This window comes from Microtus pennsylvanicus, chromosome 3, assembly GCF_037038515.1.
Source record: "Microtus pennsylvanicus isolate mMicPen1 chromosome 3, mMicPen1.hap1, whole genome shotgun sequence".
NCBI lineage: Eukaryota > Metazoa > Chordata > Mammalia > Rodentia > Cricetidae > Microtus > Microtus pennsylvanicus.
In genome coordinates this window covers 89,752,127-89,824,215 of record NC_134581.1, presented here as the reverse complement: position 1 = coordinate 89,824,215, position 72,089 = coordinate 89,752,127, and the positions used below count along the sequence as shown (strand labels likewise).

The window sequence follows — 72,089 nt, the reverse complement described above, 5'->3', positions numbered from 1 at the left end:
AGTCATCCAAGCAGCTTTTAATTTTGAGTGATGCTTAAAAGAGAAGGCTCACCAGCTATCTAGGATGATGCCCAAGCTGCTGAGACACTTGAACCAAACCATCCATTAGCTCTAATGGTTGTTAAAGAGTCAGCCAAACGGAAGTGTTCTCCGGAACTTTCGCATGGCCCTTAAGTGTACATTACAGAGTAGACCTTTGGACTGTAGAGCAAATTGTTAACATCGCAAGCAGACAACTACTTTCCTTCTGAGAAACAGCCTTTGGATTAATAGTGTGACTTAATAAACCTTGTTCTACCTAAAACCTGGGCTGCCCCAGCAGGCTGAACATATACAACATAGGCAACAGCACTTGGTCATCAGATGAACATATATACAGGAATGGGCCCAAATATGTGAAGCAGCTGCCTATATATTTCTAGTCACTTTCCTGTTACACCCCTTCTCAACTTTCCCCAGTCTGCACCTGTGACATCATATGGGATCCCCTACAATTGGATGGTGAATTGGAAGAAGAGACAACCCATGTTTGGTTTACAGATGGTAATGCACAAGCATCATGCAGAAATGAACAAGGGCAGCACTGCAGTTTCTCTACGGGACACTGCAGAAAGACGCAAGGGAAGTGTAGCCTTGAAGCAGTGCACCGATCACTCTCTTCGCTTGGGAAGAGAACAGACGTCTAACTATTTAAGAACCCTCTGGCTCAGGCCAATTGTTTGACTACATATTCAGGGCTTCAAATGAACAAGGTCAGAACAAGGCATCAAAGAGTTCTGAGAAGAAATATTATAAAGTTTTATTATAAAGCGAGCCACACTATTAATATTCTGGTAGAGAATATTAATAAGGCACTTGTATCAGAAATTAAGACTTTAATAATCCAATAATAATAAATCAAATAAACCAATAATAAAATTGGGCAAATATTTTAACACACTTTGTCTACACACACACACACGAGAGAAAGAGAGAGAGAGAGAGAGAGAGAGAGAGAGAGAGAGAGAGAGAGAGAGAGGGAGAGAGAGAGAAACAAGCACATTGAAAGATGTTCACCTGTTATTTTCTTTTTTAATTGTTGCTGCCTTTTAAGTTATGGCTATCCAAGTCAGCAACTGCAACTCCTCCACTACCAGCAGCGGTTAGGCCGCCAGAGCCACAACCTGTGGAAATTCTGCTCCTGCACGCACTGACTCTTCAAAGCTACAACAGGAACTTGTTTAAATCTCTATCCCTCTAAAGAACTCAAGATTCAAAGGTTGAGTACCCTGCTCCCCAAAGAAGCTGAACAGCAGACAGCTCACCTCCTTGCATCTCCCAAGAAGTTCTTCTGCTTCTGTTGGTGTACAAAAGAGTTCCACAATAGCCTGAAATAGAGTATAACAAAGGTTTCTTTTTTCAGGCATAAACTCACAGAAAGAGTAGCAATCCACAGTCCTCTATAAGCGCTGGGAACTAGAATTGAATCCAATAGCCAAGAGGCTTGTGTACACTTTCCATCTGCATTTACAGCACATGAGACCATGTCCAATGTGGGCTGGTATCTTAAAGGCTATTGGTTGAAGGAGTTCCCACAGCACCTCCCCCTTTGTCTAAATAAGAGAGTTCTAAGTTTAATACAAACCTATATACAATAAGGACAAATATCAAGTATTTTCCAGGGAAAAGAAGAGGCAAAACATACATAAAAATTAGAATTACAACCAGCATAAATAACATCAAGCAAGAAACATATGTTAAATGTTTCAATAATTATCTTATCCAAAGAAGTCTAAGTCTCTTATATTAAAAATGACTTGGCTAAGTCATGAAAGGAAAGTAACTATGACTATCTAGTCTTCAACCCCATCAAAGACCTGAGAAGGGAAATAATGTTTCTTGAGTAAACGAAGTGCAATAAAACAACTTACAACAGATACAAGAAATAACAGAGACAACAGGCTGCCCAGGCAATCACCCAAAGTTTCATTTGCAATGTTGGGGCAACCAACTTTGGCTAAGGCCATTTGTCAGTAACTGACATACCATTTTCAGAGGCAGCGAAAATGCCATCTTATCCTGTCTTGGTAAGGGTTGGCCGTCTTTTTGCTTGTACCCCACTTGTCCAGTCTAGACAGCACGCATTTTGTCAATAGTTGAAGCAAGGGAAGTTCTTTGCCCAAAGGCCAGTTTTGCCAAGAAGGAAACAAGCTCCAAGTGGAGAGTCTTCAGTGCTCAATATTCTCTTGGGATAAGATTGGTGCTTCCAGGAGTAATTGTGTCTCATGTCAACAGAATCCTAAATTATTTAAGTGCCATATTCTAAAAGTCTTTGAAGTGATTGAAGATTAACTATCTATATGGAATACAATCTTTATACATCTAAAGAACCTGATTAGTCTAACTATAAGTATGACAAACACGGATGACTATTAACCTGTAATGTAATCCTTAATACTATATAGCTTAAAGACAAAGGCTTCATATTAAAAAATTAAACAATCTTTAAACAAATGTACAGCAAATGAGGACAATGACATCAAAATGTTAATAATATATAAGCATCTTGATCAAAGGTAGAAATGTGTAGTGCAATATGATACATATATCCTAAAATTGCATTAATATACAAAATATCTTAAGCAGAAGTAAAAACATGCATGCATACAATATAACTTTGCATAGGCACACAAATATTATAAACAGAAATAGGAGTATATTCAATATAACAAATATAATTTGAATTTATATCAATATATAAGAATCTATGCCAATAAAAATTATCTATAAATAGACCACAAGTAATAACTGAATCTACCATTATCCCACCCCACCCAATGCCCCCCCCCCCTTTTTTAGCAAAAGAGATCTTAGAGCTTACTTTATTTCCATCCCCAACCCTATACCAGTTATAAGCAACCTTTAATAATGTTCCCAGCCCTGAGGACAAACTTTGTGGGGTTTTTTGTTGTTTTGTTTGTTGTTTTCTAGAATTACTTCCATTTGGGTTTTTCTGAAGTTCCGACTTAGAAGTTCTGGCCAGAACATTGTAAGAAGGTACATTACCTCAGCTAGTAGAGTTGGAATCACCTTGAGCAGTTTGTAACCTATTGTAGGGGGCCACTTGTTTGTTTCCTGGCTACCCAGACTCCCGAAATAACTACACAGAAACTGTATTAATTAAATCACTGCTTGGCCTGTTAGCTCTAGCTTCTTATTGGCTAACTCTTACATATTAATTTAACCCATTTCTATTAATCTATGTATTGCTATGAGGCTGTTGCTTACTGGGTAAAGTTCTGGCATCTGTCTTCATTGGGGCTACATGGCCTTCCGATTCTGACTTCTTTCTCCCAACATTCAGTTTAGTTTTCTCCACCTTCCTCTACTCTGCTGAGCCACTGGCTAAAAAAGATTCTTTATTAACCAATGGTATTCACAGCATACAGAGGAGAATCCCACATCAGTAACCCAAAAAACATCTTAAACTGGTATTGTCAGCATAATGGCATCATATCAACCAGGTGAAATCGTTGTTGTGTATCCCCATCTTTTTCCTGGAACTTCAAAGATTACTGAAGGAAAATTTATTGTTCATTGTGGAAAACTTAAACATTATTCATATAGACATATATTTAGTGAAAAGTACCATAAAGACAAAAATGGGTATGGGGAGAAGTAAAATTATGTGAAAGCAGAGTTTTGATAATAGTAGTCCCTAAATTTTATCTTCCTTCTGTCCCACACTACATGGCTCTTGATATGAGACAGAAGCTTCAAATTTTTTTTTAGCAACATTACTTTGATTTAGAGAAGGATAGACACTGTCCAACTTCAAAGTAAGCTTTGATTTTTAAGTGAGTCGTAACTATCATTATACTGTGAAGTAGAGAGATAGTTATGTTTAGGGAGTGAAATTTTACCCTACAGAGGATTCCAATCCTTTGACTCCACCTTGCTGTTCTAGGTCTTTAGTCTCCTCTCCAATAGCCCTTCCACTGTAACTGTGGCCCATCTTCTAGCACCACTGACACTAAATGAAATCAATCATGTGAAATAACCCTATTACTTGAAGTCCATGTCTTTACCATATCCCTAGCAAATGGTGACTGTATGCCATAAGATACTATTGCTTGCTTAATTTCTTTTAGATCTTTCATACCTATAGGTTTCCATTTATATTCTTTGTATCTATTTGAGTATTGAGCATTTGCTGGATTTTCAGATGTAATAACAGAAGTAATTAAAACTCTGCTAAGTCATCTCTGACGCTGACAGGTACTGGCAATGCTAAATCCTTTGCCGGTACCTTGATTCCCATTGCTCCTCAAAAAAAAAAAAAAAAAAAACCCTTTTCACATGGTTCCTCCCAACAACTTCTGGACAGCTAGCTACTGAGGCAGCCTCCTGACCACAGGTGAATTTTATTTAATCAAACACATCTTTGCATCATTAAACAAATGTTCCAAAGTATAAACAAAAGTAACACACCTTAAAATAATATTCTACAACATTCATCAATATTATTCATTAGAGACTTGCAATTAAAAATAACAACTGGATTAAAGCTATACAATAAATAGGATATTTAAAGTTCAAAAAGTAATAAAGGAGGCCTGGAAATGTTGATCAGAAGTTAGGAGTACTTACTGCTCTTCCAGAAGACCAGAGTTTAGTTCCCAGCACCCACATCAGGCAGCTCACAACTGACTGTAACTTTAGTTTTATGACATCTGAAACCATCTTATAGTATACATGGACACATTACCTGGACATACACACACAAGCATGAACACACATCTTAACAAAAGTAAAAATAAATCATTTTTAAAGGCCATAAGAAAAATAATTTTTTAAAAAGAACTCAGGTGAGAGTGTTGGTGTATGCCTTTAATCTCAGTACTTGAAAGGCAGAGGTAGGCAGAACTCAGTGAGTTTGAGAACAGTCTGGTTTATAAAAGTGAGTCCCAGGACAGCACAGCCAGGGTTGTTACACAGAGAAACCCTGGCGAAAGAAAGAAAGAAAGAAAGAAAGAAAGAAAGAAAGAAAGAAAGAAAGAAAGAAAGAAAGAAAGAAAGAAAGGGAAAAGAAAGGAAAGGGAAAGAAAAAATAAAGAACCCTGAAATCCTCTCAAGCTTCTTGTGGGAATACAAAACTGTAAAACTTGTCTTGAAGACAGTTTATAAACTTTACCGTGCACCTACCATAGCCCAGGCATTATTTTAGTAGCTATTTTTTCAATAGAAATGAAAGGACAGTTTTATTGAAACACTCATACACTTGCAGACACACCAGCTTCATTTGTAACAACCCAAACGAGAAAACAACCATCCACACACAGGTAAGAGAAACACATTATCATGTCTATGCAGTGGAATGCTACCTATCTATCAAAGGCATAAAGTGTTGATCAAACAACATGAGTGACTATCCAGATAATAATTATGCCAAGAAAGAAAAGTCAAGCACAAAGAAAGTGAATCATGTGTGGCTACATTTGTACATATTTCAGGGAAAATGCTGATAAGCAGCAAGATGGCAGATCTGTTGGTTGTCTTTGTAAATTTTGTTTGGAGAGTATCTATGTTTGTTGATCCACCCTAGCCAAAATGTCACCCGAGCCAAAATGTATTAAACTTTGTACTTAACTCATTGAAATCTGCCTGTCAATTGCACCTCAATTGAGCTATCCAAACATAAGAAAACAAGTGAATGGGGAAAGGTGCTTCTAGTATCTTCCATTCAGATAATCACTGGGAGGAATTCCCTAGGCAGGTTCTTTGTGTTTACTTGAAATCATGAACAGATATTGAATATTATTTAAAATGCTTGTATTGAATCTTCTGACATAACATAAAGAACCCCCCCCTTACTGTAGCGACTGATGAGAGTCATCTTTCTATTAAAATATCCTGCAGGATTTCGCTTCATGCCCACAGCTCCAGACCTGGTCAGCTGATAACTGTAGGTGTTTCTCAGCCCAGATCAGTTCAGAAACAATGTGGTGTCTCTAGATTTTCTTCCCTGTCCAGTTTTTATTTCAAGCTTCTAATATGTTCTCAGGCTGTAAAACATGTGCCCTTTATCCTCTGAAAATTCATATTCGATTTCACAAGTTGAAAATGATCCATTCTATTTGAAATTAGTTGGAAAGAGTAAGTAGTAGGATGGCCTACCCAATAACTTTTACAAAGTTATTTAATTTCATAATAAATGGAGATCTATCCAGTCACACCAGTGCTTCTTGGGTTACTTTGAAGTTTTTAATTTTCCAATATTTTTCTACTTTAAAGTTCCTATTGTGAAGTTGAATTATTAAGCTCTTATATGACTGTAATTATATCTTTTCTAGACTTAATGTTGTTTATTATCTTTCTTTTTCAACAAAGATCAATTTCCCTTGAATTTTACAACAATCACCCTTTGGGTTTGTTGATCTCATTTAGATTACTATTGCTTCTTAAAGCTATAGTTCTATACTTTCATCACAACTTTAAAAACTTCTCTGCCCAGTGCTTCTTAAGGGTTTCTTTCTCCTCCATTCTCTCTATTAACAGATGCTAGACTACTGAGTGTATTCAAATTTTTACTTTGTTCTCCATCTTTCTTAGTTTCTTTTTTAATCATCTATCTTCCCACTCTGTGTGCCATAGTCTAAGCAATTTATTTCAACAAATGGTCTAGGTCGATAATTCTATCTGCCATTATATATATAATTAGCTGCTTCTAAACAATTTATTTAACACACTTATTAAGGATCTTATTTTATTGCCATAGTCACACAATGAGGAAAATTCTATTCAGTTGTATTTTGAATCTGTACAACCATCCTGACACTCTATTTTTATTAAGTCCTATTTGTGTGTTCTTTCTTTGAAGTTCTTGCCTAGATCTTACTATCTGATGACTTCTGTAGCTACAGCCTGCATGTCCTGTAAATATGTCCCTCCAATCCTCACTTTCTTTTCCAAAGACTTAATAGTCTCGAACTGAAAGTTCAGATTTAGTCCATCTTAAGGTTATTCTTATCTTATAGTCTCCAAATGAAAATACTTTCTTCCAGAAAAGGTTCATGACTATCACTCATACGGTTCTGCTAAGCTAGAATTTCTTCAAGCATCCCTCAAGGACTATAGCTCAAACTAAAAGTCTGAGACTCAGTTCCACTTTCTCATGGCTACAACAAAGTTGTGAACTGAAATGTAGTCCCACTTAGAACCTCTTTCCCTGTGGCCACCCTTCCCTCCTCATCTGACCACTGTTCACTACTCTCAGTTCTACCCTGATCTCAACATTTGTTTCTTTGCTTTATTTCAAGATTGGATTAGATATTGCAGCTCAGCTTCCTGGCTTACTATACATCTTCTTATTTAGCCATCAATCTGCCACAGTGTTTTTCCTTCAGTGCCTAGCATGTTCTGCAGTGGGAGCACCTACCAGAGCGCCTAGTAGTCTGTGGAGCCAGACACAGAAGTTAATTCCAGAGCTGTATCTTAGGAAATTAAAAGAAATGTTGGAAACTATCAGAGCTATTCGCCTCCACTCAGTATCCTGATAATTGAAACACACACATTCATATAACCTCTAGGTAGAAAGGAAGTGTTAAGGATCAAATTGCATCCTTTCAAAAATCAAATTGTACAGCTACACTGTTTAGTATATTTCAGAGTGAAGCGGTGTTTGGAGACTGGATGTTTAGGTGGTAATTAAAGCTAAACAAGATCATAATAGGAAAACTCAGCATACTCAGGAATGCCCAAGCAGTCTGTGAAGAGACAATAAAACGCTTATTACCTTCAAACCAACAAGAGACCCTCAGAAGAGCCAACCATGTCAGCACCTTGACTTTGCCCTTTCAGTGTCTAGAATTATTAAGAACCAAATTCCAATGTTGAAAAGACTTAGTCTGTTATGTTTTCTTGTGAGTCCTAGCAAACTTACAAAGAATTAGGTGTCCTTCGCGTTCTTCTGATGACTTGTTCCCTCTTGCCTTCCTGGGAAGTTTTATCTGTCTTTCAAGGCCAGCTCTAAAGCCACATCTCCGTAAATCCCCTTAATCCACCTCATTCCCATATTTTGACATATTTCCACTGTAGTAATTTTACACTGTATCAGTGTAAAAAAATTACACATCTTTACATTAGATGTGAATTCCTGAAGAGAAGTTGCCTAAAGTCCATTTTTAAATTCTCAGTTTCTATGCCAGTCCTTGTAGGATGTATGGCTAAGATGCAATTTCCAAGGCAACCGCACTCGTTGCTGCCCTCTGGTGGCCATTTATTCTCCAACACAGCATTCAAGGTAGAACCAGGACAACACCCAGGCTTTCATGGCCTCTTTTAGGCAGTTGACTTTGAAATTTACAAGAAGTTGTTTATGTCTCCACCGGCACTAACATCTCCACTTTCTACAACATCTGCAACATTCTGGTCATGAGTGTTTATTAGTAAATTGTGTAACGACATTCTCAATCCTCTCTATCCTAAAATCGACGACTTCAAGCCTCGCCAGATCACACTGCTTATAAACCCAGACTCACCCAGACACTATGGTACAACCTTTAATCCCTGTATTTGAGAGGTATAGGCACCAACATCACAAGTTTGTGGGCTCTAAAGTGGGTTTGATACCTTATCTTTAAAAAAAGGATTCCAAATTCCTAATAATTTATTCATATTTTACTTAATAAACCCATTATTTGCCTGCATTCAGTCTTACCTATCAAAAGCTTTCATCTATATACACTTTAGCTCTGCCCCAGCCAGTGTCTTCTAGGAGATTCTCCTTGCTGACATATGCATCCTGAGAACATTTTGCTTTACTTGGTCAAAGAGACTTTGTAGGTGTGGTGAAGGGATGGGAAGACCTCGGGATGGGAAGAGAGCTCTGAAATATAAGAGAGGGTCTGATGCAATCACAAAGGTCCTCATGTAAAGGCAGGAGAGGAGGTTCAGAGGTAGGAGAGATATGTGACGGCAGATGCCGAGGAGTGGAGGTAGCAGGAATGTAGGGCCAGGAGCCAGAGAGCACAGGTGTTGCCTAGACACTGGGAAGGACTAGAAAGCACATTCTTGCTTCTGGCCTCCAGGAGGAGCACAGTTCTGCCAACCCATTTGAGGCTGCTCACTTCCCAAAGTGCCTGAGAATAAATTGTGATGCTGCTAGCCACGAGGCTCATGGCAACTTGACAAGTCAGTAATAAGAAACTCCAGTAGACGGATCGCCAGCCTATCGGAGCCTTTTTCTGGTTCACATATACACTTTTCCTACTATATTCAAGCATGTTCTTCCGACCAAATGTCCATCCGATGGCTTTATTTCGTTTCCCATGCACCTGGATAGTATGGTTTTTAATTTTAGCGCTCCACTTCTCAGGGTGTTGAGGTTCTAACCACTTGCCATTTCTCTTTATCTATTCTCAAAATCTCAACATGGTGACATATCCAAATCATACATCCTGTGAGAAAACAACTGAACAATAAATATTAACGAAACTACAGACTCATGCCTGGTGATCTCAGCTAATTCCTCCAACCCTCTATTTCCTTTATGTGAATTTCACCACTTCCTGTTTTCCAGCAATAATTCTATGCCATTATCCCTTCTGAACTCTTCTGTACTATTATCGGAATTATCTCCAGTAAGTTCCCTTATCTTCTTGATTATTGTTCTTGTTTGTGTTTATAGTGCCAGAGATTGAATGCAAGGCCTTCATTCAAGCAAGACGCTTGACAACATTTGCCCACGGAACAGCTCCTAGATTTGCAGCGTTGTTTCTTTATGTTTGAATAGGGTTTAAGTAAGTTGCTCAGGCTGCCCCTGAGCTCACTCTTGTAGCCCAGGTAGACCTTTCCACCCAGCTGCCTCGGGCTCCCAAGTTTCTTTTAATACAAGCCCACAACATCAAACCTATCTTGTCTTCTGTGTTTAAGAGAAATGTGGGGAACGGTATGGACTTGTTTCAACCTGGCCTCTTGCCACAGTGCCTTTTGCTCTCATGGTACTAAAAGACCTCCCCCATATGCCCCCATTCTTTCTGGTCTACATTTCCCTAAAACATGTTGACCTCTTTTCTGTTTGCAAATTTAGGGGTAAACATCTATGAACCACCCTATGTGCCGGGTGGCTACCGACCCTTTGTGTTTGCAGTTTATTGAACTCTCTTCTATGGCAACTGTCATGTCTCGTCACCTTAAGCATGACATCATGTTTGAATGCATTCCTCTTTAATGAACCTCTCCTTTGGTTAGACTGGAGATTCCTTTAGGTGAATGAATGGTATCTGTCTTCTCATTCCTAACACTCTAGCACTGTGTCTGAGAAATAGTAAGTAGAAAGGGAAGAAAAGACGCAGGGGAGATAAGTGGCTAGTCACCCTCCCCTGTCTCGTGCACATACTGTTCTATACTAAGCATGACTCTCACCTCCTCCCAATGATTAATCTGCTTGGAGACTAAGATCTGTCCCAAATCCCCGGGCAGAAGCTCATAGCCATCCAAATGACAAGTGCTTTGGCATGTCCATCAAATCTGCTTCAGAATCAGGAAGACACTCTTGGCTCCCTCAGTACTCCAGACCATCTGGTCAGGTGGCATAACGCCCACTTCCAAGGTCAGTTCCTTACTGCCCTGCACTCCCCATATTGTGATAATAGGAACTCATTCTCCGAGCTTCACAGTGAAGTCTTAAGTGGCATCTTCGGTTCCTCCAGCATTTAACTTTCTGCTGTAATTCTCAGCGAGGCAACAGGGATATTTATTTCTTCAGAACATTACTGTCAAGCAGCTCTTCCCAAGAACAAAAGAATGGGTTGGGAGGGCATAAGGAGTTATATGCCATTCTCATGTCCTCTTCCATTGGGAGGATGGTGGCAGCAAAGTGACATTCACCAGAGAAACAGGGACCAGTGGTTTTTGATTTCACAGATTGCCTCGCCTGTTTAGTGGACAAGTTGGTCCTAAATTATATTGTAGGTCTTAGAAGTGATACACCATCAACTACATCCAATTGCAAATGATGGTTTCTTTTGCATTCAAGTGAAATCATTGCCTCAACACCAGAGGGGAAGATGAAAAAGGCAAAGGTAGCTATAATATGCCTCTAGTAATATAGGGTGTTTTGGTTAGAATTTGCCTGAAGATTCCTTCAAGCTTCTTGGAAGTAAATGGCTCCTGACAGAGGACAAAATGACAAAGGACTGTGCAAATGACATTCATCTGTCCCCAAAAGAAAGGAGAATCATATTGCAGACACGGTTCCTAAGGACCAAGTTGGAGACCTATACAGACTCCATACAAAACAGATATAAACACTTCTACACACGGTCGGTCCCACCGCCTTCAGATACTGACTCTCTTTGTAGGGCACTCTTTTTGAGTAGACAACTGACAGATGAATTCAAAGCTGAACAAAATCATAGGCATATCCCAAACCAAGTGCGTTCGAGGATAACCTAAAAACTACATCTCTAGCTCTGCCTCGCGGAAGGGACAGAAAGAAAATTCTCCTCCTTCAAGATTCAGTACAAAGGCTATTTTCTCCATAGGCTCCCTTTAAGTACTGCGATTCTCTGAAATTGCTCCTGAACACACTCAGGATTTTGCATTTCACTATGTCCCATACAGACTGGCTTTAGTGAAGATCCATTTATGTCAAACAAACTCATTTCCCCCAATTAACTGCAAGGTTTATAAGAACCCATTCTCCAATCCAGTAACTGAACATAGAAAATGCTCACTAGAAACCTACTCCACATCACAAATATGACTTGATATTTACCTTTTACAACTCCGGAGAACAAATGGGGCTCTTAAGGACTTAAGGGCGGTGTGTATAGGAGAGGGCGAAAGTAATGATTTCCGGAGGAAACAGGGAGGTCAAAAATCCATGAAGCTACTAAAAATATGCGTCCCAGGGAATTAAAACAAATTGGATTAGTGAAAGTTTACCTCGGAGGCTAGGGATATTTACACACAACACTTTTCAGAGCCTGGGCGAGTTCTGAAGACTGGGTTTCAGGCCCGCGGACTCCAGTGCGCGCCCGCCGGCACCACGGCTCCTCACCAGCAGGGGGCGCAGGTAGCGCGCATCCACCGTGCCGCTCTCCCAGCGTACCCCGCTCCCGCAGGCCACGACCCGGAAGCTGTCGCCGGCTGGCGGCCGGCTGACGGCTTTGACCGCTTTGGGGCTGCGGAAAGCAGTTGCCCGGGCTGCCGGGGCTGGCTGTGGCTGCTGACCGCGGCAGTCGGAAGGAACCCCCAATGAGTCCGCTCCGGACAGGAGCTCAGTCCAGGCACGCGACCCCCGGCAACATGTGACCCGATCTGCCGGCCGCTTCGGCGTTCGTAAGTGTCCGTGGGCCGCGCGGGGCTGCGAAGAGACTCTCCGCCTGGGCCGTGATGAAGGCGGTCAAGTTCTCCTCACCTCGATGGGAAGAGACTACTCGGTGGGCTCTGGTGACAGAAGCGAGCGGGAGAAGCAGGGCTGTCTCCGTCGCTTTGCAGTGCCTGTAGTGCCCAGGGTGCGGAGTTCACTCAATAGCACCCGGACTTGTTCTTTTTCTGGGACAATTCATGCTCTCACTCCTGTCACCAAAGTGAAATAGGTGGCTGTCATTTGTGGAAACCATCTGTTCTTTGAGCCATGAAGGCAGAAACAGTGTCCCCTACCCAGGAGACTACCCCAGAGTCCAGCTGTGGCTTCGGTAATCTATGGAGTAGTCGGAAGCTGATGGTTGTGGGGGTCTTGCTGGGCTGGCTACTTGTCATCCACCTTCTGGTCAACATGTGGCTTCTGATCCTTCTGTGCGCATCGTTGGTGGTGCTGGGAGGTTGGCTAGGCGCCAGTGCCGTTGCAGGGGCTTCAGGTCAATTGCACCTGGAGCGGTTCATCACGGTCACCGCCTGTCCTCCATGCCCCGAGGCAGAAAGGCAGCTGGAACAGGAGATTAACTGCACCATCCAGATGATAATCCGAGATTTTGTGTTATCCTGGTATCGTTCAGTGAGCCAGGAGCCAGCATTCGAGGCGGAAATGGAGGCAGCCATGAAGGGGTTGGTTCAGGAGCTTCGAAGGCGGATGAGCAGAGCGGACAGACAGGCTCTTACACAGAGGGTTCTCACTCTCTGTGGTTGTCACCTGCAGAGCTATATTCAGGCCAAGGAGGCCGCAGCCAGGGAGCAGAGCTGTTCAGTTCAGCCCTCCCAGCTGTGGGATGCTTACTGCCAGGCCACTCCTCCCCATCCTGCCTTACACAGCCCTACCACTGAGGTCACCTATGCACGTGGCATTGTGAATTTGTTACTTAAAGAGTTAGTGCCCAAGCCCCACCTGGAGACCAGGACTGGACGCCACGTAGTAGTCGAACTCGTCACTTGCAATGTGATCTTACCACTGATCAGTAAGCTATCAGATCCTGACTGGATCCACCTTATACTTGTGAGTATCTTTTCCAAGTATAGACACGATGCAGCCCAAGGAACCAAACCCCTGGGCTCAGGCAGTGTCCTAGAGCAGCCGTCAGTGCCCACCTCTCTGCCACTGGTTGTTGAAGTAGAGAGTCTGCCCACAGGAAAAGCACCTTCTCCAGTACACTTAACCTGCAGCGAGCCAGCCCCCTCCCCAGAGGTCGAAGAAGGTCATGAAGCTGCAGAGGGAGATTTGTCTGGGATGCTTGAAGAAAGAAGAATAGGAAATAACTCATCCCATTTTCTACAGCCAGATATTCGAGGCCCCTTGTTCTTATGCGAAGACTCGGAGCTGGAGTCACCACTGTGTGAACTGGGCAAAGAAACCATCATGCTAATGACCCCAGGCAACTTCCTCTCTGACAGGATTCAGGATGCTCTGTGTGCACTAGAGGATTCCCGGGCCCTGGAGCCTAAGGATGGTGAGGGAACTGAAGGTCTGGAAGGATCCGAAGCTGAGGAAGCTCCAGGAACAGAAACAGACACGGGCCTACTGGTCTCCATGCTGAACTGCCCAGAGATCCAGATTGACACAGCAGACAAGGAGGTAGAGCAAGGAGATGTCACCTCTCTTACGACTTTATTAGAGGAGCCAGAAAAACCCTGCCCCCCAAGACCTTCATGCTTGGAAAAGGATCTCACCAGTGGTGTGAGCTCCCTTGATCCTACCCTGCCACCAGTTCCACTTTCCTCCTCTCCCCCTGGTCCTCTCAGCTCAGCCACCTTCAGTTTTGAGCCCCTGAGCAGTCCCGATGGCCCAGTTGTCATCCAGAACCTTCGAATCACTGGCACCATCACCGCCCGAGAGCACAGTGGTACTGGATTCCACCCATACACGCTGTACACTGTGAAGGTAACACAACTACGGCTGTGGTCATTCACTCTGGGAACGACTGTACAGAGGCGAGTCGGTAAACAGAATGCTGCAAGGGCAGATAAGAGTAGCCTGTGTTTAATTAAACACATGGGTGGCTGGCGCGTGGCTAAGTTGGAAGGCAGAGCAGGCTCTTACTCCATAGCCGTACAAACAATCCTAGAAGCTCAGTGTTAGAGTACTGCAGTTCAGATTTTTTTGTTGGTTCTCCAAGCTGGTTTCACCTCAGAATCACCTGGGCTCCTTTTTAAATAAATTGATTCTGATAGGCAGATAGATTCTGAATGAGAATTTCTAAGAATGAATCCCAAGATTCTACATTTTTTTAAAAAAAGATTTACTTATTTTTATTTCATGTATGTATTTTGCCTGCGTGTATGTAAATGCATTGTGTACCTGATGCCTGTGGAGGTGAGAAGAGGGGTCTAGATCCCCTAAAATTGCAGTTGCAAACAAAATGTAAGTTGCCATGTGAGTGCTGGGAAACAATCCCTGGTTGTCTGCAAGAGCAGCAAGGGTTCTTCTCCATTCCCCCATGTTTGTTTTTTAAATGAAACTTTTCAGTCAACACATTGGTCCACAGCCTGGCTTAAGGGGACATCTGTGACTCTAGTCAACTTTCCTTGTATCTTCTCTGCATAGTTGTTCCCAAGTCTGTGCTTAAATACCTCAGGAATAAGGAACCTGCCACCTTCTGATGTAAATATTTGTTCTACCTTTCTATAATAAAAATGCAAAAGATACTAGTATTTTGTAAAGAAAGAAATTAGGAAGAAGAAGTTTAGAAAGTTTCTTGGTGGGAGGCACTGGTTGACTTTACCTGCCTTCTGGAATTTCTGTGAAGCTCACCAGCCTTGTACTGGTATGTCCAAGCACCACCACCACACAGGGCTAGATACACACTCCTGGGGAAGTCCAAGCCAATGAAGTGGGCAGGGCCTGCTGAATGAGCTGCAGGATGACCTGGCATTTTAAAAGTCACATGACATTTAAAGTTAAGACGGTGACCCTAATTAGATGCACCTTTGCACTCATTGCAGTGACATCAGTCACATGGTCTTTATAGAACAGGTATCATTTGGAAACACAGACATCTGGTCATGAGTAACTGGCGACTGTCAACCAGTTACCTACCGTGTTGTTCCCCTAATTCTAGGTATCACTCTGGCATGCCCCGTGCTCACATAGCAATGCTAGATTCTGGCTATTTCATCTTCTTCTTATGACATATTCATGGACTAATAGCAGAGAACAGTTTTTCCTTATTACCAGAAAATTCAAGTTGTCCCCAAGGGTAGAATATTCCACAGAAAGCATCCTAGCTCCTAGGTGCTCCAAGCTTGGAAGCTCTGTCCTGAATTCTACCCGTTTTTTCTTCTCAGTACTTGACTTCCAAGACTTCCATGCTTACCGCAGCTGTAGTGGATTTCTCGTTCTCTCTAGCTCTCAAATGTTTAAACACCAGCTCAAGAACTTTCAACAAGGAGATCGTTTTTGGTTTTGATATTTTAAATCACTTGCCATCCTATAATATTTCAGTCAGAGAGTAATCAGTTTCTGCTAGGAACAAGCACAGGCTCACAGCAGCTCTGCATCTTAACTCCTTTGTCACAGAATCTTCCCCTGTGTCGTAGCTTCCATGCTACTCAGGTGCTTCCTTTCCTAGGCGTGTGCTGTGTGTGTCGTCTCCCATGTGACGCATGAAGGCAGTAGACTGCCCTCAGAACATTTCCAGTCACTATGGGATGTCTAATGATACAGCTAATATATACCTAAGACAAAGAATTTTAGTTCAACTCCAGGAATAACAATTAGAAAGATTAATCTGCTCAAGGCAACAAAAAAGAAAACATTTCAGGCAAAGACATGTCTTAAGGTTATCTGTTTGGGTTTGCTGATTCTTCCCCCAAACAAGCGTTAGTGACTGGGTGTGATGGCAAAGTGATTTGCTCCTGATGAGGTCACTCCTGTAATTTAGTAGTAGTCCCTTTTGAAGGTATTATGACTTCTGTTTTATAATGTCTTTAGGATTTAAAAACTTTACATAGCTACTTTGGGGGTGAAAAGTTTTGGATAGAAGTAATGGAAAGAACAGTGAAAAGTATTTCTGACCAAACAAGGGGTGCTGGGAAGTACAGCTCATTTGACCACCTTGGAGTTTGGGTCGTTAGTTACAACTGAGGGTGGCGGTCAGATGCAGAAGGCTCAGCAGCATAAAGGAGCAGCCTTCTCCCTTTACTAGTGCTCTACTGTGACCATTGAATAATTTCCCAAGCCCCCTGATTTCATTGATAATTCTGTTCCTTCCACAGTATGAGACAGCCCTTAATGGTGAGAACAGCAGCGGCCTACAGCAGCTGGCCTACCACACCGTGAACCGCCGCTACCGGGAGTTCTTGAATCTACAGACCCGCCTGGAGGAGAAACCAGATCTACGAAAGTTTATCAAAAGTCAGAAGTTCCCTAAGCCCCAAATGCCAACTTGCATATCACATCTGGCCGCTCTGATCTGCATGCTTGGTGGCCTCTGGGTTTGTGGGGAGGAGAAAACAGCGTTGAGAGTGTCTTGCCCCCGAGTTTGCTTGAGAGGCTGTGGGCTTTAGAGCTGAACAGCTGTGATGGCATCCTTACTGAGGTTGTCCTTGGTTACGTGCTTTATTCTACTGTCCCCACGTAGTTTACACATTCCTACCCATGCTCACAGAACCACTTGAGCTTAGTAGCTTTTCCAGGTCTGTGGGTTACCCGTCTTAAATAACCCAGATATCCCTGTCTTTAACAATAAGCCATTTGTGTGCAGTTAGACACATCTAAGGCACAGAGAAGTGTTTAAAATATAATAAAATTTAATTACAAATAAGCTAGGAACTGGCTACTTTGTTTCCGTTGTTATTGTTCTAGATGCTAATGATCACCTAAGTAAATGATAGGTTGAATATAACATAGCTAACACTAGGACAGGTTTTAGAAGTGTGTCAGATTCTCTTCTACATGCTTCACATGTGTTAGCTCATGTCCTCCTGTAACCATGAGGTAGATTCTATCATTCCTTCTTACAGAAAAGCAACAGTTGCAGATCATGTGGCTTGCCTGAGGTCTTTATTATAGCAGGAATTGGAGCCAGAACTTAAACTTGGGCCCTTTGGACCTGCCTTATAACCACTGCATTATGTGCTCTCTTCACACTAATGAGAGTAGACTGTTGCATCACAACCATGGGAACAGTTGGAAGTCCCTAAATTAACAAAAACCTAGAAACAAAGCCTAGTGAAATATATTCAGTGATTCTGTCTGTTTTATATGGAATACCTCTGCATGAATGCTAACTAGATGAATTTGTTGTTTGTTTTGAAGATATTAAGGGTCCAAAAAAGCTCTTTCCAGATCTTCCATTTGGAAACATGGATAGTGACAGAGTAGAGGCCCGGAAGAGCCTCCTGGAGTCCTTCCTGAAGGTCGGCATCTGATCCTCTGGCTTGGCTCACATTCTGACCCTAAAACATCCAACCCAAAGTGGTGAGATCTGGGGCCTAGGGTTTCTTCTGAAATATTTGTCTTTTGCAGCAACTCTGTGCCATTCCTGAGATTGCCAACAGCGAGGAGGTGCAGGAGTTCCTTGCACTGAATACAGATGCTCGGATCGCCTTTGTCAAAAAGCCATTCATGGTCTCTAGAATAGACAAGGTAACAGCCGAGCTACTGTGCTCAGCATTCTTCCTGTCTGCAAGTATGACGTGTTTATTAGACTGGAGACCATGCTGGGAAAATAAGGGCATAGGTAGAGGAAGCATAGAGGGTCAGTAGAACATGGACTAAAATTTTCAAGACCTGTTGCTAAATACGGGCTGGATCATCGACTTGCTGAGTCACGGTGAGCAGTGGTTAGAAGACAGTACCCTCACACTATGTGTATATGTACCAGCAGGAGTTATTGCAGTCTTGTGCTACTAGAAGCATGTGAGGATAGACGTGAACCTCTGACGGTGGCAGGAGGCTCTCTTTGGAGAGATAAGTTATTCACATTATTGGGTACTCAGCAGAGAGCTCTAAGCCAGAACATTAATCTGGGTTGGTGTAGTGATCCTCTGCTGGAGAACAGAATGTACAGAGAACCATACATTCTTCAAGAGGGCGTCTCAGCACCTGTGTAGATGGTAAGGGAAGCATACTTGGGGAATACAGTACACTGGAGCCTCAGTTGATATCATCAGCAATTTTATAAGCGAACTGAATTCTTTGTAGGAGGTATGCCTCCTGATTCTGGCTGGATTTTCATGTGGTAGATATTAGGGAACATTCTTTATTATGATCCCAAATTAGAAGGGATCAAGTAGGTAAAACCCCTGGAGTTCTGAGCAGATGTGTTCATTGGTTCTTTCCTTATTTCCTTATGGGGAAATTGCTTTGTTATTGCCTGTTTCTTTGTTTTGGGCTTGTTGAGACAGGATCTCACTGTACCCTAGTCTGGCCTGGAACTACCAGTATAGTCCAATTGGTCTCCAACTCTTCCTCCTTAGCCTCCCAAATGCTTGGATTACAGACATATGCCATCATGTTCAGCCAGACTGACAATTTTGAGCAAGGCACTGTGCTAATTTCCAATAAGGCCAAAGTGGAGTGCACAGATAAAGGCCCTCCCCTCAATTACAATCCTGAGACAGGAAAGAAAATTAAATAAATAAATAAATTTCATGTATATGCATATGCACACCAGTGTATTCACCCACGCATGTGTGTGGAGGACATGGAATGTCTTCCTGCATCATATATATATTTGAGACAAGGTTTCTCACTGAACCTCAATTTCTCTTCTAGCTAGGCTGGCTAGCAAGCCTGTGTGGTCTGCCTCCAGACCAGCAGCACTGGAGTTACAGATATGCATCATGACACCCAGTTTTTATATAGGTACTTAGGAGTCTGAGCTTGGGTTCTCATGAGTAAGGACTTTGCCCAGTGAACCATCTTCCCAGCCTGCAAGGTGTGTTTTATAAGCAGTATTATTTATGTTCATGCATTCCATCCTCTGTTCCCTTCCTGGTTTGTTTTTCCTGGTGTTTCCTGTGGTCGTGCTGGTTGTCCAGTGTGTCTTGGCTGAACAGGCTGTGCTCCTGTGGGGCATTCATTACCGTTGCTTACTTCCTTTCCCTTGATGGTTCTCCTTTGTACACTTCCTTTAATAGCAAATATATGCATGTCAACTTACTCTGAAAAACTGTAGATGAGTCTTACTTTTCACAGATAGGTTTTTTTCTTTATAGCAATTCCAGATAACTTAACTACCAGCCTGTGTGATTTTTATTCTTTCTGTACCTAAAGAAGAGAATTGTTTGATTTGACTATAAACCCAACTTATTACTCTATGAATCCTTGCAACATGTTTATATTATTTAAGCTGCTACACTGGATTTTCTCCTTTCTTCTTATCATCTTCATTTTTCCCCTTACATGCCTTTGTAATTTCTACTGAGTCACACTTTGGTGATGGTATTGTCAGTTTGGAAGCTAGGAATCACCTTTTAATGTAAAAAAAAAAAAAAAAGAAAGAAAGAAAGAAAGAAAGAAAGAAAGAAAGATATTAACTGAATGTGTTCTCTAGTGTGAAGAACTTGCTTGAGTTTTTATTTCTCCCTGTTTTGCTTTTGGCTTCTTGTCCGTGGTATTGTTTGTCTTACTCTGAAGAAAAGATTGTTCTAGACAGGGAGAAAAAGACTTCTTGTCACTGGCTGTTGTCCAGTTTTCTCAAAGGCTCTGTGGATGTCTGCATCCTTCATCCTTTGGTATAAAGCACAGAGAGATAATGGCTCTGTTCTCCTTCACTGCCCATCAGGAATGTGCATAGTCATACTGACCCTGTACCTCCAACCCTGCAGATGGTGGTGAGTGCGATTGTGGACACCTTGAAGACAGCGTTTCCTCGCTCTGAACCCCAGAGCCCCACAGAGGAGCTGAGTGAAGCCGAGAATGAAAGCAAGCCCCAGACAGAAGGCAAGAAGGCTAGCAAGTGAGAAGCCCTTCAGTGGTCCAGGGCCCCTGTCCTCAAGTGTCAAAGCCCCATTCCATTCTCAAACCTTAGAAGAGAGGAGGTGCATGGTACCCATCAGCTTCTTAGCCAGGCCAGAGGCTGGGTTCCACAGCACTGTACCTAGGGAGTCTGAGTAGGCAGTACTGCTGAGTGTTTGCTCCTACCCAGGGAACCCTGGGCCCACTCACTGGGAGTTGTTGACTAGAAGGGAAAACTAAAGGCTTAATACTCTTCTTTTTCTAGAAATTGAGGTATTTCTTTCCTAGTAAGAATTAAATTAAGACTTACAATTGATTTGTTTGCCATCATTTCCGGAAACTTTGGCTCAGAGACTACTTACTCTAGCAGTAATCAGGAAAGGACTAGAATGGAATCCTGCAGGGTGTACTTTAGTAGCTGGTAGACTGCTGCTGCTCTTGCCACATTGATGTCCCAGCTGGTCCCTGGAAACACTCCACGCCAGCATGTGGAGGGGCAAGAACAACACATGCACCCTAACTCTACTGAAAGCATTGTGTGAATGTAGTTCATGAGAGAGAGAAAGAGAGAGAGAGAGAGAGAGAGAGAGAGAGAGAGAGAGAGAGAGAGAGAGAGAGAATTTAAATGAATATGTACCTGACTGGTTGTCTTCATTTTTATGTTCATATTAAGAGCCAGCAATACTATCCTTATAGCAGGCTTTAAAATAAAAAGATTTATTTATTTTTATGTGTGTGTGTGTGGTGCACGCTGGTACCCACAGAGAACAGAAAAGGATATCAGATCCCCTAGAACTGGAGTTATAGGCATGAGCTACCTGACATGGGTGCTGAAAGAACAGTGGATGCTCTTAATCTCTAGTCATCCCCGTAGTCTCAATACTTAGCCTTCCAGCTACGCTCATATATGAAACAACAACCGCGATGCCTGTTGTGGTTGTCATTTGCAACTGATTGTCCAGTCTTGTTTGGAGTATAAGGGAAACAAGTGATTGTCCCAAAAAGATACCAAAACAGTAACAAAAAACCTTAGTCTATGATATTTGTCTGTTAATCTGTTCAACAGATTTCTTATGCAAACCTGTCATCACGGCTCTGGGAATGTAGCCATGACAGACTAAGCACTATTTTACTTGAAAAAAATCCTTTCATAAATGCACTAGAAATAGCATAAATATGGCACTATTTGAAGAATTACCAGGTATACGTTGTTTGAGGGATTTTGGGGTCCCATCTTCCAGGTAGTTGTGATCACACTAAGTCCCCCTGGAGTAAGAATGGATGCTTCTGCTTTAATGTGTTGTCGATACTTACCAGACTCTTTTATAGGGACTATGATCTTGACTTGCATCTCATTCTACCTTTGTCTCTGTGTCAGGTCCAGACTGAGGTTCTCCTCCAGTAAAATTGCTCCTGCGCTGAGTATAGCCGAGGTGCAGGACAGGGTTCTCTACTGTCTGCAGGAGGGCAATGCGGTAAGAGCAAACCAAGAGAACTGCTAGAATCACAATTGAGGTTTTGATTCTGCAGATATATTATGTAGGAGGCTTCTCTGAAGTCAGATAAGAATCAGGTGCCCTGGTCAAGGACTTGGCTGATATCTGGGTCTGGAAATTTTATGCTAACAGTGTTTCCTCTGAGTACTTTAGAATTCTCAGTTCTGAGTTGGTAAGTTGGCTTCGTATGGTAATGGCTTTGTGATAATAATGATAGGATGAGAAGAAAAAGGGAAACCAGTTTCTCGATGAGAACAGATGACCAACAGTGTACAAAAGTGATTGTCCCAGAGCAGGCTAGTTTTACTTGCAACTTGGGTAAGGTGTGAGAACTTTCCTGAAGTGACTTAGGGTTAGTGGGCTCTGTGCCCATTGTAATTTTGTAGGTGGAAGATAGGAAACCTAGATGTTACATTTATTCTACCTCCTGCATTCTTGGTGATCTTTGCCACTGACTGTTTCTCCAGGAGTCAGAGATCCTGTCCATGTCTGGGATGGAATCCTTCATTGAGAAGCAGACAAAGTTACTGGAAATGCAGCCAGCAGATGTCCCAGATAAAGATCCCCAACAAGTCCCTAAAGAATGTGTGGATAACTGTTTGCGGGATACAGCTGTAGTAGCCCAAGAACTCACCAACAGTGACCCAGGTGAGTGACAAGACCTTTGCTTTCTCAAAGAGGATCCAGGGAGAAGTCCACTGGGACTTAGGGAAGGTGGACATTTCTCTTGTGTTCGGCCAAGAGATCCATGTTTTGAACTCCTCCAGAATTAGAGGTGCTAGGGCCAGAGCTGGGTAAGATGGAAAAATGGTCCTCAGAGCCAGTCAAGCAGCAGGGAAAAATCTGCATACATAATATATGCATAGTATCAGTGTGTTGTTTTTGACACAGGGGCTACTGTCTTCTTCTAGACGTCTCCCTCCCTCAGTGTCTGTGGTACCAATTACCTGATGTTTCTTTCTCTCTGTCCCTTTTTGGGTTCCTTTACATCATTCTGGATATTTCGTTATAGGTTGTGTTCTTACTGTGTGCCCCCCCTACCAAGGGACTGTCACAACCTGACTGTCAGCTTCTGCCTTTGTACATGTATCAGTAATGCCTAAATATCAAATAGCATGCGTTTCCACATGGGTAGACCACAGAATCACCACATAGAATTCATCTTCTCTCAGATCTGGTCCTACTTTACTTCCTGCCATTGCAGGGAAAAAGAGAGAAGAGCATTTTCTTCCCAGGAGAAGATCAAACGTTCCCTACAGAGGAAGAGTCAGAACCTAGCTTTTAGTATGTTGTGACATAGAACTTAAAAAAAAGAATTATATTAATTAACTAAAACAAAGACCCCTCAAAGACTAAATGATCAAAAATCTTGAGATCAGAGGGGGATGAAAGAACTAATTTCATATTTACTCCCAGGTGCCCAAGAACAACTTACCTGGCTTCTACTGTGTGGTCCTCAATTTAAGTATGTGACAGATGGGTCTTACTACTATCCTGTGCAGCTGTAATTGTCAGCGAGACACAGGCGCTGAGAGGAAAACCTCCGTTGACTGAGGAATTACCTAAGTCATATCAGCCTTCAGGCATGTTTGTGAGGCATTCATTGTCTTGATTATTAGTGTTTGTGTGTTAGAGAGTTTATCTTGTTCTTAAGAGGCCCTTGTGGCTCCTTGTTTGCACTGCTATGACTAGATGTAACCACAGGGTGGCAGCTGCAGACAAATGCTCAAGCTGAGGAGATGGTAGCAGTGAGGAGGCTGTTTCCTGAGGGAGGAATAGCCCACCTTTGAGCAAATGAATGGGAAACAACTCATCATTTCCCACACCCCCTTGAAATACAGCACAGAAAAACAAAAATAGGTATTGGGCAAAGTTTAAAAAAAGGTGAGATTCAGTTCTAACAGATCTGCCCAAATCCAAAGTGATTTGTATTCTGGAACACCCTTGGAAGAGGAAAGCTGGCACAGGCTGTTCCAGAGATCTCCAGTGAGTGTAGACCAGCAGAGTGAGCATTGAAAATAATAGTGATAACATTACTCACAGCAGAAGTACCAGGATTCCCCTAATCATCGTAGACATCAGCATAACGTGGGAGCTCAGCACAGATTTAGAGAAGAGATGCTCCTGTCCAGTAAACAGATGTTCAGGTCACTCCAGCAGAGCATAAACATGAGCTCATCTGTGGCCCCTCACGTCTTCCAAATAGGAAAAAAATTGGTAAATGTCATGGCATTTTACCAGAGGTGTGGTACTCTTTCTAGAACCACATGTTATCTCAGAATCCGCTAAAGCCTTCTGGACCCCAACCCCACAGCTCTGTGTAATGGAGATGGGTTTTCTGCAGGAGAATGAAGCCGAGCTCTTTTTCCTGATCTGCCCACTCTTTTCCATCATTTGCTGTGGGGGCGAGTGGAAGGGACAAGGCCTTGCCAATTCTAGTTAGTCACCATTGTGAGCCCCTATTCGGAGTAGAATGGAGTCAGTGTCTTAGAGAGAGACAGAGGAAGGGGAAACCGATGCCAGATAAGCAAAATAATTAAGTGTAAAGCTTGTTAATAAGATTAAAAAAAAAACCTGTGGAGAGAAAACAGCATCAGAACATAAAAAATTTGGAAAACCATACAGAGCATAGAGCTCGATGATCTAGATACAAGTGTTTCTTGATTTATATTGTGCAGAGGGATCTCAAAACTCTAAGATGATGACATGAAGCTGGAGAAGACCTGGCTGCTACCTAAAGCTCTGAAAGAGGAAGGGTTACTTGTGATACCTTTGTCCCGCAGGAGCAGAGACAGAGTTAGCCGACACGGCCTTCGATCTGATCCTGCTGCTGTTAATGGAGCAGTGGAAATGGCTGTGTACCGAAAGCATGCAGAAGTTCTTCCGCCTTATTTTTGGAACTCTAGTTCAAAGGTAAGATTGCTGAGCTCTCCGTCACATTAGAGCCTCAGTTTGCTAAGAAATTGGACATGAAACTCGTCTCTATACTAGGAAGGTGTAATATCGCATCCAAGAAACCCATGAACTCAGTAGAAGGTAGATTCCTTAATATAGGGGTGTGGGGAAGAAGCCCCTATAGAAGCCCTTTAGTAACCACCTTGACCAAAGTTTGAATGTATCCAATTCTCTAAGATTTCTGACATATCTAGCACACTGAATTAGAGACAATACCTGTGTTCTTAGAGTACTTTAACTCAGTCTGCCTGCTTCAGCACATGAGTTCAACACATTAGAGATTTCTCACACAGGGCACCAAAATGCAGTCAATTTAAATACATTAGCGACTATCTCAGTCACCAAGCATGTGTTGGTATCACATTAAGAAAAGTTATCGAAGTACTTCTCCTTGGAGTCATTTGACCAAGAGTGAGCCCAAACTTCAGTTTTTCACTTCTCTCCTGTGTCTTCTGTCTCTCTGTGGCTTATGGTTTCTGGCTTGTCTGTAATCTGTTGTATGGTATGAATCTTTGTTGCTATGCATATGTTCTGTTTTTCACCTTTGTGCAGTGAGCATTTCTCTTACTAGGACATAGTGCTTACAGGATGGTAAAACAGAGAGAGAAACTCAAGACTTGTATCTTAGCTTTGTCTGAGCTTCACAGGTGGCTTGAAAAATTTATGAATGTGGAGGTTCCTGTGGCTGATTTCTTATCCATTGTTATGACCTTCCCCATTCTCTCATGCTTGACATAGTAATAAACGTTTTTCAGATACTGAAGACCAGATTTCATTTGTTCTGTGGAGCTTGTAATGGCATCCTCTCTCACTGACTCTGAAACTGAGGAATCCTCTGCTCGTCCTCTTTGACAGTGATTCTTCTGATAGTATATTATATAGATTATCCATTTTCCCAAAAGCAGTGATTCTCAATGGGGTTCTTTTGTTCCCAGGGACATTTAGCAACACTGGAGAAGTTTTTGGTTGTCAAATAGGGGCGGAGGGTAGAAACACCTCCTGGCAGGCATCTGGTGGGTGAAGAACATTGATGCTGCTTTCCTTCTATGTTACACAGAGCACCCCCCACTGCACTCCTTCCTTCCCCTACCCAGAGCACACACAGCAATGACATACTCTTCCCAAAATGCCTCTAGTGCTAAGATTGAGAAATTGCTCCTTCACTGGTAGTTCAAGGGCCACAAGGACCTCTCATTGCCTATAAATCATTTCCCCGTCTTTTTGTAGTGTTTTTGATTTGTTTCTCAGAATCCATTCTAGTTTTATAATGTTCTAGACACTTTCTTAATAAGAGGAAGGGGGCAGGGCTTATGGCCTTTGAAGAAGGAACATTTCCCTCCACCCAAAAGCTTTAGGGACCTGAGCCCTATGGCCCATAGTCTTCCATCAAGTCTCCAGATGTGTGGTGACATGAAGAAAACAGGGCTCACTTCAGGATCCATAGTATCACAGTGGATAATCTTCTTGGCTTAAGTGTAGTTACTATGCAGCAAATGTCTATTGAGAAGTTAATTCACTCAGACATTATATGTGTCACTTTGAGGATATTTTATAGTTTAATCCTTTTAAAGAGCTCTGTGAAAGTGTTATAATTCCCACCTCTAATATGAAAAATCTATGGCTTGTAAGGAATTTGAGTTATTAAACCATAAAGTTCATAAATAACATATGCAGAATCTAAAACACATTTTTACACTTTTAATCTATAGTAATTTTCTTAACTTTCAGGATAAGACCTTTGCCCCATGGTTTCAAGGGTCAAGAATCACCCCCAAAAATCACTGCTCAGAGTGGGGATCATTCCCTTGGGAGAGATTATCAGGTATTCATAGACTCCAAACTGGATGTCCATGTCTACATGGAGCAAGGAGAACCTCTGACATGAGCCTCCATCTCTTCCCTAGACCAGGGACTTTATTTTTAAAAACGTGTTTGTGTGGTAAGCAAAGAAGCTGGGAATTGGATCCCTCCTGGAGCAGCAGCACACACACACACACCATGCCCACCCTGACTCCACTACAAGGGATGATGTATGAGGTCCTAGGGTCCCCATGACTGACTCCCACATTTCCATCCGAAACCTCAGGGCGCTTGAGTTCCTGTCCTGTATGTGCCTTAAGAAGCTTGGTGGTTGTCCCTGGCCACAGCTAGCTGCTGTTGCAGCTTTACTTGTCCTGACCACTATGCAGTCTGGGTATCCAGGATAGGACAGCCACCTAGATGTAGGTGCCATGCCCCCTTAAGACGTCCTGACATTCCACCCTCCAGCTCGCTATCTCCAAGCAGACGTGCTTCATGCTTCCTTCTCCAGCTTCCAGCTTCCTTTACTCTCCCTGCTCCCTTAAAAGACCTATATACAGAACTGCCTTGGACTCCAGGGACTCCTGCCAAGTTGTAAGCGCACTCTCTGTAAGGCTACAGGCAAAGGCGGAGCAGGGGAGACAGAGTAAATCCAACCCCATGACCCCTCCTTCTAAGCCAACTTCGGAGGAGTTCTAATCTGTGCCAGGCTTATAAATCTCCCTTGATTGTTGATGGTGTGGAGGGAGTGGGGGAGGGAAGCTCAAGAGAAGTTAGTTGCCCAAAAAAGGTATCGTTAAGTCAAAGGCAAGTCTTGCACGCATGCGTGGCTGACCTCATGTCAGCTTCTGTGCTGGGAACATCCAATTATGTAACGAGGAGAGCTCCTTATTTGGAGGAAAGGGGAGTGAGGATAGCAGTCTAAGCCAAGGAACCATGAAGCCAGCTTGTGCAAACTTCTCGTGTCTGAAAACATAAGAAATACAGCAGTTCCCTGTATGCATCAGAGCTGGATTTAGGAAACTGGAAAAGCACTCAGAGCTAGTCTGGGTTTGAGGGAAGGAGAGATGCACTGTGCCCCATTGATGGTAGAAGGCTTGGGGCAGGAAGACCCAGCCAAGGTAAGGGGTAAAATTATTTTGGAGCTCTGATGTAGAGAGTAAAGGAATGAGAAGAAGCTGGACCAGCTCCCTGCCTAGATGCCCAGAGCCATGCCACGATAAAAATAGGAGCCAGGCCAGCATCAGAGTACGTGAATGTCATGTCCATGACTCTGCCCTCCCCATGGCCCCGAAGATGGCATCAGACCCTATGTCAAAAGTCCAGCAGACACATTCCTGGCATCTTTGTCTAGATTTCTGAAAGTGTGAGAGAAAGAGAGAAAATGAGTGTGTGTCTATGTGTCTGAGATATATGGAGATGGAATTACCTGACACAGTAGAAAAAAAAATCAGTGAGGTAGGAAGTAGAGGAGAGTAAAGAATACATAAGTAAGTAAGTATAGCAAAAAGAAGAAACAAACATGTGAGTTGAAGAAATCCAACAGCAGTAAACCTGTAAATTCAATATTCAATGCAATTCTAAAGCTTATGCTAGGCCATGGATCCTCTCAGGAAAGGTGTTGTTCAGCGCACTCTATATCCCAAGAAAGGCCAGAAGGTGGAGGCAGAGCATGGGACTACTAGAGAGTGTAGGCTACCCAGTGGGATAGCCTTGCTCCTAAGGGCAATTGGCAATGGGTGATATGAACACTCCTTCTCCTACTGTTCTCTTAAGCCACTTCAGAGTTGTAGGTGTTACTGGGGTAGAACTCCACTCAAAGTTTCTTTCTCAGTGAGTGTGTGCATGTTACAACCCAAGAGGCCTTTGTGACAGTAGCTGTTAAGAGAAACTGAAGGCCAGACCCCAAAAGGATACAGCAATTACAGCAGGAAGGAGCTGACATTATTACATACTCACTATAGCAGGTGCGCCTACTTACCATACACACTGATGTGCAGTTCTGTAAGATAGGCATGCATGCTCACATTTTGCAGGTGAGGAAATTGATACACACTTCCTTCCACTCACACTGCCTGCCTCTTTTGTGTGCAAACTTCCTCACAAAAGAGTACCTAGGTTCCAGACTCTTAGTCCCATCTAGTCTTTGCTTTTCCCCAGACTGGTCTCTGGGTCAGATGCATCTGATGGTACCACATACACTTGCCTCCATCAGCAGGCTCTGACTTAATTCGAAGCACTGCTGGGGCAGAGATTAGCCCTTCCTAGTGTTTCTATTCTACACCCTGTTCACAACTGGAGAAAGAATATCAAACAATTCAGAGTCAGCCACACATGTGCTGTGTCCCTTTACTCTGACTTCACACCTTCCAGTACAGCTTCAGTGTCCTTGTCTCACACCTGACTTCCTCCTGCAACAGCTTCTTTAGAAACAGTATGTGCTTTTGGAAGAGCCCAGAATCCTTTTCAGCTAGTAAGTCTTCACTTTCTTGTGTTAGGTTATTTCAAGCCTACAAGTATCATTGACTTGGGCTGTTTCTAAAGGTGCCGAAATTAGGGGTTGTTTATTTGTGTTTGCAGTGATAGCTTTGCTCAGATTGTATAGTGTCTCCTTGAGAAGAAGGATGTTTCATGTCATGCTTCCTCCACGAGGGATGTTAAAGGGAAGCCCTTGACCTCTGTGGACTGGGTCAGGAGGGACCCCAGCAGTTTTGTCTACCATATACATTGTCTGCCTTGCATTTGGGGAGATATAACTTGCTCTAAATTCACATTAAGTTAAAGACACTATGCCCTATCCTATTACATATGAAAATCTCTACTTAATGTGTCTTTAACTTTGTGATAGATGTGTAACCAAATAACTTCTGCCTGTGAATTGTGTTTGTTCTTTTGTGTATTTTATATGTTCTTAAATTGTCATATAGCTCAATAGAAATAGAGCACTAATCATTAGAAAATGAAGGGGAAATGCAGAATATTGAGGCATAAACTCAAAGAGACTTTCATTAACAAGCCACATTATTGGTAGCTGTTGCTTAAGTGCACCCATAAGTAGGAAGCTGGGAGTCTGAGGTCTTGACAATAGCTTTGAATGTGTGAGATCCTTGAAGACAAAGGCTGTCCTGTTCACAGTTGTGTCCTCACCTTCATCTGACTGACACCTACAAGACACAGACTGGATTTATGTCGAATGAGAAAATGTGCACGGTCACACACAGGTCTACTTATTCCAGTACTTTGCTCATCACTAGTGAGAATGCCAAGCATCTTCAGCAGTGCTGGGGGCAAGAGGCACCCAGAGAAACAGAATCTCCCTAGCCTTCCCTCGCAGGAGTCCCCAGCTGGACTGGGCAGCTCCGATACCCAGAGCCATGGTTGTGCCTGCACACAGAGGCTTTCCTTTCATGCCATCTACCGCAATGGCTCCATTTTACTTTCCAAAAAGGCACAGTGCCCTTGAGCATGTTGACCCCACTGTGAGTACCCAGTGAGCTTACCCTGTCTGGAAGCATGTCCTGTTGTGATGCTGTCTGTTCCCCCTCTCTACAAAGAAAGAATGGATGTGGACATTGAAATCAGACAGGTCCAAATTTAAATCCTGCCATGTGCCTCACTACCTGTGTGACCTAGAAAACAAGTCACTTCACCTCTGTCTAAACTGTTCTCTAAGTAGGTCATTTAGGGAAAAGCTAATGTGGAATAAATTTTAGGAAGGCTTACTAGAGGAAGGTATGTGTTTGGAGCTGGATCTTATAAGATAGGCATCATTTAAGCTAAGTAGTATTTCAAATGGTGACACATTTTTAAATAGAAAGCATCTCATATTTTGAATGGTTGTAACCTGGCTCTCTGAACGGGTGAGTGCACATCTGCAACTTGGAAAAATGAGTACCAGAGTTCTCCCTGTAGGCACCAGGTGGCGCTGCAGGTTAAAAAATACCCATTCGCCTTTGAGAAAGAACTGTTTAGCAGTAGTTCTCCTGCCTTAGCTAGTGATAATGCCCAAGCCTTGCCCCATAATTCAGAAGCCACTCCGTGGTGCCAGTGACATAAACAAGCTGAGTTTCTTTCGTCTTCCACATTCCTTTTCCTCCCTCCTTTTTGATGGGTCCTCAGCATGCTATTTTTCTCTGCTCAGGCCTGTCAGAGATGCCCTTTTGAGTGGGTTCTGTCCCTTATGAATTCTGTGCTGGGACTGATGCATTCAGAACAGAACGAACTAGAGATGTGGTAATAATGAGCCAGTTGCACATCTGAATTGGAAGAATTTTGCCAGTCCTCTATGAGATCACCTACATTCAAGCCCTTTTGGATCCCAAAGCCTTAGATGTCCATGATGATACATCTGACTGAAGTAGAGACCATCAGGGCCACACTGCCCAATGCTGCTGTCTTAGGAAACTATGATACAATCGTGGACATTTCTCATTTCTTTCAGGCAGGCCTTGAGATCCTGTGACTCACTACTATTAGCTCACCTTGGAGAAGCAGTCAATGTTAATGCACATTCCCCCACATGAGGATTAAGCCTCCCATGAGTTAGGCAAATGCTCTGCCATTGAACTAAACCCCCAGCTGCATTCTGATCTTTACTATGTCCTTAGAGTTGCCATCAGGTGCCCTGTACAGGAAGAAAGCTTGTTTGGAGCAGGGAAGGAGAAAATATGGACTCAAGGACTACGCTTTACTCCAGCGGACTGCAGTTCTCAAGGAGAATTAAGCCTGTGTGTGAGGGAGACTTCCTGTGTAATGTGTGTCAAGACGAGCCCCTGGTAGCCCCTTTCTCTCTCTCTGCTGTTCCTCTTCTTGAATTTTATGCATTACTCCCCACGTTTTCTAACTACAGCTGATTATCAGAGACTCTGGAGCTGCCACCATGCTGTCCTTGTATCCTGAGTGTCAGCACAGCCTTCGACTTGAGAAGGTGTGGAAATCATCTTAAAGACAAGAAAGCAAAAGCCAGCGCTATTAAATAACTCCCCAGGTGAATCCCCACCCAATTCTTTTTCTTCTCTCCTGTTCCCCTGCCAGTATTCCTACTGTTTCTTTCTCGGGGACATCTCCTTCTCCTGTTGATCCTTTGTTCTCAAGGCTGGTCTTTTCCAGCCTTCTGTGGCCGTTTCCTTTGCCTGACTTGAAGCCCTGCTATGTCTACTTATTTAAATAGGATCCTAGGTAGTTCTCTTGCAAATCCTGGCTGTGCACACTCTAACTCTGGTGCTTCTAATAGCGGGGACATGTGAAAGCTTCCCCTTCTAATAAAGAGCTCATAATTACTTACTCTTCTCCCTCTGTGTCCTTTCTTCTTCCCTCCAGTGGTGATCATGCCCTTGGCCAAGAGGGGAGCACTCCCATTGAGTTAAAGTTGCTAGGAGCAATAGGGACCCTGGTTGTCAGGACAACCACTAAATTACGGCTTCTTCCTTCCTTTGTATCTTGCCTTTCTTCCTGCTGCTCCAGTACTAAGGACTTCGCACCCTCTCACTGCCCTTTCCCCTTCAGCTGACTCCATTTTCTTCTGAATGGTCGCCCTTTTAATTACCCTTGCCTTCTTAGCCACCTCCCTGCCTTTGCACACCACTGAGAAAGGCAGGCTCGGGATAACTACCTAGAGACTGTGAATGAGCCAGACCTGCAGTTCACATGGGGCTGGGGAGATGGGAAGGGGCAGTGTACATCTTCTAGTCTCAAAAATGAAAGTGTCGTTGTTTAGGATACAGAGGTTAAGCTTTGGGAAGGTTCTGACATAATTTTCATGTTGTTACTAACTCCACAGGCTTCTCTCCAGTCTGGTTAGTCTCTCTCTACTACTGACTTACGTACTGTCTACTGGCTTACTGTTTCTGTCTTTCTTTCCCTGACCCTGCTGGGAAGGAGGGAAATTGAGGCAGGAAGTACAAAGCTCACTGTCTTCTGCTGTCCTGATCTCTAGATCTGGTAGTGGTTGTTACAAAGATCAAAAGGGGGCATTTTCTCTGCCACATGCATAAACACAGTATCTTCAAAAACATTCATTTTTTTCATTTTTTCCAGTTGATCTTGTGAAGAAGAAAGCATAAGAATTCTCCTATTTTAAAAAGACAGAGACCTAAACTCAGTTCATTTAACTTCTAAGAAGTCAAGCCAGCCAGAGGTGTTTGTAGTTATACTGTGCCTTCCTAACAAATGGTGGGAAGGCTTGACTGTCTTCAGAAGCACACTAGACATATGTAATGAGCTTTCAAATTAAAGTCTTAAAGGTGTCACAGTGCCAGAATCTGGAAGAATGTCTGCAGATCACCCTTTGCGCTCCATCTTATATCTCCCCAGACTCAAGATCTATAAATGTCTTCTTTCCATGCCATATTTGTTAGAAAGGGATCCCAGCTTTTGATTTTTGTTTGTGTCCCCACCCTACCCCCATCCTGCTGCATTCTTTTCTTCTTTCTTATTTCAAGAAATTGGTTGGAAGAAGCTTGGTATTGTTCCATCCATGAACGGCACTTCCCAAAACGCAGGGCTGACTTAGTCATCATTAGACCTCTGTGTTTGACTTTCAGCCCCTTCTGTCCTCAGGGCTCACTTGCCAAGAAAACCACCAGAAGCGCAGGCAGTCGGCCGGCAGCTATCTCCCTTCTCTGAGATTTATAGTGTGCAGAAAGAAGCCATGGCTGGGCCACTAGCCCTTGCCTTTCACCTCCTGTCCCTTCCAGTGGGATGCTTAAGTATGTGTGACTTGCCCATTGCATGGACTATTCATGATAAATTCCTCATTCTACATCAGCTGACTTACTACCACATACTCCTGACAGCAGCACCCATTTGCAGCTGGTGTACAGCCTACATTTTAATTTGACTGCTAGCTTTCAAAAGGGTCATTACTAGGAATGTAAAGCTAAGGTTTATGAGCAGACATTTATGTAACTACATATGGAATGCAAATACAAAGCATTTCTGTATTGTATACAGTCTCTTGGGGGTTTGTTTCTGTTTTGTTTTGGGCTTTGGGTTCACAATGTAGCCCAGACTGGCTTCCAGCTCTTACTCTTTCTATCTCACCTTCCCAAGTTCTAGGATTGCAACTGAATGCCACCATGCCCAGTGCCTGCTTATCTGTTTGCTTTGGGACAGTCTTTCTTTGAAGCCCACATTGGCCTCACTCATGATCCTCTTGCCTCAGCCTCAAAGTGATACGGTTGCAGGTTTGCACTGCCACACCTTGTCCACGGGACTTTAAATCTGTCATTGTCCTCCACCAGAAGCATGGATAATTAAAAGCTTACCACTTGTTTTCTTCTTTAAATATTGGGGGATGTGCTTTGTACAGAGCTAATTTTGTACTGTGGTCATACTCTAAGACCATGTACCTAACATAGATGAGTCCAGTCTGTGAAACTGGGTAAATTTATATTTACCACTAGAGATCCAAGGTCAATAAGAAATGATTATTTGGGGATGGATTACATATGGACAAATGTCTTTCCTTTAAAAATATAGATATAGGTTGTGGACTCAAATGTTTTCTGAACACTCAGGAAAGGAAGCAGTGAATCCAAGGTGGTGGAAAGGATTCTGTAGGCGCATGCCCTGCCTAGTTATAGTAACTTCTATGACAGACAGAACAATGAAAGGAAATAGTGATGGTAACATATGTCTGCATTTCAACAGGCATTTGTTATGATATGTCTATAGATAAAGATGAACATATTTGACCAGGATCAATTAGCACTTTTAAGTAATTTGTGGCTAGTTCAAGTGGTTTTACACACACACACACACACACACACACACACACACACACACACACACAGGGTGGGGTGGGGTAAACTGATGCTTTTGTCCTGGGAAGCCATTTCTAGTGATGGAGAATTGCTCCTCCCTTCCCCTCTTCAGTGTTTCTCATCAGTAATTTTGGAAACAACCCAACCTTAGAGGAATGACAAAATGAATATTCAAAAAGATTTGAAAGGTTGGCATTATTATCTAAGACCAGAAAGTAGAATTTGGATGGCATACATATAAGCTAAATTTTAGATTTTCTTTTTAGTTTTTTTGAAACAGGGTCTTTCTACTCATACGGATAGGCCTGGGCCTTCAAATCCCTTCCTTCTACCTCCATTTCTGGGATTGCAGACATGTGTTACCATACCTGACTCCTACATGTTTATATTGCACATTTACAGATTTAATGACAAACTGTTATTTTTTTAATGTACATATGTGGACTTAACAATTTTAATTAACTGCAAAGGCAGTGTCAGTTAGTGCTTGTGTATGCCCAAACGCCAGCATAGTTGTAAACTGTCAACTGACAGACAGCATCAAGATCAAATGTAGGATTCTGTTCCCTACATGCAGCAAGTCAGGTCACCTCTCAGGCATATTTGGTTCTGGGTACTCTTAATTTAAGAAAGGAATCTTGAAGCAGCAGAAATTTAGAGGATGGAGCCAAGATGAGAAGTAGTTCATTTCTCTCTATCATTCAAGACATCATTAGGTGGCTGATGGGTGCCCAGCTTTGAGGCTGGAAGAGTCATGTCTATGTAGCTTATAGAAGAGAGGAAGACTGGAATAATTACTGAATTAAAACTGTAATATACCATCTTTAGAGATAGATTTGCCCTAATACTGTTAACTCAGAAGATAAATCTAAAACAAGGGAGTAGAATTCACAAGGAGACAATGTTTAAAAAGCACTTCTAATATACTAAAATTATGCTTTTGATTAAGCTTCCCTAAGGACACATTGCTAATGAATGGCAGAAGTAAAATAAAAGCCTACTTCTAGACTCAGCAGACAAGACAACAACGTGCCTTGAACTTACAGAGCAGGACTCTGCCTCAAAAGGAAGGTGGATAGGATAAGTTCCTTTCTGGTTCTTAAGTTGTTTGTTTCTGTGAGCCACTTCTAAAGGCTTCTTATTGGTTCTCAACATTTACTTGTGTCAGACTGAGAAAGATCATCTCTACAGTTCAACTGTCGATTGCCTCGGCGGGCCACTTAGTCTAGGGTTAGTAGCCCGCCTGGCAGTTCAGTTATTCCAGGGTCACGGAGAGGCACTACCTGGAAGATATGGGCTAGGAGACAGGAAGAAGGCCATGCAAGGTTTGTCAGAGCCTCCGTTTATTAGGGACGAGATACAACCTTTTATAGGGCAAGGAGTTGGGGGAATGGGCACAGGGTTCTGGGCTCTTGCCGCGTGGTTCACGTTGGTCACATGGTCCTCGTTGGTCACGTAGGCAGGAGGTTATCTTCGGTCAAGTCACAGTAGGCCTGGAAGTTGCAACTAGGAGATGACACACCTAGTTCTCTAGATAATTTAGAATGTGGGGTGGGTTCCGCTAACAGATAGCTCTCATTAACAACCAATTTGGGTGTGGGGTAGGCTCTGTCAATAGAACCATTCTTAACACAATTAGGGGTGTGGGGTTCTCTGCAGACTCCCCAGGGTGATGGTTCCTGTAATGATTTTAGGAGGAAATTGGCTCCTGACAGATCCCCCTTTCTTTTATAAAGACAGGTAGCTATTAAGTGAAGGGCATCAGGTCAGAGTCCAACCAAGGTGTCAGATCTAAAAGAGAAGTGACTGGGGCAAGGAGAGACCCTCCTCTTGAATGGTGAAGCAATTTACCTCTCCTGGGAACAGAGGGGTGCCTATGATTCTTAGGTCGAGTGGGGACCAGGTCTTTATCCCCCTTACCCGTCTTAGGATTCCCAGTATCCTGTCTTAGGTTGGGGGATTTCCTGCCACAAGTCACCCGTCCTTGGAGCTCCTCAAATGAAAGGTATCTAGCGAGATTTAAAGTAAACAGATCACAGGTCACCCTGTCTTAGGCCATGTGGAGGGCACTCCTCGTGCCTGGCACCATGCCATGTTGAGCCGGCCAGTACAGCCTCTGTATGGTGTGCTGTTCAGGCGAGGATCCACACTAACTCCCGTCATTGGGCCCCTGTGTCTATCACTAATGAAAAGACTGTGAGGAGCTCCTCAAACAAAATATAATGATATAATTTTGGGCACCAATAACTCCATCTTCCAGACAAGAAGAAAGGGCATTTTCCAAACCCAGTATTCATCTTTTTATCTGGCCTTAGGTATCCTCCTTCCTAAATGCCTACTCCACATAAAGTTACGTGTGCTGCCTGCCAACAATTAGGGCAGTGTAAAAGGGATCTAAATCTAAAATTTTTAACATATGCATTAAACCCAAACATTTTACAGCGTGTGTCAATCCTTTCCCAACATCTATAAGCAGTTATAAGTATCATTAGATCAATTGCAGTAAGAGCACAATGATATACATTGTTGTTATCAAATACCACCAGTTCCAGTCTCTGAGCAACAGTGACAGGAACCCTAATCTTCCCCCTTCTTAAGTGAAGAGAGGTTAATATTTTAATTAAAATGAGTTTTGTGTCCCAAAGATTAAAACTGTCTGATGTTTAGTACGCATCAGAAGCAGCTCAGCATTTGTGCTTTAGGGCAGGTGGGATTCCTGAGTGAGGTGAGCTGGATTCAGCTATCTGAAGCACATCCTGGCACTTATCTCAGGTGGGTCTCCCTGGACTCTCTAGGGGCAGAATTGACACCCTGTAGAGCAAAGTAGCAGGTTCTGTTATCAGTCACTCCTCTCCTTGGGGGCAGGAAAGGCCGGACCAAGGACCTCTCCCCAGTCTCCTCTGGAACTCCTCTGTGGGCATCTGCAGCCTCGACATCAGATCCAGCTTTTATTTTCTTTCTGTGAAAAAACCATAAACATATCCTCGACCCCAAATATATATAGGTCGGGTTTTTTTTATAATGCATTGCAAGGGCTTTTTCACCTTGCCTTAGCAAAGGTTAGCTTGGTGTTATTGCGTCAGATCCGTTTGCATCAGGATCTGTTTGCAACTTTTTATGAGTTGCTTTCAAGGAGCCTTGTTACGCTCCACAATTTTTTTTTTATTAGCCATATATGCAGCTCTTCCATTGGAAAAGCCATTTGTAAAATTTAGCATAAAATCCTTTAAGGGATTTTTTGCTATAACATTAGCAAAATACAGTTGTGTGAATTGTAGCAATGATCTGGGAAAAGATTATTGTTTTTGTCTTTGAATTGAGCAAAGACAATTGTCCAGGAACCAATCTTAAAATTATCAATGAATCTATTATTTAGTATAAGAAACATTGATTATAGTCAATATTTTGTCAGACCATTATCCAGCTTTTATCCTGCCCTTTTGTATCAGACAGGCTTTAAATTAAGAGTTTAATATCTTAACTGGCAAAACTGAGAAGGTTTAGTCATAAACAGCATTTTTTATAAAACTGTTGTAGAATAAGTTTTACATTTAATATACACACTTGTCATAGCTGAATTATAATTAATATACTGTATCTGTTGATTATTGTATACTTTACCTGTTGATTTATATTTTACCTGCTTGAGTGCCTGTTAGGCAGCTCTGATAAGCTCTCTATTGGAAACTGTTTTTTATAAGAATTTTACCTAGCGGCTCAAGGTCTTCCATAAGAATATTATAACTAGGGCTTTAACCATTGTATATCTAATTAAAAGTTTTTAAGCTATCCTCCTCTTAAGTTTTAAGTCTGCCTTGCAGATAGGAAAATGGAAAAATGAAGCATTTTTTTAACTAATAATGCTGGCCTCATTAGACACCAACATGTAGAAGAATGAAAATAAATCTACATTCATCTCCATGTACAAAACTTTAAGTTTAAATGAGCCAAAAGGCCTCAGCATATAAAAATTATGTTGAACCTCACAGAGAAAAATTTTTGAAGCACACTTTGCCACATTTCAAACACAGCCTCAGTGGCATAAACATTTGGAGAAACCATAAATCTCCTGAACTGAGAAACTTTTGTACAATAAGGCTATATAGTGGGAAAAGATCTTTACTTATCATAAATCCATTCCAAAAATATATGAAGAACTCAGGAAATTAGTTATTAAAAATTTTAATCCCAAAAAATATTTGTTATAGACCTAAACTGAAAACTCTCAGACGAACTTAAAAATGACTGAGAGACACTTAAAAAATGCTCAAACATAACAACCTTTAGCCATCAGAGAAATGCAAACTAAAACTCTGAGATTTTATCTTATCCTTGTAAAAATGACCAAGATTAAAAATTATTATTAACAGTTTATGCTTAAGAAAATGTGGGTAAAGAAAAAGCTCCATTGCTGGAAGTGCAAACTGACACAGTCATCTTTGGATCATACCTAGTATTAAAAATCCTGGATAAACCAGACTCTCCCAGCAGGAAGAGAAGAACCAAAAATCCAGGGCTAGCCGCTTCAACCATAGGAACTGCCCTAGGAACCAGCTGAAGACAAAGCCAGACCTTAACCTGGAAAAACAGGTTTTCCAGCTGCAATTATCACAGCACTGTTTTAGGAACTAGGGGATTAGAACCTTGGGAGTGGTCCTGAGGCAGGAGAGCTGTCTTCCTGCAACCACCACAGGATTTTTGGAATTTATGAACCTCCTGGACCACTGGGGTGTGGCCCCTTTCCTCAAAAAATTCTTTCTCCTGGTCACTGGGGGTCGAACTCCTCCCCCACCAGCCAAGGCCACGTGTGCGACCTCAGCAAGGATGGTCTCTGGCGAGCTATGGGGCAGCTGCGCCATCCCAAGACCCGAGTGAGAGTTTCCCTAGCACTGAGGGATCCCCATTCTGTCTATTTTTTAAAATTAGGCAAATATCTACCTCAAAACTTAGCAATACCCCTTTTGGGCCTAAATACAAAGATGTTTGACCAAACCACAAGGACATGTGCTCAGCCATGCCCATAGCAGAACCATTTTATCATAGCCTAGAATCTGAAAATAACCCAGATGTACCTCTTTTACATCTAGGATAAATGAGACATCATCCTTTTAAATATCCATGAATACCACAAAATATCTTGGAGTAACTCCAAGCAAGCAGGACAGACGTTTTGGGTCCTGTCATCTCTGCCTGTGAAGGCGGAAATGTTTTTTTATTTTTAACCATTATCACTTGTTAGAGTATAACTCTGGCCCTTGATAAAGTTAATTAAGAGGCCTGAGTCTCAGCATTCCACCTTGAAGCCACACCTGGCAGCAGGAAAGGTCCTCAAGCTGAAACAATACAACTCCCACCCAAGAGTGGGCCGTACAAATGGAAAAACTTGTAGGATAAGAACTTTAAATCTTGAAAGATCCCCTACTTACTTGGGAAAGCAGAAGAAACACAGCAAAAATGACAATTTCACTGAAAGCAGTTTACAGATTCAGTGTAAATGTCCATTAAAAATTATAGCAACATTCCTCACAGAACTCACAGATTTAATGTAAATGTTCATTAAAATTATAGCAAAACTTTTCACAGAACTCAAAAGAACAATATAGAACTCAAAAGAACAATCTCCAACCTTATACGAAAGAAATAAAAACTCAGGATAACCTAAACAATTCTTAAAATCCTCTGAATATATCACAATCTTTGATTTTAAAACTTTCCTACAGAAACACAGTACTGAAATTAATCTACCTTAGATATAAACTTATACATCTACAAACTAAAGATTTTTGACCAAGAAGCAAGATTTTTAAAATGGAAAAGAAGCATATTTACTGTCCTAAATGAAGCTGCAGCTTTTTGAGTCTAGATTCCTGTATAGCAAACCTGCCTGTCAGCTTTCGCTCCATATGGCAGGGGGTTAAAGACATAGGCTCTCTAGCCCTAGCAGCCAGCCTGCTTGGCAGGCGTAGCTGTGTGGATTATACCCTAACTTCTCGCATCTCGAGGGACTCCCTTTTGAGTCCGCAAGCAAACACATAAAGCAAACATATGAATCTCTGTTTTTGACTCTTACTCCTCTCTCCCTGAGTGATTGATTAAATTCCTGTATGAATTTCTCTTCCCTTGAAAGTCCCATATCTTTTTGGACGACGGTGAGCTTGCGCCTACCTTGTCCTGCAGATCTGTCCGAGTTCTACAGCCGCAGAACCTTCTGTTTTCTTCTTGTTGTCCCGGGACTGCGCGTTGTCGTCCGATAGTTGACCGTGCTCCGAGTCGCTGGTTCGGGCGCCACTGTCGATTGCCTCGGCGGGCCACTTAGTCTAGGGTTAGTAGCCCGCCTGGCAGTTCAGTTATTCCAGGGTCACGGAGAGGCACTACCTGGAAGATATGGGCTAGGAGACAGGAAGAAGGCCATGCAAGGTTTGTCAGAGCCTCCGTTTATTAGGGACGAGATACAACCTTTTATAGGGCAAGGAGTTGGGGGAATGGGCACAGGGTTCTGGGCTCTTGCCGCGTGGTTCACGTTGGTCACATGGTCCTCGTTGGTCACGTAGGCAGGAGGTTATCTTCGGTCAAGTCACTGTAGGCCTGGAAGTTGCAACTAGGAGATGACACACCTAGTTCTCTAGATAGTTTGGAATGGGGGGTGGGTTCCGCTAACAGATAGCTCTCATTAACAACCAATTTGGGTGTGGGGTAGGCTCTGTCAATAGAACCATTCTTAACACAATTAGGGGTGTGGGGTTCTCTGCAGACTCCCCAGGGTGATGGTTCCTGTAATGATTTTAGGAGGAAATTGGCTCCTGACATTCAACAGACGGTTTCTAGAAGTTCCTTACTTAAGATCCTTGAATTCTTAATGCATATTAACTTAATCTATGATTTATAGATTCTTAATTAAAAAGAAAATCGTGGCTGTTGCTCCAAGGTTAAGAACACTTGCTACTCTTCTGAAGTCCTAGGTTCAATCCCAAGCACCTACATGATGATAACTCCAGTCCCAGAGGATCTGATCTCCTCTTCTGGCGTCTGCGGGTACCAGGCAAACATGTGGTGTACAGACATACATGGAGGCAATATACCCATACATACAAAAGAAGTTTAAATATATATTGCCTGTAATTCTGAAAGATTTATTAAAAGTATGTTTCATAAAGCCATTGCCTGTTTTCCCTAGATAGCTGTAGTGTTAAGGAGGGTTAGGTCTTCTTTTGATGACTTGACTTAGAGATGTAGACCCATGATCTAAACCATGGAAGCAGAAATCACAGAAGGCTTGTACATACCCAGTAAGCCATTTCAGACTCACAATAAGTGTATGGAGGAAGAAGCTGGAGCTCTTTACCCTCAGAGTTCATTTCCTCCTCATTCTTCTCCTATAGAGGACAGGAAAGGTTAGTGACCTAAATACACAGTCAGAGGGCAGCAATGTTGAACTTTCTCAGACACAGCCGAGGAACTTGCGTCTGGCTGGCTATCAGACTGAGAAGTGTAAAGCTGCCAGCTGACAACAGAGATTGTGAATAAACACAAGAAGGGGCCATCGCAGGAAAAGAGGCCTGAGAAAGGAATCTGGGAAAGAAGCTGCTCTATCAAGTGTGAAACCGGCAAAAGCAGTTTACTTAATGGGAAAGACCTGGGTCTGCACTGTGCCTCCCCTGGGCCTGCTTTCTCTCCCACTCTATAGATTAGTGCTACTGAGCAGTGAGCCAGTGCTCAGCATGCTAAGTATATAATTTACAGGACACTGGGAGGTGGCTGATATTTCTAGGAAATGAAAAATGACTTAGGCTTTCTCTGAATTCCTAGTCCGTTATATTGTATCATTGTATTGCAACTTTTCTGAAAACTTCTGTCCACAGGAAGAAATAAATTTTAACTTGAAAATTTTACTGAATGCACATGTGTACAGACATGTATACAGTTATACATACATATTTAATCTATATACATGTAGGCACGTGCATGCATGAGACAAACAAAACTATCCTAAAATATATAATACACTTGTATATTTCCTATTCAATTTCTACTTAGAGTTCTTAAATTGTTACAAATGATAGCACATGTTCGCTAATGATGTCCAGCCACAATTTGAAATATACTAAATGTGTTAAACTGCTGAGCTCTTAAAACTCACTGTGAATTGGCCCAGTATATTGAATCTAAACAACCCTAAGTCTAGCGCAATTATTCTCAACCAGAGCCATGTTATTCTGAGGGGGCGTATGGAAATGTCTGAGTACTTTTGATTGTCATAGCTACTATCTAGTTAGGTAGAGGGACAGAGATACTAGCTGAATACTTCCTAACACCCAGAATAGCCTTCACAGTGAAGAATTAGTTTAAAGAAGATGGTTTGACTAAACCATCAGGAAGAATATGGTCAAAAACCTTCCTTCAAGGGTCCTATGGTGAGTCGCCACTTTTAATATATTGTAGGTCTCTTTCAAATGGTAGAAATGTCCATAAACAGAAGAAGAGGTCATTAGAGGTCAGCTTTAACCCAATCGCCTTTTCTCTCTTTTTCTCTGAACTGTATTTGATACCTTTCAGTGAGGTTGGAGTATCTTCTTGGGCTATGGGGTACAGCGCAGTAGATAATTAAGTGATCCCTTATTTTCTTTCATTCAGAATACACGGGGAATTTTTGTTAGAATATTATTAATACACATATTTTCTATTTCATGACTTCACCGTAATTTCTCTTCCATTTAAGTCATTTAATCCAGGACCTTCCCTCACTTAGCCTGTAGCTCTCTTAGACAAGAAGTGAGAGGAGGACTCAACTATCTCCATTAGACACGATCTCCAATGTCTTCTCCCCTCCCTTAGGAGATTTGATTCTGCTGTTTTGATGGGACATGACCTTCTACTAACCTTGAAGTGCCGTCCTAAGCCCTGGTATTAAACTGTCTCCGTTTTAGCCCCTGCTCCATTTCTCTATCTGTAGCTATTTCAGACCAGGTTCTTCTGAACATGGAGTAACATGCATTCCTCTGTAGCTGCAAACCCTAATTTTCATACCCTCCTTTCTTATCTGGCAAAGCGGAAGCCCCTCCGATGTCCCAGATGTCCAGATGTCCTCTTAGTTATCCTTTTGTTATTGTTGTTTGTTTCGTTTTGAATTTTGGTCATGTTATTTGCTGTTTTGGAGTCTTCCATTCCCAGATGCTTGACAGACTAAGCTTGTGAGTGGGGGTTGGAGAGTGGAGGGATAAAGGTAGAGTGACAGAAAAAGGCCTCTCTAAATCAAATATCAGACCTGGAATAGCGATGGGAAATAAAGCCGGTGCTGCTGGAGGCTATTCTCTACCGTTTATTTCAGTGTGTTTACTTCAGGCGTCTTGTGTTACATAAACAATGGTATTTGTGTTGTAAGTGATGCAGCAGAAGTTACTTCTGATAACTGGTGAGAGAGATGTGTGTGTTTATAGCCACCTTGAAACTTTAGATTTAGGTTAACCAGAGGGTAAGAGAGCTGGTTATAGTGAAGTCCCAGGACAGCCCTAGCAGCAGAAGGTAAAGGTAGGAAGATGACGTGTCAAGGCCAGTCTGGGTTACGTGAGGCTAGAGACCCTGCTTTAGTTCATCAGTTCATCCCTTTACTTAAGGGAGCTACAGCAATACAGATCTCTTTTTAACTTTCCCTTCGCTGTGTTAAGAATGAGTGAGACAGGGCTGGAAAGAACCCAACAATCAAGGGGACTTGATGCTCTCACAGAGGACCCATGTAGGTGGCTCACAACCAGTAGAGTTCCCAGTAGAGCTAAAGTCCTCTTCTGGCCTCTCTGGATATCCATATGCACTTACACATACATATAAGTAAACAAGAAAATAATTCTTAAAGAGAAAATTTTAAAGGAATAGGATAATGTATGCAATAGAGAGAAGAAAGGAACAAATGAAGGGTCACAAGATCATGCTTTCTTGATCACTCCTTCATGTCTGCCTTCCATGTGGCAGGTAGGTAGCTTGATTTCAGAGTGAGCCCAGTAGAACTCAGGGAGTTAAAGTTTGATAAAGAAATGGAAGGGTGGAGCTGGAGAGGTGGGACAGGGGTTGGGGCATTGGCCACTCTTGCAGAGGACCTAGGTTCAATTCCCTGGATCCACATGGTGCCCAATAGTCAGCTCTAACTACAGTCTTAGGGGATCAAACTCCTTTTCTGGCCTCCACAGACCCTGCACACACATGGTGCACAGATACTCATGGATGTAAAATACCCATATAAATAAAATAAAATCTCAAAAAAATTTAAATAAATGGGCTTTGAGAAAAATGACAGAATAAAAGAAAGGGAACCTGGGGCTAGAATCTCATCCCTCTTTGTTTTCTAGAATCTCCTGGTGTTTCTATGTAGACATCAAGAAAAGCAAATTATACCAAATACCTGAATCTACAGCTCAGAAATACATCCTATGTAATACTAAAGCATGTCTTAGAGACTGGATTCAAGACAGCTTAGACACTTGAGAGTAGTGTTTGGGGAGCATGACGCTTAGGCAAGGGTAGTTATGGTGGCAGTCTTTGTTTGCGCCTGGTCACTTTTCCCTGTAGCACTGGAGTGCTTGTTGTTCATGATGGGATGCCACCCAGCCCTCCAGTTAGAGCACAGAGGATGTGTTGACTAGGACCAGGAAGTGAGGTGGGGCTGGGGAAAGTGGACTGCAGGAAATACTGGAAAGAGGACAGTTCTGGAAAGAATGGCTATTTAAGTCACATGTGCCACATGTGACCTGTGAGATGCACTCTAGAACTCTTCTTTGTAGACCTGAATTCTTTTCTGTTTCTGCCAGTTTGCCCTAAACTTGTTTCAGACACTCCTGGGGTTGACTTTGGGGCCTTCAGATGACCAGCTCTGTGCTTCAACTTCATCCTGCCTTCCAGTGATTGTTGCATTAGCTTGGTGGTTCCAGTCCTCACTGACAGTTCCCCTGCTTTGCCTCCCCATATTTAGCTTACCAACTCAGCCCCATCTCCAGGAGCTGAATTTTACCATTTTGGGCTTTGATTCTTCTTCCCAGCGTTCGTAGAATTTGAAGAATTGTAGTCAGACTTGTATAAGTTTATGCTTTGCAACATACTAAACACTGTTTGCACCCTGCGTCAGTGCATGAGATGCTAAATTCCTGTGGGAGACAGCAAAGGGGACATCCTTGCCAGAGTAAAATCTGGATAAATTAATATAGACTCAAAACCCCTGATCTCTGAGTTAAAGTTTGATAAACAAAGGGAAGGGTGGAGCTGGAGAGGTGGGTCAGTGGTTGGCCACTCTTTCATTGCCCAGAAAATGACCGATGCACCCAGATGCATTCTTGTGTAAGGAAAGATTGTGTGGATGCTGCGGTTGCTTAGGAGAGTTTGAATACCACATTACCAGCCCAGAAGACAGGAAAAGAGACAGACTAGTTTATTCTATGCATACACGAATGAAGCTGAGCTAATCTCATCCTGCTTAATATGTCTTGGGTCAAGATTCGCCACTCTCTTTGAAGGTCCGAGTTAGCAAGCAAGCCTTTGCCCATTTCCCCCATTCTTAGACGAGAGCTAGCACACATGGTTCACCTTAGTGAAAAATGCAAAAGCGTACATGGCTTTCAGGGAAGAGGGAGTCCTGGAGCCACCTTACCCCTGGAGAGAACCTGATCAGGTCATTGCAGCTACCTCCCTCGGGTGCTGCTCTTCTATAAACAGGAACAGGAATTCTTCTTGCCACTAGATCCCTGTTGTCAGATGGCTTAGGCCTGCTGAATGAAAAGCCTTGTGAAAGGAGATGCAGCCCTAATAATAACAGGCACGATCCTGTTGGCTATTCTGGGCAAGAGAGGCTTTGTGCCGCGCTTGATCTCTATCGATGCCTGCCATTCTTGCCCTGCTGTTACCTTTGGACTTCCTATTCTTAGAATCATTTGTGAGCCCCGGACTTGGGGGATTGCAGCCCCCAGGACTGGAATGCCCAGCGTGAGTGGAATGCAGACAGTCTGAAGAATGGAGGTTAAATAAAGTTTGCTTTTGTCGGCCCCTCTTCTCTTGGATGGCTGGCAGGTAGTTTGGATATAAGAGCTGGCGTGAGCTGTCATGTAGTGTAGTCCCAAACAACCTTCTGGATATAAGTATAAGTGGTTGATGGTCCATCCTTGACCAACATAGCCATGCCTGTCTCCAAGGAGATACATACTAAGGAGGCCTCAACAGTGACTAAGTGTCACTAGGGAAAAATACAGAAACGTAAAGAATAATGTTGACACACCTTCCAGGTTTTCAGCTGAGCTCCAGAACTGGTTTATGTGTGCCTGAGAGTTAGTGAATCATGTTTGAAAGCAAGACAGAGGGAAAGGCCTTCATAATGAAACTAGATGTCACTCAGCAAACGTTTCTTGGGCCACAAGGTACTTTGGGGATTTTGAAGAAGTACAAGGCATTGAATTCTTGTGGAACTGACAGTCTAGTTAAAACATAAAGCTCTAAACACATGGGAAAGGAATTCATATGCCAGAGTATGTTAACTACACACCTTCCGACAGCGCCAAGTGCCAGAGGAGGTGTCAGGAGGAGAGCACTTGAGCTGGGCCTCTCAAGGAGAGTTTCATGCAACAGGGAGTGAGTGTTTGCATGAGACTTTGTGGAAGCAGAGAAGAGAGCTTGAAGCAGTGTGTGGGTGTAGAACATCCTAAAGACAAAGGCCTTACAGGCTTCCTGACCTTACCAGATGGCAAGGAAGAAGAATAAGAGATTGTGTGGAAATCACCATTTTAACTCCAGGGCAGTGAGTACAGGAGAGAAGGAGACTCTGGGTACAACCCAAAGATTGCTTTGAGATTGGGGCCCACTAGCATTTCCTCTGCAAGGGCCTGTGTTATCACAGTGTTATCACAATTGCTTGTCTGGAAATGTGTGGTCCCACTTGTTGAGCTGGCTTGGTTTTCCAGTAAGACTGTGGCTACTTACATGAGTTATACTCTTGTTAGTTATTCTCTTGCTATAGTTCGTTATACTCTTGTTAGTCTTGTTAGTCTTGTTAGTCTATTAGGACGAACCTAGGAAAAATATAGTGGATACGAAAAGCTTATAAACAATGGGAATTCGTTTTTCACACTTCTCAGGACTGAGAAGTCAGGGTCCTGATACTGACAGAATCAGTCATATGCCTACTTTTTGGTTCACAGACTTCTATCTCATTCCTATGTTCTTACATGGTAAAAGATGAAACATGTCTTTTGGAGGCTTAAGTCTCTTTAGAAAGAACACTACAGCCATGTTCACAGGGGCTATGGCCCATCACCTAATTACCTCAGAGCCCATGCTCACTAATACTGTCTCTTCACAGCTAGAATTTCAAAATATGAGTCTGAAAGGAGAGGTAGACAGCCAGCCTGTTGCCTTGAAAGTGCCTGGCTTTTCTGAGCTTTCTTCTCTCTTCTACCACAGGTGGCTAGAAGTACAGGTGGCTAATCTAATGTGTCCCCAGCGCTGGGTGCAGTACCTCCGGCTTCTTCGGGAATCTATCTGGCCTGGTGGGGTGTTGCCTAAGTTTCCACGGCCTGGGAGGACTCAGGCACAGAAAGCAGCTACTGAGAAGCAGGCTTTACAGAGCTTGATGAGTATCCTGCCAGGTAATGGGGCCAGTGAGATGGTGATGCTTTCTGCTAATGTATATTCTTCCCTCCCATCCTGCCTGGCACCTTCCCCATCTCCAAAAGGATCCTTAAGGTCCCATTTCTCCAACTGATGGGAGGTTGGCCATGGCTGTGATTCTTCCATCACTCACTCAAGTTTGATGACAAGAGAGTAGAAGGATCACACAGATACTAAAGAATAGATGTGTGGGTTTAAAACTCTGGGACAGTTCTGAAAAAGCTGTTGCTGCAATAGCAGATCTCAACACTGTTCCCACCACGTAACGATGCTGAGTTCTCTGCTAACTGATGGTATTTGGGGACTAGAGAAGAGCATGCTGCCTCCTGAGAGCTCACACTTGATTAATTGTGTCCTTAGCAATAGTAAAAACACGGCCTTCTCTTGTGTTGTTTTTCAGTGCCAGGGAAGGCCGTTTGTTGCTTGTGGCTGTGGTAACCAGGGAAGAGTAATGAGTTCAGCTCTGGACAACCCACTTGAGTTACTTTCTCACCAGCCTAAGCACTGGCCTCAAAAATATCTGTCCACCTTTGTGGCAGGTCGCAAAGCCCTTGAGGCGCATTCTAAATTACATATTTTTTAAAGCTGTATTTTTTCACAACTTCTCTCTGTTCTATGGTATTTTCATTTGGCTGTGTACCTTAGGGCTATGCTAGAAGTAGCCAATCTGTGGGCTAGCACGAGTTCTGGGAGATGCTCTTCTTTGATTCTAAGGCTGCGGTGGTGATACTTGGTTTTTCTCCTTCAGATTTTTTAGTGGACATCCTGGGGGTGAACAAGTGCCGGCTGAGCTGGAGTCTAGTCTTGGAGTCGTTCCAGCAACCCCTCATCAACAGGTAGGCCGGAGTACACAATACCCAGCACAGCGTAGGTAGAGCTGTCTGCTGTCACAGATATAAAGTTGGTAAGGTCAGAGCCCACTGTCAGAATGGGTCTGTACTTGTGCTGACCAAAGGGTCAGTAATCCAGATTCTACACACACTCAGGGAAAGCTGTGCTGCCAGCTTCTGAGCAGTGACTTGGTGGTAGAAGGCTGCTGTGGGACCAGTCACTGTTTGTGTCTGGAAGAACTCAGTGCAGACTCCAGCAAGAGCTGCTAAAAGTGCTCTGCTAACCTCCAGGCAAGAGCAGTCCTTGTGACTAAATTCCATAAAATGCCACTTTACACAATTACTTCAGCACTGTGCTGAGGAAGTGTGCTCAATGGTTTTCCCCAACATTTGTCAGTTCCTATGTCAGGAGTATGCCCTGACCTGCTCAGGCTACGTGATGTCTTTCAGCACAGGTTCCCAGCTTCACAGCAAAGCTGTGATTAGTACTGAGATCAGAAATTGTCATTGTTTAGTGCAACGTAGATAGGGTTGCATCAAATAAAGGGACTAGAACCTAGAACACTTCAGGAGATAGATCCCATCTCTAAGGCAGGACAGCTTTGAGAAAGTATCATAGCCCCTAGCACCTGCCTTCTCAAGCCTCCATCAGTGTCTAAGTTCTCAACTCTCAAACTCAAGGACTCAGTTCATAGAGAGTAAATTCACTGTGATCCATCATCAGAAGCAACAGTCAGCTGTAGTGACACCCCAACAGTTCTTCCCAACAGAAGAGCAGTTCTGCAGAGTAGTGCTGGCGTGCTGATGCCACTCTGCAGAGAATGACAGTACAACAGTTCTTCCCAAGTTCTGCAGAGTATGCTGGCGTGCTGACGCCACTCTGCAGAGAATGTGGTTTTTGCACAGCCTGCTCTCCAGTACTGTTCTTGTCTTTGTTGAGCTGTAGCTTTCAGTAGTGTAGTAAGCACTGATTCCAGGGCAGCTGTGCTACAGACTTTGCAGCTGCTGGTAACAGTTGAAGCATCTTAAGTTCTAAGACGAGAGCTATATGAGGCAGGCACTCTTCTCAGTTGGTTCCATCCATTTCTTTCAGACATTTGATTTACTGCCTTGGAGACATCATCCTGGAGTTCTTGGACCTCAGTGACACCGTGGAGGAGCCTGCCCCAACCACCTCTGCCTCAGATTCCCCAGGCAGCCTCAAGAGAATGGCTGTCTCTACTTAGCTAGGAGTCATTCACACCATCCTCAAAGGCTTGAAAAGGAGAGCTTTCACCACCCAGAGACCGATTAAGATATCTGTGCCCTCTGGAGCTAAGCTACCTTAACTAGCCTCCATCTCAGGGGCTCGATTCTCCTGCCAGATCTCCCTTAGTAACAGGTGATGGGGATCAGTAACCCAATTGCATGCATATCTGTTTCCATAGTCTTATGGCATGCGGATTGCTGCTGATGAGGAGGTCTTGTTTCTTTGGGAAAGGACGCTGTGAAGCAGAGACTTCTCCTTTGCCTTCTCACCATCATGGTTTACCAACAGCATGGCCCTGTGCATGTGTGCACCTAATCCACAAATGCACAAGCATTGGGTAGTACAGGAGAAAACTATAGCCAGATTTCCTAGGAGGAGAAACAGTCTCCTGAGCTCTCTCTTCCCACCTGGAAACTAAACGTTTGTTCGGGGTCACTCCTTTGCCCTGCCTAGTGCTGCGGTAATTCCAGAAGAGGGAAGGAAAGTATGTCTCAAGGGACTTCTTGCTCTTTGGCTGTTTTCTCACACAGTGGCCTTTTAGGGGATGTCAGGAATGCTGCTTCCTTGGGTGGCTATACTTTTCCTGTCCAGAAGGCTTCAGAGCACACAGTCAAACTTCTGGTAAATCCACCCCACCCTTCACACCCTTTCCTGCAAGGGTTTACACTACAGATTTTCTTAACTCTCCTACCCAAAAGCAAATGAGTTTCAGGTTTGTAAGTTTCCCTCTATCCTAACAGAATTGCATGACAAGTTATATATTCAGCCTCAGTTTTTCCAAAGAGAAGGGAAAGTACTTGTTCCATGGCTGAGGGTGTACAAAGAACAGCAGTTGGGATAAGTGGGAATCCCCTCACAAGACTTGGCCAAGAATCGTTTATTCTGAACGCATAATATAGCAAACTTGCAGGATATAGATTTTATTTCCCATTCCTTAATTAATCCTTATGAGCCTAGCAATGAAGGCAGAAGTGTTCTGCGTCCATTGGAAAAATGGAACTGTTCGAAGAAAAGGGAGTTGGAGGGAGTCACAAGGGAAATGCTACTTACAATAAATGCTTATGAGTCACTGGCGTTCACATGATACCAATGAGAGACCATACCCAACCCCCAGCTCATTAGGATCCACGTGGATGGGACCTTGGAGGAAGGCTGATGAGAATGGGGTGAGACATCAAGAGCCAGCATCAAGGTTTACCAGACTCTGAAGTATGTAATGAGCACAAAATTAAGTTGTTCATAGAAAAGGGTCGTGCCCTGAGAGGCTTTTCACTGCACATCAATCATTCTCTGATGTGACTGAGAGGCTTGGGCTGCTGCTCTTGCCGAAAAGCAAGAGGTGGGTAAGATAAAGTTTCATGGCCTCTTCTGGCCTTGAAGCATGACTTGATGGCTCCAGAGCCCTTTGGCCCTTAGAGGCAGAGGTAATTCAACATGCTGTCCTCTGAGTGCCTTGCAGGATATGGTTCCAGGGAACTTCTGAGATCTGCTCCTGCAGGAAGGACCACTTTCTTCTCTTTTGGTGGAGTGATCAGTCCTGATTTCTGGAACTCTGCACTCCCCCACCCAGCCCTCCACATGTCCATAGTCACCTGTGTCACTTTGAATCTACTACCAGTCCTGGCACACAAACCTGTCAGTAGCCCAGTACACCATGAGTTCCCTATTGCAGTGAAATCTAAGGGATCTTTTCATGCATGCAACCCAGAGAACTTCCTTGCATTTTATTTTATGTAAGAGGCCCACCTGCCCCAGAAGATAAGCTTTCCTCAAGAGGAAAATGATAAAGATAACTAGGGAGATCATCAGAACCCATATGGCTTTGAAAAAGACCTGCTAGGTTTGGGTGCCATGGTCAGGCCCTGTGATTATCAGCTTGTGGAAGAGCCCGAGTGTCAGGATGATGCTCAGGTTGGGAGAATGAAAAGCAGGGAAGAACTGAGTCCACACTGGCCTGCTGCTTTTCTCTCCTTTTTCTTTGTTGTTTGTTTTGCTCTGGCTTTTTTATGACTACGTTTACTCATTAATTCAAAATATTAATATCTGAAATAAGACCAACACTCATTCTGTCTTGATGATGTATCTAGTAAAAATATGAGGGATGGAAGGACACTGAGCTCTTTCTGTCAAACTCTAAATGTGATCCTTACCATTATTTATTGAAGTGCAAGAAAACTGTATTTAATTATATAATATTATATAGCTATAATAGCCCACAATTTTTTTTCAAGATATTGGATTAAGTTTTATAGAATCTAGAAGAAAAATGCACTCCCAGATCTGAGCATAGGAACATGTACAAATTTAATATTAACAGAAGTTATCCTGACTTCCATTTTGAAGTTTCCAACAAACAACATGACTTTTTGTTATAGAGGTGCCATGGAGTTTTGCCTATAACACTGTTGTACACCACATCGCTCAAGATTTCCATGATGCGTAACTAACTTTATACTCTGTGGAAAGCAATCTCTCCTGTCCCCTGCTGGTTGTTGTGGTGGATTGGATGGTCACCATTCCACTTTCTGTGTGTGAATCTCACTTCAGTTGAGTGGAGCTGTGTAGTGTGTGCCCTATGGCTGACTTATTTCACTTAGCATTGTGACTTCTGGTTCATCTGTGTAATAACATGTGAAAAAATCCCTTTTAGACTCAACAATGTTCTGTTTTATGGATACGCCACATTTTCTTCATCTATTCATCCAGTGATGGACACTTAGGCAGCTTTCATTTCTTTGTTACTATAAATACAGTGGAAAATAGCAGTGCAAGTACTTCTGTGGAACTCTGCATTCTATACTCTTAGATAAAAGTACCCAAAAGTAAGACTGCTGGACTATATAATCATTGTATTTTCATTGTGATTAAAATTCTGTCCTGTGTAGCAGCTACATTTCTACAAGCAGTGCATAAGGTTCCAATTTCTGATGTGCTTGCACTCACATGTAACAATTGCCTGCCTCACTGTGGAGTGCTGCTTCACTGTGCCTTGATGTGTATCACCCAGACCTTCTTGAGTCCTGCTTTGCCTTACTCCTCCCGTTTATTTTTTTATTTGCTCCCAGCACCTAACAGTTGTTGGATCCTAGATGAGGTGACAGTGTATAAACGTAGTCCCTGGATATATGAATTAGGGTGTTCTGGGTAGGAATTAAGTTGCTAGGAACATTGTATTTTCTTCCATAAAGTCAGTGCATACTTAAATGTTCCAGAGGTTCATTGCTTCAACAGCTTTGGGACCTTACAAGAGCTGTTTTTGTTATTGCTGTTGTTTGTTTGTTTTTCTGCTCTTCCATCCTAAATGTTTTAGGTCTGTCCTAAGACACCCTAGTCCCTGCTAACTGTGCTCCCTGACACCCCATCCAGATCTACTGTCTGAAAGGTAGGGAGGGCATCGCTTTCAGAGAATGAGGGATCCAGTCAGGAACTCCTCCAGGAATCGTCTCACTCACTGCCCCACCCTCACTGCTGGACCGCACACATTCAAAATGGTTGGCTTACAGTAGTACTCCCAAGGATACAACAAGTACTAAATGAAAGTCAGACAGATAAAAGAATAGTTTTTCAAAGAATAAACAATGAGTGTGTGTTGATAGACATTGTCTCCGTAGGGATTCATTCTGCCCATCAATTTCCCATGGAAGTTGCCTTATATTGAGGTCATTTGCATATATTATCATTTGTCCCAGTAGTCAACACCATGGGGTAAGTTCTGCCATGTTGCTACTTTATTGACGAGGATCATGACACATAAGTGACACATGACACATCAATTATGTGCAAGGAAGTGACAGAGCCTGGATCCAAATCCCATCAGTCTCTCGGAGCACACTACAGACCACTCACTACTTACTCAGTACTAATGCTCCCAGTCCTCAGCTGCCTTCATGTCTTACACAGCAAAATCTGACCAGGTTCTCAGTTTTTGAGAAGTCTCTAGCCTGATGCAGTAGCCAGAGGGCTCCTGTAAAAAGATCTGAACGCAAATGCTTCAGGCACTGTGACTGCATCCTCAACTGTAGCCACTCAGTTCCTCCATGATTGTGAAAACAGCCACCAACAATCCATAAATAAGGGAAGCCATGTTCCAGCAAAGTGTGAATTAAAAACACAGGCAGCTGGCCAGACTTGATCCTTGAGTGGTAGTTTTCAGACCTAGTCCAGTGGGTTACAAGAATGCTACCAAACTGCTATGCCTGCAATTCACCTGCAGTCCTGTAATAATAAAAAAAGGAAAGAAAGAAAAAGAAAGAAAGGAAGAAAGATTTGACTCTCTAGTCTGGGACCCAGTAAAAATACAAATGCCTTGCTATGTGATGTTGATGACATACTTCCCACCCCTATACTGAGGAGACAGGTGAAAGACTTCCTTCAGGGACCCCACCCAGCACCTGTCACATGTTCTTTCTACCACAGCAATATGACTTTTCTTCCAGCTGAAGGCTTGCCTGTCCAGGATAGGAAAGGGATGGGCACCAGGGAAGAGCTGGTCATTGGCAAGGAGAGGAACTATGGTACTTTTGTAGTTGAAGGCCCAGCTGGATAACTCTGCCATAACTTGGCCTCCTCTGTTTCCTTTCCACTGGAAATACCAGAAATCACAGGACAGTCATTCTCACTGCCTTTGTGGAAAAGAGAATGAAACCATTGGAGGGTGAAGTTCAGCTAGCAAGCCTGTATCATTACTTTGAGGTGAGACACTGCTACAGGGAAAATGGGATTTCTCAGGAAAGCATCCTGGGGGAGGCGTTGTCCCGGGCATCATTCCACATCCTGAACCTTACCTGAAAGCTCCCATTGCATAAAGATAACACTGAGTGTCTTTTTGAATAAGCCCAGGGCAGTGCAGAGATGGTTCCGTAATTGAGTACTGTTCTTGCAGAGAGATCAGTTTCCAGCATCCGTATCAGGATGCTGTTACTCAACTCCAGGAGATTCAACAGTGCCTTTTGGACTCTGCTGCCCCCCCCCCATACACACACGCGTAAACAGATATCCACACACATAATTTTAAAATCAAAACCCAAAAGTAAGTTCAAGCACCAAGAAAGAAACAAGTGAAACTCATTAGGACTTTTCCTGTGGCGAGGTGGCATCAATGAAAGGGCAGATCCTGCTCAAAGGTGGCAGAGAAACCATGGAGGCCAAGTCACGAGGCGGATATATGAGCTGCTCTCACACTGACCACGGCTTACTGCTGCGTCCCCAGTCACTTCTCACCTGTGTCTTGTTCAAAGGTCCCTGTCGACTCTGCTGCTTTGGACACAGCAAGCATGCTGCAGGAGAAAGAGAAGGGCTTGTGACGGCTCCTCGCCAACGTGACATTGGATTTCTCCAAAGACCCCCTCATCCATTCTGCCTTTCCCGGCAGGTGTGTCTAGAGAAGTCAGTGTTACAGGTTCTGAAGTGTGGATGGTTGTGGTTGGGAGGGATGAATGAAAGAAAAAGGAAGAACCAAATCCAAATCCAAATGTAGAGAGCATAGCTTGCTTCTTGAGACACCGTCTTTATGTAGCCCAGGCTAGTTTTGAACTTGTGACCCTTCTTCCTGTATCTCTAAAGTGCTGTGACTGTAAGTATGATACCCAGCCAAAAGCCATTTCCTAAAGTAACATTATCTACTTCACCCAAAGTAGACCCAGGTCACCAGTCAGTGCTAGCTTAGGGAATACAAGCTAGTTGTAGGATTAAAGTGTCACAGTGGTTGACCATATGACTATGTGAGTAGCCCACACCTGGTTCCACCCTTACTCCAAGTCACCGCTGTACACCGTTGTTACATGCAAAGGAGAATTGGCTATGATTACTCAGAAACTTTAGTTCATAAGGGTGAAAACCAAGCACAGAAGTCTCTGAGAATGAATAAAGAGCCTAATGGCCTGGAGAAATGGCCCAGGGGTTAAGAATGCTTGCAGCTCTTCCAGAGGACCAAGTTCAGTTTGCAGTGCTCTGACTGCAGCTTAGCAGCACCTGCATCTGTAGATCCAAGGGATCTGATGGTTTCTTCTGGACTCCGAGATAACTACAGTCACATGCACACACCCCCAAAACACCGATGTACATATACATAATTAAAAATAAAATGTTAAAAAGAGAGAGACTGGGCTAGGTGGTGGTGGTCTTTAATCCCAGCACTTGGGAGGCAGAGGCAGGCGGATCTCTGTGAGTTCGAGGCCAGCCTGGTCTACAAGAGCTAGTTCCAGAACAAGCTCCAAAGTTACAGAGAAACCCTATCTCAAAAAAAAAAAAAAAGGAAAAGAAAAAGAAAGAAACTCTGGCCTGCCTATATGAGTTGACTTGAGTCTGGAGACCCGTACCAGTCCACTGACCCCCTTGCTGTAGAGCCATCCTGTCCTCGTGGCTGTTAGAAAGATTAGCCTTTTGGCTATGTGTAAAGTGTCTGCACCCCATATCTTGCCACCAAGAGAAAAATACCTTCTTAGGGAGGGAAATCTCTTTTAGAGTTCACATCCCATATCAGAACAACTCCTGTGCAATCCAGCTGCAGCACTGTGAGAGCAGGCTAGCTCCTTCTCGTCTTCATGTGCTTGGGCACTCAACCTTCTGCTCTCTAGGAAGGCAGTTCTTTGCAGGAGAGAAAGCATTTTTCATTGAGGCCTCCTGGGTTACTGGCAGAGTCACAGATTGCGTGGCAGTAGGGATAGAATCTATTATGGAGATGGTTGGGGTAAGGGATTAGGAAAGAAAGCTTTACAGAAATCTTGGGGTTAGCATTCTGCCCCAAACAACCATGCTCTTTTCTGATTTTTTCCAGCCTCTGCCCCCGATCTTGTTTTTGTTTCCACTGGGGAGATTATCTGATTACTGTCCCCATTCCTATGAGCATGTGACTTCCCTTCTACCCAGCAGGATCCATTAAAATTCTCCAATAAGCATTGTGTGATCTTATAGCCAAAGCTGCCCCACCCCTGGGTTTACATTGCCTCTGCAGTCAGGCCACATACACATAATATCTTCCATAGTTATTTGAGGGCAGTGAGCACATGTATCTCTTTTGTTCCTATTATAGTCTTATGGCTGGATGTATGTCTGTGTGTGTGTATTTATACATATTTGTACCAACTATGCCATACACACACACATATATATGTATATCAACTATGTCATATATATGGCAAGTTGGTATAAAATAAAATATTTATATATAATATAATACTTTTTTTTGGTTTTTCAAGACGGGTTTCTCTGTAGCTTTAAAGCCTGTTCTGGAACTAGCTCTTGTAGACCAGGTTGGCCTCGAACTCACAGAGATCCGCCTGCCTCTGCCTCCCAAGTGCTGGTATTAAAGACGTGCACCACCACCACCTGGCAATAAATATTATATGTATATCAACTATGCCATATATATGATATAGTTGGTATAAAATGAATATATATAATATAATAAATATATGGCATAGTTGGTACAAAATAAATAATATTTACTTAAAGATCATATTTATTAACCCTAAGATATAAAATAGAAAATAATTAATTCTAAAGAAGTAATTTTCAAGAGACAAGAGATAAATGCAGAAACAAAGGATGGTGGCAAATATTCATTGTTAAGACCTTATTATATCCTTATTCACAGCAAATATCAAATATTGAAAGTCTACTCTTATATTTCCTAGACAAGAACCTTTACAATTTAGGATATACTGTGTGCAGTGTAAGTAAGGTCACTTAAGGTTCAAAAACTGTAGTCCAGGTCAGTCTGGCCTCCGTCTCCCAGAACTGGGATTACATGTATGAGCTACCATTCTGCCACCCCCGCCAAAAAACAAAAAACAACTCAGTTGTACTAAGTTCACTTGACCAAGATCAGAGAAAGTTGTCTACCTAAAGAAAACACTGAGTGCCTTCCCACATCTGACTGTAAGGAATGCTGCTGCCAAGAGCAGACAATAAAGACCCCTGCTTTTGCTCACTATCTGAATTCCTTAATGCTGTCCTTGAATTCCTTTGGCTCTAAGTTTAAAATCTTGCCTTACATCTCAAATTGTATCTAAGCAATGTCTTGGTGTCACACAAGACACCAAAACCCCTCAAATTGAAGTAATCTTTTTAAAGGAAGGATACCACAAATTCCTTACAAGATCTATGTCTGCTACCTTCCATAGTGTGTTTGCTATTGTAGCTATGTATCCAAATCCAGATCAAAGGGACTGCTGTCTTCAGAATGAAAACTAAGGGACCCAAGCTATCAGGCCTCCTGGGTAGGGTCTATAGGGACAAGATCGTCACCTGTTTCTCAGTCTGCAGCCTCCTGGCCATGGTGGGAAAGACCAAGGAGCAGGTGGAGGAATAAAAAAAGTTCAAAGAGTCAAGGCAGTATCGGGTCCCATAAAAGGAATCTAGCACCTCAGCGCTTGAGTTGAACAATAGTTTAGAATACACTTGAATACAGTGTGCATCTGCCGTGGAATAAGACCCGTTCCTTGTTCCAGGGCGCATTTGCACAGCACATGATGTAAAATTGTATGGAGCCAAGCCTGCTTGTGTATCCACCCCTGGGGCAGATTGGTCATTCTCCAGTGTAAACCTCCTTGGGATTAACCACTTATTCCAATGGCAAGCCCTGGATAATGAATACCAGACCAGCCCCAGCCACTCTGAATGTCTTGCATACGGGTGAAGACCCACAAAGCTTCCTCGGCCTATTTGGATGAGGTAGAGACTCTGAGAGTGTGTGACTGTACAGATGCGGCCGTGTGGGGAGCATATGCAGTTATAGGGCAGATTAGAGGGGAATGATGAGCATGAGGGAATCCGGCAGTCATGGCTGTGAGCTTTCTGCTTGCTGGCCACAGAACTGTGTCCTCTTTGTAGCATTCTGGGGAGACTGACGCAAGGGACTGTGTTTCAGCAACTCCTTTTTCTGCAGCTTGAGGAAGGGAAAAATTACCTGCTCTTAGGCCGAAATGACCTGAGTTCTTTATGGGGTCAGGGTTTCTGTGGAATTTTTCCAAATGATAGAAATTTTCCTGATTTAGTCTCTTTCCTAGTAGTCAGCCTTGAATCAATGGTTCACTTTGTCCAGTTCCTTCTCTATGTTCATTCCTAGGAGAGTTGGGGGGAAGGTGCTATTCTTAAAAACTAGGCACACAGAAATCACAACAACAGCAAAAACAATTAAAAGCTCCTCCTATCTCTCTCATTTCTCCTTGCCTCATACAGCCCCCAAATTAATTTTTTTCTCAGCTTATCTTCTCTTCATGGTTGACTTGGACACCCTAATGTCTTTTTGATAATCACATGGTATCCACTTAACGGTATGGCCCTCATTTCCCCAGTTGATATTCTATCAGGAATATCAGCGTCATTGCCAAGGTTAAGGGTAAACACTCTGATGAACTTTCTCCGTCGTGTGCCCTGCTCACAGGCCTAGAGTTCAGCTTCCCTTGGTTTTTACCTCAGATTCCAAAGCCAAGGGGTTTTAATGACCTGTTGAGCTCTCTGTTGTGAAAACTGTTTTGGTGCTGGGCGGGGCACCACAGCCTCTAGAAACACTGACGAAACTGCTTTCCCTTCCTGCCCCCACCCCAGTTATTTCTACAAGCTCATTCTCTTTGAGAAACTTTCCAAAAGATAGGAGTACAAAGCTGACCACTTAGGACCGGGGAGAGCCAAGTGACATGGAAAAGCCAAAATGCTGTTGTTCCTGGTACCTGGCCACCGCTCTGTATACGCCCCTCCCCTGTGGATCTGCGGATGGACTATGATAATAAAGAGATCCCTTTGAGAGTTTCTCTTCAGTTACCTGCTTGAAACACATGCAACTTACTTCCAGAGAGGTACCCGGCTGGCAGATTCCTTGGAGTCTGCCTTCAGACTGTCTACACAGCTGTCTTCCCTTCTGAGCTGTAAACTCCCCACAGGCAACCTGATTCAGTCTCCCCAGCATTGAACAATGTGCCTGGCTCCCACTTTCCTCCTCACATATTCTGTCACGTAGCAAAGTCTCGGGCTCCCAGACTCGCCCCTCAGCCCTCGCTCAGGCTAGTGGTGGTGGTGGCAAACTTTGTGCAGTATTGCTTGATGAATAAATGAAGTTGTCCAATAGCCTCTCTCAGTGAACAACACTTTTCTTTCCTTCCAGTGAGCTTAGAAGTCTCTCTGCCATCTGGAAGTTTTCTTCCCAGCTTCCTGTAGATATGAGCCCCCTCCCCCATGCCCTCTCCAACTACCCAGAGACAGCAAGAACATCCTGTTCTGAGCAAGCAAATGGGGATGCCTCGGCTTTGCCTCCCCCAGAACTCTCTTCTGCTGTGCAAACATCAGGGGAGGGGAGGTCACTTCACCTTTCTCTCATAAGGAGGGGTCTCAAGTGAGTTCCACAGCTTCGGTTGCTTCTCTCTGAAACTTTGCGAGCTCCTGGGCTGCTGCTACAGTAACCGGCTGGTTCCTATGGCCAATACCTTTGACTCAGCCTCTCTGATGTGAGGTGGAAATGGACCCCAGGCTGGCAGCTCTTACCCCAGTCACCTCATAAGCACATATCCAGCTGCAGTCTCTCAGTGGCTGGGGTGAAAGGACCTCAGTACCATGAGGAATTGGATGGGCTCAGAGAAGGTACAGATTTTGTGCCTGTACCAGACTGACCTCCCAATCCCTAAACAAACCCCTAGATCAAAGGGGTTTTTTAAGATTTTTTTTTGATCATGAGTAACTCCCAGTGGTTCTTCCTGCTTTCAGGATCACCCACCACATTAAGCAGGTACTGGTTTCAAACCTAAGGGGAAGCACGGGAAGACATGATTAATAGCAGCCCTGAGACCCCTGTAGCTTATCCATATTCAGCTCTTCGGGCAGCACCAAGGATGAACCATTTGAGAGATGAGCTGAAAAACAAAACCTCGTGTCATGCTTTGTGGCTGACATACAGCACACTATGGCTCTTTAACAAATTCTTACCCACCCCAACCCCTTCTGGAAGGGAAGCAATGAAATGGGGGAGAAACGCGTTTTCCTGTCATCAGAAAACCGGCATCTAGTCACGGGTGCTGCGTACCGTGGACCGGTCATCGCACCATCCTGGTCTTTGATTTCTTGCCTACAAAGAGGTTGGATGGAACCACAGACAGTCTTCATCCCACCTGATGACTTCATTAGAGTCTGATCCAGGCCAGTTTGTGATGGTGGTCTCCAAGCTATGTCATGAGATGAACGAGTGGCCGCTGTGTCCAGTTTGGCTTTCCTTGGAGGTTTTCTTTAAGCTCGCGTGAGTCTCAGTGCAGGGAAGGAAGAACAGAAGCGTAATGAAAGATGAAGGAGAGAAAGGGTGTCGTGTGTTTGGCTTGGCTCTTCCAGCCTCCTCAAAGGAAGAGCTCTTCCCTGCCCGTTTCCTCTTTGAACCTAGCACAGACCAGGCGATTCAGGATTCTGAAGAAGTCATGTCATCAAATGTTCATAAAATTGAAGGGCCTCGCCTCGAATTAACCTTCCCCAGGAGGGTGGGGGTGTGGATCAGTGGGGCTCACACCTTTATTTTGTACCCCTTACCCATCTCATTTTATCTTTGGAACATTCTCCTGAGGAACAGACTTCACATGTGCATGGGGTTTCCTGATTCATACTATGTCTGTCCATTATCCAACTTAGCTCTTAGCAACATCTTGGGTAACTTGGAGTTAGCCATGTCCTCATTTGACCAAATATAAACCAGAAAGGCAGTTGATATTTGGCCCAGGCTTGCTCTCCCACTGGATGGGGATTGCGGACTTGACTGGGCTATGCCAACAGATAGCCAAGGGGCACTCCAACTCTGCCAGTGGCTAGCTCTGGATCCACAGGTCAAATGGTATAGAAACTGTGCCTTAGATTCTTTATCTGTGAAATGGGAATAAGAATGGTTCTCTCTCACAGAGACAGACAGGCAGGAGGTTTCAGCCAGTCAGTGTACCCAAGGACAGCATCTGGCCCCACCAAGTAGTATGCATCCATCATTATCATTGGCAAAACGAAGCCTGGGACCTTAGCCTTTTGGCCTCCAGTGCAGTGATGGATGTCCCTGCTTCCCTGTACCAGTGTTCACTGTAACATGTAGATGTCAATCTCAACCTCCACCTTCCAGGGAAGAGCAATTCCACCCATGGGCTTTCTGCTCCATAGGTCCAGTATCAAGGTTTCTGGGCCACACTCAATTGTTACATGACCATCAAGGCTCTGCTCAGGAGCCAACCTTCAGACTTTTAGATGACAAGTTAGATGCTCTCTTTCCATAAGACTGTCAGCTGAACATAGACTGTTAGCAGAGGCTACTTGTTTGTTTCCCAGACGCCCAAACCCGAAATAACCACACAGAAACTGTATTAATTAAAACACTGCTTGGCCTATTAGCTTATGCATATTTTTAGCTAGCTCTTATATCTTAAATTAACCCATTTCTATTAATCTGTGTATCGCCATGTGGTTGTGGTCTACAAGTAAGTTTCCATCCATAGTCTGTCTCCTGCAGCAACTACATGGCATCACTCTGATTCTGCCAACTCTCTCTCCCTACGTCTCTGTTCGGATTTCCCACCTGGCTTTACTCTGTTAAGCCATTGGCCAAAACCAACTTCTTTATTGACCAATGGCAATAAAACATATTCACAGCATACACGGAGGAATCCCGCATCTCTGGGAAAGGAGTCTTGTAACTCATTGCTGCAGTTGTGCACTAACTGTTGGTCCTGTCCCTGACATTTTCTCAGGCCATGTTTCTGTTGCAGAGCTGCAGGCCATTTGAATTTTTGAGGGTTTGTCTTTTCCTAAGTGTGTCTCTTGTATACCATTCCGTAAGTGTGCTCTCCCTGAGGATATAGACTACATGGAGTATGGAAGGTCTCCCTCTCACTGCATCTGACAAAATGCTTGGTGGACAGCAGGCACATGCATATTTCCTGCTCCAAGAATTAACTGACTGGCTGACAGGGACCTCTCAAAGAAGTTCCTCTCTCTGTTGCAAATTTAGAGTGATCAAAGACCAGGCCTAGATGCATTCAATACCCTAGTGCCTAAGCTTGGGGGTGGGGGTGTTCAGGACCTAGACACAGGGGAAGGGTTCATTCTCCGTGCATCACAGAATGCCATCTGTTGCAAAAACCCAGAGTGTGGGCCACACCCATTTGTCAACTCCACACTGAGCACAGAAAACCAAGCCAAACCAGGCTTCTGCTCCCAGCAGTGTCTGTACACCTTGCGGTGAACTGCCATTAAATGTAACCTTGTCCTCAAGTTATTTGCCAGTGTCACCTGGCACCAAGCCCTGCAGCAGAGGGGCTCCGAGTAAAGGGCAGTTCAAATCCAGGCATTAAAATAACCCAAATGCTGTTGTTTTCTGATCAGACTCCTTTCCTTGTCGGGTTTGTGATTCTTGAGCCTGAGAATGTCCTTCTGAGCTCAGGTTTCTCTGCTGTCACACGAGTCTCAACTGGAATGTGAGCACTGGCCACTGAGATCTGATGTAACTATGTCACCATCCCAAAATGGAGAGACATTATCTCATAGGTGGTGGCATCAGGTGGACACCAGAGTGCTGCTGGCAGGCAGGGCCTAGCACTCAACCGTGGACACTTGCCACTTCTACAGTTCTCGGGGAACACAGTCCGATGCCCCACACCCCCATCTGTGCCCTAAGGAGTTGAAATTTTGGGCGTCATCATCCCTGGAAGTGGAGATAGGCTCAGGGCATACTCATTTATGGTAGCCACTTTGGTTGTCAGATGATCCCTGGTCCTAAGATCCCGAGTCACCTGAAGTCTTGGACAGAATGCAAAGACAGCCATTCACATGGTGAAAGACATGCACTCGGATAATGTTAAGCCTCCATCCTTCAGCAGACAGCCCCAGGGACAGGGTTGCTTGACTCAAGGGCAAGTAGGTCCCCTGGCCTATGAGGTAACCATCCCTTTCAGCACTTGGAAACGATGAAGCCTCTGGGGAACCCATTACCCTCTCTGCAAATAATAGCATCAGAGTCCTGGTCATTTTGACCCCAGATGTGACTTTGAATTAAGGGGCAAAGCTTCTTATGTGCCCCTGGAAAGAGGAGACCTTCCTGCTTCCTTCCTCCTTAGTCAGCTCCCCCACCTTTGGGTCCCATTACTCGGTTAGGAGACAGTTTGGCTTCTTTGTCAACTAGACCACACCCCCTCTTCCCTTCCTTAACTTCATGAGCTCTTTTCACAAGATTCAGCTTAAACGCCCCCCCTGCTCTGCTTATCCAGACATGCTTGAGTACCCCAGGCTCCTCCCCAACTCCAGAACTCCTTCAGAACTAATACTTTCAAGTGCCACCCTCTCCCGCTCCTGAAAGGATCTCACAGGTGCTAGACAAATGCCACCTCCAAGTTGTAAGTCCCTAGTCCTTGAATATGCATTGGATGCTTAGCTCACACCTTCCACCACCATCAATGCCTGGCTCTAACATGTAGTTAGTGCATGTCCTTTAGGGCATCCTCCAGTACAGACGAGGAACACAAGGATTCTCAGAGCCAAGCTGACTCACTACACTGATTCAGGAGTGCTTCTGCATCTCGGTGACTATTTGCATCTTAGACTGACGCCTGGATATAGCCTCACTTTCCAGAGCTCCCCAGTTTCCTTATCTTCTTTAAGCACACTAAGCACGTCCCTGAATCAGTCCATTTATTTATTTATTTATTTATTTATTTATTTATTTATTTATTTATTATTCATACAGTATTCTGCCTGTGTGTATGTCTGCAGGCCAGCAGAGGGCACCAGACCTCATTACAGATGGTTGTGAGCCACCATGTGGTTGCTGGGAATTGAACTCAGGACCTTTGGAAGAGCAGGCAATGCTCTTAACCCCTGAGCCATCTCTCCAGCCCCCCTGAATCAGTCCTTTATCCAGAACGATCTTTCCTGGATCTAATTCCTGGTGGCTAATTTCCCCACTCTGCTGTTTCTACCTCACTGTCACCTTCTCAGAGACCACTGCCCTGGCCATTCTGTCTAAAAGATAGCATTCTTCATGCCTGTGATACTGACCTGCCGAGTTTCCCTTCACAATACTCACCGGCAATTGATTTAAATGAGAGCATGTCATATTGACATACAGTCTGTCAGGCTACATTTTGCAAACTTTTAAATTGGAAATTAAAATTAGTGTTTTAAAGAATAATTAAAATTAGTGTTTTAAGGAATAAAAAGCATTACATTATGATATGTGTATGAATTGATAACCAGATAAATTTTGATTGTATATATAATATATATGTTCCCTAACATTACCTTTTGCAATGAGGACACTTAAAATATATAATCTGTGTAATTTTTAAATATATAGTATGCTTCTGTTTCTGGGGTCACCATGCTATGTGGTTGATCCCGTAAAGTTATGCCTCCCATAGACAAATACTGCCTGGATACTGTTTCATTATTCTTCCTTACTTCCTGTTTGGCAGGACCTCAGAGGACTGTGTACATTCAGAATAAAGGGGAAAGTCAAACATATATCCCAAACTGAGTTGTACTTATGGCCATTGGTCTCCACTTGGTCTCCCCAGGCACCTAGGAGATGCTGGTGGGGACACTACAGGTAGGGGAAACCTGAGCATGACTGGTTCAGCTGCACAGCCAACAGCCATCCCCTAGTGTTTCTGGTGTGGTTTTGAAGTCCTACCAAAGCAAGACCTTCTCTTCCAGCAGGCCTTCAAGGGCAGCTGCCTGCCGCTTTCCTGGGAAGACTGTGTTTGATAGCAATGGACACCAACGGTCACTTCTTGGCAGGACAGATGGGTGTGAGACTTGTCCCCTTTCAGGGAAGTATATTTCAAGCCTAGCTCACGTCCCCAAGACACTGAGATTCTTATACGGCTGACACAGGAGCTGAGGCTGAGCCCTGGCCAGGGACAGCTAATTATTGCCAATAACACAGAGGACCCATTAGTTCAGAAATGGGGAACCGAACATGCCACAAACGCATCCTGGAGAAAGGCTTTGTGCTCCAGCGTACTGCTTCTTGCTGTGTTAGTGGCTCCAGCATAGGACAGAACAACAGCCCCTTCTGAACTTTCCTCCCAAGTGTTTTCACACACACACACACACACACACACACACACACACACACACACACACACACACACACACACCGCTCCTCCTCCTCATGCTCCATGGCTCTTTCCTCTCCATCAACACCATTTCCACTGCTGTATCTGCCGCCTGGAGGAGTGTGCCTGGAAACTCGATATATCTACACCTTTGACCCTCCACACTGAAGTTGTAGCAAAGCCTTAATCTTTTATGCTTTCTTTTACACCAGTCCGCAAAGTCAGACATCCCAGGGGAGGTTCCTCAGTCACCAAGTTACTCCTTGTCTCATCTTCCAAAAGTCCACAAGAGGGCACCCAAGATCACCCAAGCCAGAACGCACGCTGTGGCACTGAGACCAGCGGGTGGTGCTGTTGCTTCAGTCATGGAGCTGTGAGACCTAACATGAGGGCAGCGCTTTTGTGTGTAGAGAGCCAAGGGGGAGTGATGCCAGGAGATGCGGCACCTGTCCCATATTAATGTCACCAATCACCCTGGGAAGCACATCAAGCCTCAAATGCTGGGTGTGAAAAAAGAAGCCATCCAAACTGCGTCTGAGGAGCCCAATTTCTTGGGCTCGTATTTGGCTGTGCCAGGAGACTGAAATTGGGGGTCATTCTACCCTTCCTCCACACAGCTTCCTTCACCTTCTCTGCATCCAACACACATCTATAGTGTCACGTGGCCTGGGATTGGGTTCATGGTAAGTCACAGTGCCAGGTCACTTCCAGGCCCTAGGAGAAAGACATCACCTGCCTGGGAGCTGCAGAGGGAAGAGTCAGGCAGTAGGGGCTTCCTTGGGAAGGGTTTGGGAAGGGCTTCTTAGATAAGAGCTTGAGGAATTGGGCAGCACAGGGGGTGGGGTTCTCACATGAAGGAGCACAGCTAAGCAAGTGGTTAGATCAAGGACCAGAGGGGAGAGGGCAGCAGGTGGTGTGTGCAGACTTCCCCAGTAGGCTTCCTGCTCAGCGTGCTTTGTACAGTTACAAAGAGCAACAATGTCCACAGCACATGTATTCCTTTACAACTATATAAACATAAGCTCTTGTGCAGACGCGTGAGTAGCTCACAAGAGTATAGGAAACCTGGAGAAGACACTGAGGCTGTCTATATCCACTGAGAGTTGGGGTTTACCTTGACTTGGTGTCAACGCTAGTCATTCTCTCTCCCTTCTCTTCCCTTCCCTATTCTTCCCCTCCTCTCCCCTTCCTTTCCCTCCCCTTCTCATCTCTCTGTTTCTCTAATAAGAAAAACAGTAGTATATGATATCAATTTGTTACTATCTTGAATTAAAGCCCTGTTGACTCAGTCAGATTAATATACAAATCCCTTATTGTAAGATAAGTAGTCAGCATAAGTAAGTCAAATAGAGGCCCATGTTGTTATTTATTCATCAAAACTTAGGTTTCCGTTTTATGGAGGAGGAACTGAGATCTGCTGAGTTTAGATGGTTTCCTACTGGTGAGAGTTGGCACTGGCTCTCATCTGGGTGGTTTCGCCTGATTAGATGCTGACCCTCCACACATGAGGTGTTCCACTCTGGTTCACAAGGTTTACCACCTTGTTTGAGAAGGGAAGCTGAGTATCATTAGTGATCAGTACATTCTATGTGAGACACCATGTCATATCACCCACAGGAGGGAAGATAGGGGTCAACATCCGTATGCTGCCATAGAATCACTAGCTGTTCTTTCTTTTCTAACCCCGCCGCCACATGCCAGTGTGAGCCCCGGAGGGTTATCTGCACTGGTGACAGCCGGCACTGTACTATCAGGTCGAATGTGGCAGGATAATCAAAATTCACCCTCACAGATCCAGAGCCTGTAAGTCAGGACTGCAGTACTGGGGGTTCAGTATCTGCTGAGGACCCACTTCTGTATGTGCAGCTGTCTTCTTGCTATGTCCTCACATGGCAGAAGGAGCAAACAAAGCCTGGCCTCTTCTACAAGGGCACTAATCCCACTTATGAGGGCTCCACCCTCATGATCTAATCACGTCCACCCACGAGTCCCATCACTCTGAGGGGCTTCAATTTCAGCATATGAATGTGAAGAAGATACAGACTTCCAGTCCACAGTATGGGGAAGGTGTGTTCTACAAGGTCATGTATCAGGGCACTATGGCAAGGCGGTGGGGAGGTCACCTGGGAGCATCTATGAGTTGGTACAGCCTTAGTTAAAGTGGCTGCTTTCCCAGATACTTGCTCTCCACACAGAGAGGCCTGCAATTTTATTCTTGGGAGTTTCTGTGGCAGAGATCCCTTGCCAGTGTGTTGAAGTTTATTGAGAGAATGTTTTTAATCAGTGAAGTGTATCGAAGTGGTGCACCAAGTTCCAGGAAAGAACAAAACCCACCAGTGTGGCAAACAGAAATCCAGTAAAGACAGAGGATGCCACGTTAACCTTCACCGGAAAGAAGATAAACTGTGCTGGGGGCAGATCATGAAGAATACCATGGAACAAATGGCAAGCCAGAGTCCACAGGATCACATGTCCACTTGCTGTGGACTTCCTCAAAGACCTAGTAGGGAGAAGAACCTAAGGAACCTGAGAGGATCTCAGGTCTCACCACCAACCGATAATGGTGCATAATCCAAGAGACAGAAAGCTTTCCCTGACAAGAGTGCTAACATCCAAAATGATTTACAATGTGTCAGGCGCTGGTAGCAGTGTTCTTCATAGTAAACTCTGTCCTCTCCAAGATTGCTATGGATTTTCCACCCATATTTACGTACTTGTAGATGGAGACACAGATGCTTCAAACTAAAGTAACTTGAACATCGCTGTAACAAAGGGACAAGGCAGGAACGCAAACTCAGGCCAACTAATTCTTCAGCACATCCTCATAGATATTTGTTCTATTGCCTGTTCTAAAGGCGGTGGTGAAACAACAAAAGAATGAGGGCCAATCAGTCCCTAGCACCTCATCTCCTGCTCTTCCTACTATTTAACTATTTTCTTCTTTTTCTTTTGGTTTTTCGAGATGAATTACTCTGCAGGTTTCGAAGCCTGTCCTAGAACTAGTTCTTGTAGACCAGGCTGGCCTCAAACTCACAAAGATCTGCCTGTTTCTGCCTCCTGAGTGTTGGGATTAAAGGCATGTGCTACCACTGCCCAGCACTGTTCTACTCTTACTAAAACTCGAGCTTTACCAAGACCAACATCTTCATTTACTTCAATGATAATACCCAAGTGCCCAGCACATATACACACTCGGTAATTCAGCAAATCAACAAACAAATGGGCAAGTACTAAAAGCACCCACAGGCTGGAAAACTGTAAACACCACTGGGCTATGTGTTAAAATACTCTCTGGCTGCTTCTTACCAAGTGCTCAGATGTTCCAACGCACTTCACGTGGTTCCTTCTCCAGAAAATCCCCTCAGTCTTTCCAACTTCTGGCCAAGGTGCCTTCCTTGAGTTTTAACATCATATATTTAAGGTTCTTCTGGCTGAATGGTGGTGGCGCACGCCTTTAATCCCAGCATTCGGGAGGTAGAGGCAGGCAGATCTCTGTGAGTTTGAGGACAGCCTGGTCTAGAGAGCTAGTTTCAGAACAGCAAGGGGCTACACAGGGAAATCCTGTCTCAAATAAAAAACCTAGAAACAAAACAAAACAAAAAGGAATCTTCTGTTAAAGGCTAGAGTTAGGGTTAGGGACTTCTAAAAGAGAGCACATAATACATCAATGAGTTACTATCCAGCAACACTTCTAAATAGATTAAAACAGTACCTATATGATGATTTGTAGATAGCAGATCTGAACCAATGTGTAGCGAGCACGAAGTGAGTGCTCAGAGCATTGCCAGCCATGGTGCTAAGTACTTAGCATGCTGGATAACATTCCAAATATCCCCAGCCCTCTGCTTTCCTGGCACCATGAGAAGTGTACTGTCCAGACCTTTGCTGTTGGATGGTACCACAAGACTAGTTCCAGCCAATCAGGATAGGTGACCCTGCCACCCACCCAGGGTGCTAAGGAGACACCCTTCAGAGCTCTTTTCCTTTTGGCTCACCCAGCTGGAAACCTTGGAGATAATGGCTGCCCCATTAGCTTAAGTCCCCAAGTGACAGTGATGAGCACGTCCCCAGTCTCATCCACGTCCCCAGCTGAACTGCACAGCATCCTTTTATGGCAGTCATTGCTGTGGTTCTTTGCTCCACAAAGCAACAAGCTCCAAGATGTGACGCAAGCTGGCCAGGTCTCACAGCTGTACATGACCAGAGGTGGAAGCAGATCACAGGTATTAGATACTAGGGCACAGAACTTGGATCTCCGTGCTCCTTCACCTGTATCTTCCTGAGTAGAAATAATATATGGGCATCTAAAGATAAATGCTTCAGCTTCTTTGTAGAAGATAGAAGTTATTTAATGGCATGGTGGACTTGGAATCATAGGAGTCCTGAGGAGACAAGAGAATACTGGAATACTTGGAAACGATTGTGCCCCCTGTGGGAGGTGCAGGGTGTGCCCGTGGTGGCATTGGTGAGCCCACAGCTGATCAGCACTTTGCTTGTTGTAGAGGAAGCATCCTCAATTTTTAGTTTATCCTTTTTACAGCATAATAGCCAGAAGAAAGTCCACAAATAACTACGCAGCAGCTCTGCTCAGGGTAGAATACTGTAGCGAGGGCCTCTCCATGATGGTGGTACCCATGGCCTCTGCTTTGGAAGATGGACAGGATATCAGTAGACCACTCTCTCTGTCTTTCCCCATGGAATATGTGCCTCACCTCTGAGATGATAGACACCTATGTGCTCTGTAGGTCGCTGGGCAGTGGCTTCCACTTCTAGGACCTAAGACCAAAGCCCAGCGCTACCACATCTGAATCATTTGGCATCTTTACACTTCTGTATGGCTCCAAATCTCCTCGAACTGTTCACACAGTTGTTGAGGAGAGCATGGGAAATGCTTCTGAAAATATAGTGTATAGATGTGCTTTTTTTTTAAAAAAAAATATAGTGTCTAGATGTGCTTTTTTAAAAAAAATCACACGTGTGTGTGTGTGTGTGTGTGTGTGTGTGTGTGTGTGTGTGTGTGTGTGTAAAACATGTGCAGGTCCCATAGAAGCCAGATGGTGGCAGCAGATCCTCTGTATCTTTTATAGGAGGGTGTGTGCTGCTCAATAGAAGCAAACTCTGGTGCTTGGAAAGAACAGCAAGTGCTTTTAAACAGCGAGCCACATCCCTAGCCCCCAGGTGTGAAGTGGGGTATTGGAATTAAGAGACTCCACTTCTATTCTTACATTTACATTTTAAAGGGGGAAGGCCCTACAAAGGTGGCTCAACTAAGGGCACTGGCTGCTCCTCCAGAGGACTCAAGCTGGCTTCCGGGCACCTACATGATGGCTCACAACCATTTGTAACTCCAATTCCCAGTGATCCAACATGCTCGTTTGGCCTCTGCAGGCACCAGGCATGCATGTGGTACCCAAGTACTCATACAGGCAAAACACATAACATAAAAATATTTTTTAAAGATAGAAAATACATATTTCAGAGACATTCAGATTCATTCAAACAAAAGACAGGGCACCAGAATTGAAAAGGAGTCATGATGAATGCTGTAGCACAACTGAATTGTTGTGTCCCAATAACTTTTGGAAATTAGCTGCAGGCAGGATATGATTGCATTTGGTCTCTAGACCAGATTAGCTCATGTGGGTGAAGCTCTTGGACACTTGGGAAGAGAGCAAAATACTGTCGTGATTGTTGTTATTACCGTGTTAGATGCTTCCCCTGAGATGCTCAGTGAACTTTCGTGGTTGGTCGGCCAATCTCTGCCTCTCTGATTCCAGACCCCACAAAGTGCTTCCTTAGATCAAATCAGCTGGGCTGCTGCTTCCTGAGAAGAAAAGAATTAGCAGGTACTTGGTTCTGAAGACAGACAGACTGGGAAAGAGGAAGCAGTGAGAAGAGGGAAGCTTGAGGAGAGAAGGAATGATAGGAAGAAAAGTTAGTAACATTCTCTCTCGATTCTTCATTCTACATGGAGACTCAT

At 43.7% G+C, this 72,089-nt stretch overlaps 1 protein-coding gene across 2 annotated transcripts; it reads left to right on the top strand.

Annotated features, from left to right (window-relative positions):
• Window positions 1-12,074: 12,074 nt before the first annotated feature.
• Snx19 (sorting nexin 19) lies at window positions 12,075-52,950 on the top strand. 2 transcript variants are annotated; one of them, XM_075966459.1, is made up of 11 exons: window positions 12,075-14,299; window positions 16,633-16,771; window positions 17,675-17,775; window positions 17,885-18,004; window positions 20,191-20,321; window positions 21,699-21,795; window positions 22,284-22,464; window positions 24,600-24,729; window positions 47,763-47,947; window positions 48,718-48,805; window positions 49,893-52,950. In XM_075966459.1, the coding sequence occupies exons 1-11, from the start codon at window positions 12,623-12,625 to the stop codon at window positions 50,023-50,025; spliced, it is 2,982 nt and encodes a 993-aa protein (XP_075822574.1). In that variant the 5' UTR covers window positions 12,075-12,622; the 3' UTR covers window positions 50,026-52,950. The 2 variants fall into 2 exon arrangements, with proteins under 2 accessions (XP_075822574.1, XP_075822575.1); XM_075966460.1 differs by having other exon boundaries at window positions 12,106-13,993.
• The last annotated feature ends 19,139 nt before the right edge of the window (window positions 52,951-72,089 follow it).

Coding starts and splice junctions, on each gene's coding strand:
- Snx19 (XM_075966459.1), top strand. CDS start 12,623: ATGAAGGCAGAAACAGTGTCCCCTACCCAGGAGACTACCCCAGAGTCC. Junction 14,300..16,632: donor ACACGCTGTACACTGTGAAG/GTAACACAACTA, acceptor TTCCTTCCACAG/TATGAGACAGCCCTTAATGG. Junction 18,005..20,190: donor TGGTCTCTAGAATAGACAAG/GTAACAGCCGAG, acceptor CCAACCCTGCAG/ATGGTGGTGAGTGCGATTGT.